The 72,089-nt window shown below is 39.5% G+C and overlaps 1 protein-coding gene across 7 annotated transcripts; it reads left to right on the top strand.

Annotated features, from left to right (window-relative positions):
- Nucleotides 1–23,610: 23,610 nt before the first annotated feature.
- Nucleotides 23,611–55,993, top strand: TTK (TTK protein kinase). 7 transcript variants are annotated; one of them, XM_019290558.2, is made up of 24 exons: nucleotides 23,626–23,732; nucleotides 25,470–25,639; nucleotides 26,363–26,426; nucleotides 27,793–27,937; nucleotides 28,213–28,438; nucleotides 32,639–32,745; nucleotides 36,378–36,521; nucleotides 39,654–39,762; nucleotides 39,890–39,965; nucleotides 40,047–40,144; nucleotides 40,686–40,785; nucleotides 41,466–41,589; nucleotides 43,678–43,859; nucleotides 43,972–44,108; nucleotides 45,530–45,656; nucleotides 46,719–46,811; nucleotides 48,491–48,648; nucleotides 48,735–48,886; nucleotides 50,691–50,815; nucleotides 51,133–51,213; nucleotides 53,228–53,404; nucleotides 53,737–53,827; nucleotides 54,062–54,159; nucleotides 55,276–55,993. In XM_019290558.2, exons 4-24 carry the CDS (start codon nucleotides 27,793–27,795, stop codon nucleotides 55,363–55,365), a joined length of 2,640 nt encoding a protein of 879 aa, XP_019146103.1. In that variant the 5' UTR covers nucleotides 23,626–23,732; nucleotides 25,470–25,639; nucleotides 26,363–26,426; the 3' UTR covers nucleotides 55,366–55,993. The 7 variants fall into 7 exon arrangements, with proteins under 7 accessions (XP_010403258.1, XP_010403284.1, XP_019146103.1 ...); XM_010404956.3 differs by lacking the exon at nucleotides 26,363–26,426 and having other exon boundaries at nucleotides 23,611–23,685; XM_010404982.3 differs by lacking the exon at nucleotides 26,363–26,426 and having other exon boundaries at nucleotides 23,625–23,729.
- Nucleotides 55,994–72,089: the final 16,096 nt, after the last annotated feature.

Below are 72,089 nucleotides of genomic sequence, written 5' to 3'. Positions count from 1 at the left end.
AAAGTCTTTGCCTGAGGTCTTCTATCTCTGTCAATAATATAAAAAGCCTAGAACAGTGACTAGTAGGTGTTAGGTGACTAAAGAAAATTAATCCCACCCTTATGTATAGTTTAGGTAAACTTCACTCATTCTGAGACAGTGTATATATTCCCTGTGTACTTACAAGCAGAATGTGCTGTCATACTATGAATAATAAGAATACTTTTCATGTATCTATCTCATTCACCCCAGGATATAATCTGTTTATCAATGTTAATTAATGTGTCTTCATAACAATCTCATGAGGAAAGAATTGCCCCCAATTTAGAGATGAAGAAATAGAGCCATAGCATGCTTAAATAAGTTGTCCCTGGTTGCACAGAAAACCAGTGGCATAAATGTAAATACTAGAGGATGCCTCACAATCATAGCCCAAAGATAAGGTAATCATAAGGTGTGGTTCCCAAATCAATACAAACAGTGTAATATGGTCCTTGCTTCCGGCCTATTCAAAGTAAATAGGTTGAGGTGTGGTGTGCACAAGGTAACTCCTGATGAGTTCACATCAGTCATACACTAAACTTGGTGCAGATATAGCCAGACAGAGGACAAAGCAACAGGGCAAGGGTCAAATACCTGTTCCACATACTTGGCATATTTGTGTGTCTGCATGATTCAGTTATTTTGATTTGGCAGAATCCAATCTTTCAGCAAAAAAACAATTTGACAGCAGCCCTCATGAGAAGGACTAGGAGTACTGGTGGGTGAGAGGCTGGACATGAGCTGGAAATGTGTACTTGTAGCCCAAAAAATCAACCATATCCTTGGGTGTATGAAAAAAAGCATGACCAGATAGTCAAGGAAGGTGATTTTGTTCCTCTGCTCTGATGAGACCCCACCTGTGTCTAGCTCTGGGGTCCTTAGCACAGGAGCAGGTGCAGAGGAAGGCCATAAAAATGATCAAAGGGGTGGAACACCTCTCTTACGAAGACAAGCTGAGAGTGTTTGGGTCCTACTCCCTGAAAAAAATCTTCAGAACCGCTGGGAAGAAGCCCAGCTGGTTTAGGCTGAAAACAAGACAGGGAGTATTTTAGGAGTTTGCTAGTGAAGCTGATTTAATTTCAGGATCATGAACATTCCCTGCTGCCAATTTATTTTTGGGGACATAGGTATCTATTGATGCCAGGTTTTGTTCACACCTTCAGTGGGCTTCATGTCCCTAGTTACGACCTTGTCCTCAACACAGATTTGCTGTATATTTTCCCCCACAGCACTCCTTTTCACCCCGGCTTCATTCCCCTATGGCCATTCTTGTCCAGCACTTCTTATTTGCATGTATAAACCTGTCATCAGTGTGAGAAATGGCACAAGCCAAAGACTGTAACTGTACTGAGTTCAACTCATCAGTGTGAAGGAGAAATCCTGTGCAGTTAACTTCCTGCTTTGCCATATGGAAGCAGCAAACACATGTTGCTAAACTAGTTTCAAAGTATTATTCATACAATTCTCTTCACGTTTTTATTTTCCCTGCTTTTTCTCTTGTCACTCTTCCATGTACTGGACTACTTCCTAATGAGCTGACATTTGCACAATATTTCACTTTCAACTTCCATGTGTCCCTCTCCATTTGCTACACAGTTCATCACTGTCATGCCATCCAACATCAACGCCAAGTCACCTTTCCTGCTGCTATCTGGGTCATGGTATGGTTTGGGTTAGCTGCTGGTGTGAGCAACCAACAGCCAGCTCCTTCAGCCACCATCATCTGCTGTGACATAACTTCGAACAGAGGCCCTGTCAACTGTTCCCTGTAGGACACAGATGAAAGCAACGGAGAGGTTTCATGTTAATGGCAGAGAGGTAGGAGGAGAGCATGATGACCATGGACCTCAAAGTCAGCCTCTGGCAATGGGTGAACTAGAAGATGTTCTGCTGAATGCTACCAGCACCAGACTAAGTAAAAGCTGTGTCTTAGAGAATCTATGACACGAAAAAGGTCCACTGAACCGCTGTTGTCATGAGTGAGTTAGGACAGAATAGGAAGAGACTCCTGAATTTTGCTGCAGTACCCAGCTTTATGCACTGAGCTTCTTACTGGTTTACAGCTATGGGTTGTATTTGTCTTTGTGTAAAGATGCGAAAAGAGCATCTCTTTTGCACCACTTCATTTTTTTTTCCTGTTCATGGTAAGCAATGGAGGAAGGAGGAAAATGATCTAAGCATACAACTAAGGCCTTTTTAAATTAGTCTTTGCAATTTTCAGAAATATAAAAGATACAGGTATAGTAAGGAAGAGTACCCATCTCTTCCGATATTTTTGTAGCTCTAACATAGCAGTAGACTAAGATGAATTAACTAACACTGAAAAATTATCTCAAATGGATGGACTGTGGAACACGCTACATTTACAGTCTTTGGCTTGTGCCATTTCTCAGCAAGCTTTTTCTGACTGAGAGGCATGTGGAAAGGCTTGTGAGAGATTTGCTTTTTTTGGAACTCCTCTCATAGTTCAGCTTCTTTTCATGCTTGCCTAAATTTTCCCTGTAGCTGGCAAGGGACACCTCAGACCACTTCATACCAGGGGAATTGCAGTGGTCAGTGAGATGCTAGTGAGTGCTTGTTTTCAATGGTAATTTCCATAACTAACATATGTTGCAGTCCATAATACACTGTTGAGTCACCAGGCAATGAAGAAATCTCCTTTGCATTAACAGATGGAATTATGCTTATCTTTCCATAGTTTGCCTGTTTTCAGTCTCCGTTACTAATGTGTTCCAGGACCTACCAAGTATGAAGCAATAGTGAAACCATTTCTGGTAACGCAATCATTATGCCATACATGTTATAATTTTCCCTAGCAAATCCTCCTTATGTCTTCCCAGTTATTAAGTTTTTACTAGTTAATAAAGAAAAAGAAATTCTTAACAGAGCCCTCTGTTTACTTTGTCCCAGACTGCTTCAGAGCAGGCTTCCAAATGCACATTATTTCAAATGGGAATAGATGCATATCATGTTGACAACAATTCCTAACAAGACTTTATTTGCTTAGATAAGAGGAGAATATTTTCCATCTCTTCTATTAAAAAATATTTTCTGTTGCTCTACACATACTTTTGCTTTTGTATGTACTGCCTGGATACCCTAAAAATGGTATTATGTACTTGGAAATTGAAGGGGAAACATGTTGCACCCAAAACATTTATAGTAGGTAGAGTCTATAAACCCAGAAGTCTCTGATGCACAACATAAATCAATCCATAACAGCAGAGTGGATATGCATACCACACCAGTGCACAACACATGACATGACAGAGGGTTGCCTGGCATTCCTTCATTCCTAAGCCACGTCACTGTGCCATAAAGGATGTGGGAGCAGGAGGCATCCCTCGTTTTCCTTGATTGCTTCCCCTTAGACTTACAGGGAGGGGATAGAATTTCTGTCTGTGTGTGCTGTATTTACAAGCTGAGTGTGTATGGGGATAATGTATGCAACCAGACCCTGCCACTAGTCTGCTCAGGTAATGAAAAGATAACATGTAGAGTGTGCAAGTGCTCGCTCTGTAAGCTCAGCATTCTGCAAAGACATGGCCAGGACTGCATCCAGGTGTTTCCCTACACACTGATGTTTTCACCGCAGCCTGCACATTCTTTCGTCATCCTGCAATTGGCACCATGGTAGGAGCAGGTGAGTGGGATTCCTTGCAGCTACTGTGAAATCATGTGCTTTATAATGACCTTATCAGTAAGAGACTAAAATCTCTCTTGTCCCAAAAGGCAAACATCGTAACTCTTTAACAATGTCACCATACATACCTTTGCTAATACTTCCTATATCCCTGGAGGTGTTCAAGGCCAGGCTGTATGGGGCTGTGAGCAACCTGGTCTAGTGGAAGGTGTCCCTGCCCATGGCAGGGGGGGATGGAACTAGACAATCTTCCAGGTCCCCTTCCAATTCAAACCATTCCATGATTCTATGATTCTGTGACTCTGTGATATATACACATACTCATACTGAGTATCACTTGAGAATGATGGAATGGCAGCCTCAGCAATTCAGTTTCCGTGTGTTTAATGGATAAATAACGTGTTTGAGTGCCACTGATGGTCTTACTGACACTTGGAAAGTCCCATTCCAGACAGCTGTTATTTCAGGGATATTTGCAGAACTTTCCTATAACCTAGTTATCATTTCAAGGCCTGATTTTGTATGTCGGGTGTCCCACTCCTAGGGAAAGGGAGCACTCAACAGTCATAGATGCTTGTGGTTGGAAAAGAACAACAGAATTTAGAGGGTCCTCAAAAACAAGTTTTATTAGTAAATTATACACTTGGTGTGGAAATCAATATGAGTTAGTCTCTTCTACTATAAACACACACTGGTGGATTTTGAATAAGGAGTAAGGTGAAAGAGAAGAGAGAGGGAAAGACAAAAGAGAGGGAGGGGGAGAAGGAAGGAAGGAAGGGAGGAAGGAAGGAAGGAAGGAAGGAAGGAAGGAAGGAAGGAAGGAAGGAAGGAAGGAAGGAAGGAAGGAAGGAAGGGAGGGAGGGAGAGAGGGAGGGAGGGAGGACGGAAGGAAGGAAGGAAGGAAGGAATTAGGAAGGAAGGAAGGAAGGAAGGAAGGAAGGAAGGAAGGAAGGAAGGAAGGAAGGAAGGAAGGAAGGAATTCGGAAGGAATTCGGAAGGAATTCGGAAGGAAGGAAGGAAGGAAGGAAGGAAGGAAGGAAGGAAGGAAGGAAGGAAGGAAGGAAGGGAGGGAGGGAGGAATTCGGAAGGAATTTGGAAGGAATTCGGAAGGAAGGAAGGAAGGAAGGAAGGAAGGAAGGAAGGAAGGAAGGAAGGAAGGAAGGAAGGAAGGAAGGAAGGAAGGAAGGAAGGGAGGGAGGGAGGAATTCGGAAGGAAGGAAGGAAGGAATTCGGAAGGAAGGAAGGAAGGAAGAAAGGAAGAAAGGAAGGAAGGAATTCGGAAGGAAGGAAGGAAGGAAGGAAGGAAGGAAGGAAGGAAGGAAGGAAGGAAGGAAGGAAGGAAGGAAGGGAGGAATTCGGAAGGAATTTGGAAGGAATTCGGAAGGAAGGAAGGAAGGGAGGGAGGGAGGAATTCAGAAGGAATTCGGAAGGAATTCGGAAGGAATTCAGAAGGAAGGAAGGAATTCGGAAGGAAGGAATTCGGAAGGAAGGAAGGAATTCTGAAGGAAGGAAGGAATTTCGAAGGAAGGAAGGAAGGAATTCGGAAGGAAGGAATTAGGAAGGAAGGAATTCGGAAGGAAGGAAGGAATTCGGAAGGAAGGAAGGAAGGAATTCGGAAGGAAGGAATTCGGAAGGAAGGAAGGAATTCGGAAGGAATTCGGAAGGAAGGAAGGAAGGAAGGAAGGAAGGAAGGAAGGAAGGAAGGAAGGCAGGCAACCAGTCCTGGCTCCAGCATCAGTCCAGCTGTTACCGTGTCCAGGGACCTGGGGCTACCTCCTGGAACAGGAGTGAAACACGCAGCAGTAGAGCAGCATCTGGATACAAATAAGACAGATGCAGGTGAGGAAAGAGATGGGCCTTTCTGCTTGGGACAAATGATATGAAGACAGAGAGAGTAAGAGTACACTTTTACAATGTAGAGTTGGGAAGGAATTCTCTCAAAGAAGATGGAATTGTTAGAGAAGACATGAATATACAACCAAAATCATTCCATCAGAGAGGTAGTGCATGTGTATATCTAACTGTAGCTTCTCTTATGAGTACAATACAACCACCCTTCTTAGAAGAATATTAAAAAGGGATTGTAGCTGAATACTCAGTTTATTCTTTCGGAACTGTTCCCGAGTTCTTCAGTTCTCTAATGGAGCTTATTTTCTTCTTTCTTTTTGCTTCTTATGATACAAGATCTTGATAAATACATAATTTCACAAAAAGCTGCGTAAGTCTTGCAATAATTACGCATTCCTTGTTCAACATAAAAGTCACATCTGAGAGAACCATCTCTCAGAAGTCTCATTTTAAAACTATCTTCTATAAATTCACCATTTCAACAGATGGAGAAGAGATAAGACTATGAAGCATAATGGTGGAAACCCTGATGCAAAAAAGGGTTCCACAAAATATTCATGTCATATGAATTACATCTCCTATGCAGCTATGCAACCCAGTCACTCAGCATATGGTAAGTCTTTAGGAAGCAAAAAGTAACTAATAAATATAAAACAAACATGCCAATGCATTTGATAATTCTGGCATGTTTATCTAGGACAAAATCAACACCACAGTCAATGCTGCATTGCTAGGAATGCAGAGTAATGTACACACTGAAATGATTAGTCCATAATGACAAAAAAGGGACATAATTCCATGGAAATGTCATTAGCACAAAATCATATTGAAACACTGTTGAATAGGAGTTTCAAAATGTTCACTGTTTAGTGGGATCTCTTCTCCTGATGAAATGATCTCATGTTTTACTAGGCTTTTTCTATCTTCCATGCACTTTGTGTTTTTAATTCCCATCTAATTTTGGTGTTCATGCCTCGACACTGATCAGAGATACCTCAGCCTGATGGGTATTTTTTAGATGTACAGCATCAACCATACCCATCAGCACAGGCTGTACTTTTTGAAGTCTGACGTTGTTTTTGGCCTCAAACTCACTGTCAGGACCTCTGGAATGAATTATGTAATAGTTTTAAGTCAGACAGAACTGTGAAATTAACATCTGTGTTGATATATCAGACTCACTGCATTTCATTGTATTACATTTGTATTGAGACAAAGAAACTTTTGACAAAAAACATTCTTTCAGAGTAAATTCGATTCAAAGATGATTATTTACAAATCCTCTTGAAAGCTGTATTTCAGTGCTTATGCTCACTTCTGTGTTTTGTCTCAAGTTCCATCTTCCAGACACTGGTTCCTTGGAACTTTTTCCCACTAAATTAGAGGCCACTGTAATACCTACTTTTTTCTCCCAGCAAAGATTAACAGCAATCAAGTTATGTTTCAAACACCTTTCTTCCTTTCCTCCTTAAATAACAAGGCATTTTTTCAAGTCTGAGGTATTTTTGTCACTTTTTTGTGTATTCTAATGACTTGTTTTTTGAAATGAGTCATTTGCTGTTGACTAATTTGAGACTCCCCAGCACCACATGTAAAAATAAGATCGTGTCTGAGTCCTACTCACTAACCACCTGATTTTTATACATGAGAACTGAATAATTTGTTTTTGTGATACCATCATAGTTTTAAGTTTTCTGTCCTTAAAATCCTCTGATATAAATCTCAGTTTCCCAAGATACATCAAGGTTCTGGAGCAAGAAAGACCTTTTCTTGCTGAATGAGGATAATGTTAGGGACTATTTAATTAAACTGGACATACACATTGGACCTGATGGGACACACCCACAAGTACTGGCCAGTGTAATTGAAAAGACACTCAATTATCTTTGGAAGGTCATGGCAACTGGGGCAGATAACTGAAAACTGTAAGAAAGCAAATTTCAGAGAAAATGGTTCTCTCTTCAAACATCCAAAGCAGTCTTAGAAAATGTCTTTTCTGGCCTTTAAAGGGTATTTTGTAACATATTTTCTCAGAAAAGGTGTATTTTATATAAAAAATCAACCTGAAAATCACTCCACAGATAGTATTAAAAAGTATTTAATTTAAAGTAATCAGGTCCTACTATCTTTAATATGTAGCAGCATTCACAAAATTACAGTTTAACATGCCATCTCTGTAAATAAACAAGGAAGTATTTTGCTTCATAGAGAAATCTTGAAATACACCTTTCTGTTTCAAGCTAGATGCTGCAGGTTTCCTGAATGGAAATAATTATTCTTCTCAATTGCAGTTACTGTCCCTGACCCACAAGCAATCAAACTTAGGAGCAGCGAGGGGGCAAATGGCAAGCAGGAATCTAGGGATCTGAAGCCCTCACATATCAACCACTCATCAGTATCTCCCTATGTGGCTACTCTCACCTTGTGGCAAAAGTGAGCTCACTGAGAGGTGACCTATTTACCATATTCTTTGGAGGTTAAACCAGGCGGTAGTGCATGGTAACATGGGCAATTAGGCTAAATTCAGACCCTACCTTAGCCCACAGTAACTGGCTGGTCTGTTCCTCTCTTCAGTGTACCTTCATGGTATTAATATGCGACCACATGTGATTTCCTATCGGAAGACATGTAAGATAAAGATGAAGGCAAAACCAGATCTGAGGTTACTGGCTGCTCTGCCAGTCTTCTGGCCAGCTAGTATAAAGCACTGCGGTACTTTTAGACATGGGAATCCAGATTCCAATGAAAAAATCAACATGTAGTGTAATAGTTTCATATGTCAGAAAATTTTTCTATGTCTGCTTAATGTTGAGTAAGAACTAGGCAGATTTTTTTATTAAGATGCTGTGTGGGTCTATTTGGTGAAGAAATGCAATATATCAGGGACTCATGTTATGACTTCAGAGGGACAGCAAGCACTTTTTTGGACAAAAAAGGACTTGGCATTTTGTAGATCGCTCACAGAATAGTATAGGCTGTAAGGAATTGCATTTGTTCAACCATGAATGCTTGATTCTTTCAGTTTAACATGGAGAACAAAAACCTTCCTTCTTATCCATTTAGATTATGTTGAATTTCCACACTACAGTGAATAATTCACTACTCCTGCTCTAATAAGATGTTAAAATTTAACTTCTGTTATCTTAAGTTTTAATTTATTTTTGGAGGTAATAACTTTGGTGAACAAAACAACTCTTATTTGCAACCTTTTTTCCTAAGGCTTCTTAAAAGTATTAGATTACATTTTTGTATGAAAGACTTGGTACAGAGGCACTGGATATGCCTGTATTGGTTAGTGGCTGAGCAAGCAGGAGTACCTGTAAACATTCAGGATCTAGAGTTTACCGAAATGATAGAGATCATCAGCTGAAACCACTTTCAAAGCTGTACAGTAGTTTTCCTTTACATCACTCATTGAGGGGTCATAATAATTGCTAATTCAAACATATTCCAGTCATCTCCTTTGCACACTTTTCCTCTGTGCTAGCTCAGTCCTTGATCTTTGCTGCTACCTTGTTCAAAACTCAGGCCATCTTCAATGGGCTCAGTACTTTCTAAACATCCACTGGATTTAAGACATTAATAGCTTAAAGTTTCCAACATAATTCTTCAAATGGTGTTAAGCTTGAAGGGTTCCTGACAGGTTTCTCTCTTTGGAAGACAGCCCTCGCATTGCTTCTTGGCGCTATGTGATCTTCCTTTTTGACAATCAAGATATTTAATTTGGTCATAATTAAATTCCCTTCTTGCCACTGCAAACGGGCACAGGTTTTTCAAACTGGTTTCCACACTCATACACTGGAGCACCACACGGCTACAGCAGCATAAGGAACCTCCTCACTGAGAAGGAGGCTAAGTGCCAATCTCCTACCAAGTAATTACTGTAACAAATAATCAAGTTTTTCTAGTACATACAACAAAATGTCAGCAACCTTGCCTACCTGTGACTGTAACTCCAGTTTTGAAGGACTTAATATCAGCAATGTCAAGAACATTTGCTTGCTTAAGACAATGGTCTTAAGGTTCTCTAAAGTGTCATAATCTTGAATTTCAACTTTCCCAGGGCATAAGGTAATTAACTGGACAACTGATGGAGATTCTCTGCTAGACAGCATAAGAAATGTGCACTGCCATGGTGGTTCTCCTTCAATTACTCTTGTATTTTTTTCCCTGGGGACAAATCCTCTTGTGATGCACTGTAAGTATGGAAAAACTGTTTATTTATGTCCTTGCCTTTAAAAAGAAGTTTTGTTTTGCCTTGTCTTACCTCTGGGTATCTATTCCATGAACAATGTAAACAAGTGTTGCTGCAAGACTACCGCATGTAGGTCAGCCCTTCCAATGAGCCTGGAGTTATCTTGGCAGGTAACCAAGGGTAACCTCTGGGTAGCATAAGCCACTGCCTCCACTGGCCTCTCCACATGCTCACCCGCAAATGGGATGGACAGCAGCAGCACTGGCAAGAACCACTATGTGGGCTGTGCTCTGGGGACCTCAAATAACCACAGTGCTGATAATCGTACCATCAGCAGTTGACAGGGCTATCCAGAATACTGAATACATTCCTTACTGGCCCACACTGTACTGCCACATCTTGACTGTTGTGTTACCTCTGCTTACTGGATTAACCTAGTTTGTGCATGTCTATTCATGCTGCTCACACACCCAGTGGAAACAGGGTGGACAAAGCCTTCTAATCTTTTTTTTTACTGGTATCGTCCGTCTGGACATTTGCTAATTGCTAATTTCAACTCTCATACCTTGGATTCAATCACTCTCCGTGGTTGGTTTCTTTGTGCCATTAATCTATGGGTTACTTTTTGAGTAACCTCCTTCCTTGAGAAGCCTTGGGAGGAGGTGTTGCTGCAGTGAGTTAACACAAGTACAGTTTGCTACTGAAACTATGGTTCCTTTCCTGATTTTCTCTGCTTTCATACCCCATGAATTAGGGAAGTGTGCAGTCAGTCTGCAACATCTGATTCTCAGGGAAATCACCTGATTTTTCATTATCACCTTAGTTTCAAACCTGTCAGGACAGAATAGGGGACCTGGCTCCATACAAAATTATCATAATCTCTTAAATTAGTCATATTCTTACGGAGAAAGCAATGCTTTCTCTTAGGCAGTAGTCTCTCCTGTGCTATGCATTATAGGTATTCCCTAAAATATGCTGTTTGGGTGCCAGAAGCAACAGTGACAGCATGGAGAACTGTGCAGGATAGTGCATGGCTTGTCAGCTCAACAGTTCCCAGCAGTGCATGGGAGCCCATGTTGCTCTGTTACTGCCCTTGGACTGCTTTCAATAACCAGGTTAGCTCATTTAAAATGAGCTAAAATTAAGAGCTCTAACGAGGATGTCCTGAGGTGGATCTTTTGGCACTCACACTGGTATTTACAGCTGCGATAAAAATCAGTTACATATTTATTTCTAGTAATAAGATCTTAAAATGTACTTCATGTTTGTCAGGCTTAGATCCAATTTTTTTCTTTTAAATATCTCCTGAGGCTCCATTCTGGGCAATCTGCCTACTAAAAACTTTCATTCACTTTGCTTTGCTGTGTAATCTTCGATCATATTTTCAGCTAAAAAAAAGCCCATTCTTTTTGTGGGAACACATCACCCAGTATCACAATTTTAGCCTTTTCAGTAACTCAGTTTTGGGGACTAGACTGTCAATACTAGTATGTCCTTTGGACAAGTGTTTTGGAAAGACAACTGGAGATTTGTATTCACCAATACATCCTGAGAACTGGATGTGAGATCACGGTCACTTTTTTTCTGAAAGAGATAACATAAGCAATCAGTGACTGACTAATATGCTGTAGTAAAACTGCTCATAGCAGCAAGCTGCAGTGCAGATAGCATAAATAGTTGCTTTTAATAAGAGCAACTATAAGTAAGTCTAATCAGTTCATCACTTCAGAGAAGGGACAGATTGAAGAAAGGGACTGAAATGGGCATCTCCTGGAGCACCACAGAGAAGACCACCCCACAAGAGAGGAGGATACCCTCCAGTTCCTTCTCTTACTTAGCATTCAGTCTCTTCCAAGCAATTAAGAAGTGATAGGACGATAAGAAAAAGTATCAAGTTGTGCCTGGAGAGGTTTATATTGGATATTAGGGAAAATTTCTTCACCAAAAGGGTGGTCAGGCATTGGAACAGACTGCTGGGGAGGTGGTTGAGTCACCATCCCTGGAGGTATTTGAAAGATAGATGTCCCTAGTGCCCACATAGATGTGGCACTTAGGGACATGATTTAGGGGTGGACATGGCAATGCTGGGTTAATGGTTGGCTTCTGTGATCCTAAAAGTCTTTTCTTACCTAAACCATCTATGATTCTATGTCTTTTTCCTTCAGCTTCAATTTTTCGCTTTATGCTTTACAGAAACAGCATTTAAATCCATTTTGAGTCTATTCTAAAATTTCAGTGTATTTCTCTTTTGCTGAAGTTTAAAAACTATTTTTTAATTCCAGCAATGGAAACAATCCCTGATGTTTCAATTCTTACCATTTTTCACTGTTTCCGTACTATGAAAAGAAAAAATGTCTTTGTTTAGTGGAATGTGTCCCAAAAATAGCCAAAGAATCATTCAGTTGTCTTGAATGCTTATCTTCAGTTAACCAAAGTTTTATTTTTTCATTAAATAGAAAATAAGCCTTAATTTAAAACCTACCACACTTAAAAACTTGCAGAGAAAATATTCTTCTCTTGAAACATTAAAAATCAAACCACAAAATTCAACTCAAGGGAACTACTGACTCTTTTGAAGGAAATAAACTAAGGAAAATAATATCCCAGCACAGCTAATGAAAGAAAACAGTTTCTACACTGCGCATTTTGTGGAGAGTGTTGATGAGATTATTTGGATGTATTGGTAATTAAAAAACTACCTATGTAACTTCAGCTTAAGCAGTATCCAGAAGCTGGTATTTTTCTGAGATACTTTGCATCTCAAGTTCTGTCTTCCTCCCTGGCAAAATCTGATTAATCCCTATTTCCTATATGATTGGAAGTAACAGGTTCCTCTTTCTCAACAATACTGAGGGATAGTAATTACCATGTACATCCAAAGAGTGCTCAAGACATTTAACACACCAACATGACGCAACACAAAGCTGATCTATCTGTATGGTACTAGAATCTGCTGTCATTGTAAATATCAGTCCAACAATATTATGACATGATACTTTCCTACTTCTTGTCTGGCTTCACAAATAAATTAATTAGATTTTGTCCCTATGTAATTTTTTTACCAAATGCCTGCATTTTAAAATGTTTTTCTAAACTCTTTCCAAATTGTAAATATCTTTGTAATAACAATAACTTGGTGATGAAGTGGTAATCAGGAGCCACCATGATGCTTTTGATGCAGTCTGTACAGGGCTGCTAAAAAAATGATCAGAAAATCTGAATCTGATCTCTCTCCTAATTCTGGCAGCAAAAGTTTTGTCAAGCTTCTTTGGTAGCAGATCATTAATTTGTTGTACAGTTGTGGTTTGTGCCACAACTGGTTTGTGTTAGATGGTTCATCTAACACAGGAAAATCTCCTGTTGAAATGAGCAGATGAGTGCTTTGTGTCACTGGAGTTTTCCACTAAAGCTAAGTGTGAGACAAAAGTCAAATGCTGCATGTTGTTAACATTGGAGTTATTTTCTCACTATTATCAGCAAAAGTGGTGAGAACTTTCAAGGCAGAAAATAACTTATCTGTTTCCAGGGGTAGGAGATGATTTTGAGAGTAATTGGCCTTGAATGTTTTGATCATGCTGCTTAGAAAAGAGGTGAGTCAGTGTGAGATACTCCTTTCATCCCACGGTCTCAGGTTACTTTCCCTGTAGCAGAGTGCATCAAAAGGAATGTGTATTTGAGCTGCACTGCTTCAGTGGAGCATCCCGCTTTCACTGGGATTAAAGAAGTACTCTGCATTCTTTATCTGCATTATGAAAGTAGGGACCTCCAAGAGAAAAGGGAGAAATCAGGTAAAGGGTGAAAAGCAAGATTCATGAGAACTTTGTCAGAGTTCAATTGCTTAAAATGTCCATTGCTTTTGGGGGCAGTTATGACATACTTAAGTTCTTGTGTAACATCACCTTTACTTCCCTTGCAGCATTACTGATTGCCCCCTTAGTTGTTCTTTTTGAATGCTTATGGGGTTTTTTTTTATAATTTTGTTTTCTGATCTGGTTAATTTTGTATTCTTCTAAGGTTGTTATATGTTACTTCTATTCCAACTCCTCCCATTCACTTATCAATTTCACTAATATTTTATTTGCTTCCATCTTAAGGTCATTAATAAAGGTTTAATTATTAGATCAGAAGTGCAGTCACTGTGGCTTAATGATACATTGCTTGGATGCACTGATAATTCAGAGGGTGGAGTATTAACGATTGAGTATTTAAATAAATTTTGAACCCTACTTCTTCTAGTTGTGAGGGGACACTTCGTTCCAGTACAAATATATTTTTATATATGCAATAATAACATTAACTCAATTTACATACTTATAGGAGTATATTCCTCATGAAGAACTGAGATGATTACAAATCCATTATTATCATCATTTTTCATAGATAAGGAAGAAGAAAAAATGCCACACTAAGCCTTACCTATATGTTACTAAGACAGCAGAAGACTTGCAAAGAAAACACAGACCTTTTCCTTATTAGCTTTTTGTCAGCTCAGTTTTTATAAAATTCTTGAAAAGAGATGCTGGGAAAAGAAGTAGCTGGCAAGTAAGAGGTAGCATAGAAACAGGGTCATAATTATACCTGAGGGCAGGGCAAACGTTACTATACGTTGGATTTATTGTCTGAACATTCTGTCTAATCTTGTTGGACCTTGATTGTGCCTTCTTGGATGTAGTTATCCTCAAACGCATGCCATCTCTCTAATTCTACTCTTTTCCCAGCAGATTTCTGGAAAATTAACCCTTCTGACGTTGTTATTGTTGTTATTGTTGTTTTTTAAAATTTTTTTTCTGTTATTAAATATCACAGGTTCACTGGCTAATAGAAGGTGCATATAAAACCAGTCTGATAAGAAATGGCTTTTTGGTTAAATACTTAGAAGTCACTTCATGTCCTTCTGGCTAAGAGAATCATTTAGGTTACCCAAATCTAGATCTTAACATCACTTTTGCAGGACCAAATTCACAATTATATGCAGTATCTTTTCTTGCTTTCACTGTTTGTGGTAAAGGAGACCTTTTAATAGTTGCAATGGTATCAGCAATTGTCTGCGGAGCACCATGGCCAGCATGTTATAGCTCTCCTAACCTCCTAAAGTTCCCACATGGTCACGTGGACTCGTGAATTAGCAGAAACAAATCTGTATTCTATTTTCTCTGCAGGATCCTATGATCTGGCAATAAACAATGTGGTTTGCTATTAATATTTTTTTTTTTAAGACACTGAAACAAGAAGTGTCTGATACCATATCTGTATGTCCCATTACAGCTATAATGGTGATTGCTGTTCAGATGTCTCTTACACCTCTTTGGAAAGGTACACGCCAAAAAGACGATACACATTATTGCGTTATGGCCACCTCCTCTCTGAAATACTCTAATAATGCAGTGAACAATGGTGACATGTTGTAATAACTTTAAGCCCTGATCTGGTATTGCACCCAAATGCATCTTTCACCCATGCACATCCTTAAATTTACTACTTTGAGCTGCCCAAGTAAAACTACTTTGACTTGGTTCTTTCTGATAGTCTAAGTATTTTCTCCAAAACCTAGCAATAGCTAAGTCGCAAGTCAGGAATTTATGAGGAAAAATTTCAAGAATAGATGTTGAACAACAGGTCTCAGATTTCTTAAACTGGGTGCCACTCACTGATTATATCCCTCTGCCCACACCCCTTGTTTTCATAAAAAAGTAAGTAGGAGTCTCTCAGGGCTTTCTCACTCATTAGGGAGTGGCAAAAATAGATTCAAGTTTCTCTGGCCATGCTTAAGTAGTCACATAGGAACCACATGCAGTCTAAGGGCTATGCAGAGGAACTCGGCACAAATTAGCATATGCTGATTTCCAGGCAGGTGTCAGAGGGCTGTCCCAGTACAATTGTGTCTTTTCTGAACTGGACTTCTTTCATGTCCAGCTGGACCAGGATGTAGGCAGAAAAGATTGTAACTGACTAATTGGCCTAAACTGACCACTTTTGCCAAAGCTTTAATCACAGAAGCAGTAGTCAGCATTATTTACAGTTTTATAGATCAAACCCCAGATTTAAAATTTCACCAGGGAATTGAATAGCATCCAGTGTAACAAGTTTAATAGGTATTATGATATGTATATTATCTGACATTTTTAGAAATATTCAAGAATGCACTAATATAAAGGGTGCTGCAGTAAACATGGGGACTGTACCATGCTTAGGTTCTATAAAATGGACACTCAAAAGGAAATTTCTGACAGATATATATATATATATATATATATGTTTTCTTCTCTTCTTTTTACATGGACATTCAACAGAACCTGTGGATCCAGCATGACCCAAACTGTGAACCTGCACAAGCAACATTTTACTATTTCTCAACTCTGTTCTTTTCTAGTTATTTCCAGCCCACACAGATCTGTAACTCAGTTTGGTCATAAATGAAATAAGCTGCTGAACAGCACCAGCTGGATCTGATGAAATCAGTGTGTACAGCTGGGTATTATCCTCCTACTGGAGGTACCACAGCTCTCATATCATCACGGATTTCCTGTGTGGCCTCACACATGCATTATACTGGCCAGATAACAGAACAAAACACAGGAGAACTCCAGCTGAAAAGTCGTCCATGGCAGATTACTAATTACCTAGTATGCAGGTGAGCAATCATCTTGTTTGTTGTACTCAGTGTCAGCCTGGTTTACAGAGTCCCTTGGGAGAAGTCCTGCGGGCAAAGGAGTCCAGGAAGGTTGGACATTCTTCAAGGAGGAACTCTTAGAGGTGTAGGAGCAGGCCATCCCCATGTGCCAAAAGGTTAGCCAGCAGGAAAATCTGGCCTGGCAGAACAGAGAGCTTTGGCTGGAACTCAGGGTAAAAAAGAGAGTAGATCACCTTTGAAAGAAGGAGCAGGCAGCTTGAAAGGACTTACAGGGATGTCATAGGGTTATGCAGGGAGAAAATTAGAAAGCCAAAGCCCAATTAGAACTTAGTCTGGCTACTGACATAAAAGACAATAAAAAAAAGTTTCTATAAATATATCAACCAAAGGAGGGCTGAGGAGAATCTCATAGAATCTCACAGAATGGGTAAAGTTGGAAGGAACCACACTGGATCATCTGGTCCAACCTCTCTGCTCAAGAAGGGTCATCCTAGAGCACTTTGCACAGGATTGCATCCAGATGGTTCCTGTGAAGGAGTCTCCACAACCCCTCTAGGCAATCTGTTCCAGTGGTGGTCACCCACACAGCAAAGAAGTTCTTTCTCCTGTTTTCCATCCTTTACTGGATGTGGGGGAACATAGTGACAAGGAATAAGGAAAAGCCTGAGATACTAAATTACTCCTTCACCTCAGTCTGCAATAGTAAAACCAGTTGTTCTCTCGGTACTCAGCCCTCTGAGCTGGAACACAGGGACCAGGAGCAGAAAAAAGCCCCATAATCCAAGGGGAAACAGCAACCTACTACACCAAACAGACACATGCAAGTCTATAGGGCCAGATGGGATCCACACAAGGATACTGAGGGAGCTGGCAGAGGCGGTCATCAAGCCACTTGCAATAATTTCAGTTATTTATCATCCATGTATTACAGGTGTTCTGGAGTTCCAGTGCAGTCTGGATCACTCCATGGCAGATGGTAGGGCTGTGTTTCCACTCTTAGGACAGTCGATTCCAGGTGTACTGGATGCTCTCCGAGCAGTGTCCTGCACTCTGCTGCCAAAGGACTGATAAAAACACATTAGCAACGTCAATTGTGATATGCTTCTCGGCTGCCTTTGACTCCAGCTTGTGCTGAAGTTCTAGCATGTCCAGTATGGTAACACTTAGTGGTGGCATGACTTCATTCAGGCCATGATACTCTATTGTTTGTCTCCTTTCTCTGGGAGACTTTCATACTGTCCATATTGGACTACTAAAGGATGAGTCCTGCTGATCACTCCTTGTCTCTCCAGTTGATGAATCAGCTCATGGATGGGAATCAGGGAGTCTCAGTTGGTGCAATAATGCTGCCAATACACTGCAGTGGTAGGAATCAGCACCTGCTGCTCTTCAGCCTTCAGCAATGCCACAACAGAAGGGTCCTCTGAGAGACCTGGCAAGATAGACAGCTGCTTAATTTCCTCCTTTTCCAAGGCAGCTATACTGAAAGCCCACCAATACTCTTTTAGGTCTTTGAAATACCCTCTCTTGAGATGTCTACACAGCAGATGAATGGAGCCTCTGGGCCAGTCAGAGAGGGGTGTTTTTGCCACTCATTCTCAGTTAGACTTAATTCAACCTTCAACACAGACAGGTCCTGGCATCTCCCATTACTCCAGAAATACAGATGGACTCTGCCTTCTGATCTGATGGTATTAGTGTACACTGTGCACTGGTATTTACTAGAGCCTTACAGTCCTGTGGGTCTGATATACCAGGCCACTGGGATCCACATATCCCAGTAAACCTGGTTGGCCTCCTCCTTCACCTGTCTGCAGGCAGGGCCCCTCTGGTACTGGTCATAGACGTCTCCATTCACTTGTAAAATCAGAATTAATTTCCATAGGTTCAGAAGTAAGACCAACTCTTCCACTCTGACTGGGGAACTGCCCACTGAAGACTGGAGAAGCAATTTTCCTGGAAGAATCCCCATTTGTGATTGCTTTTCTTTGCAATCCATGTACCCATGCCTCTAGAGTCAAGGGAGATTTTCTACCCCATTTCCTCATGTCCCCTTTGTGGTCCCACAGGTAAAACCACAGGGTATCTTGTGGTGTACACCCTCTATATCCTCCCTCTTGAGCAAAATAATACTCACTGTTAATAGCTGAGATACTGGTTTGTACAGGTGAGGAGTAGGACCTATCCTCTTTTTGTTGCTGGAACTCCTGGAACAGCTTTTCCCACTTTTGGACAGTTTTTCTACAGTCAAGATACAAGTTCCTAGGGAGGAAGAGAGATTTTCTTCATATTGCTGGAGTTGGTGAGTCACTTAATCCATCACTGGTGCCTCTTTGTCTTTCCAGGTAATTACTGCCAGTGAGGTGGCACATGCAGGTAGTGCATTCTGTACAAATTTCTGCCACACAGGTCATATACACTGGACTTCATCTTGATCCGTGGGTGACTGCATATTGTTTGGGTCAGAATAAATCATCTCTAGCATGGCTAATTCCTGAATGTACTGGATACTTGTCTTCATGGTGGTCCACCTGCCTGACACATAATGTCTTTCTTGAAGGGATTCCTTTCCTTCATGCCTGATAGGAATCACCTCCACCCCAGGCCGAGGACTTGTGTCCTCTTTCCATTTGCTTTATCGATACTCCCTTACCTAGAAAGTGATCCCAGCTGCTTGGCTTCCTTACCCTCTAACTCCAGGCTACTAGATCCATTATCCCAGCATTGGAGCAGCCAAATGACAATGTGCTCATCTGGATGACGCCTGAAATCTTTTCACACCTCCTGCAGATCATCAGGGACAGGGATCAAGGGGTTATCTCTTGTTCTGCTTCTTCCTCCTGTTCTTTCGGTAACCCTGCTTTGTCCTTTACTAAGCAAGCTGTCATGTCCATTTCTTCTTGTGTACAGGAGCAACTGAGACCAGCACGGGTTGGTCCTCAAGTTCAGCTGCAGTGCCTGTCAAGGAAGTTGGATTAGCTGTGGTGTCTGTCCCCGGGGGTGGGGTAACCACAGTGCCTGTTGTTTTGTTCTCTGATCCAGAGACTTTCTCTTCCCCTGCAGAGTACTGAATAGTGATGAACAATGCTTGGTAGGCAAAAAGTTATCATTATTAATAGTTTCCAATAGATGGCTCCCAAAGTACAGTGGTGACAGAGATGCTGAGTACAAATACAAGATTAGTTTCACAGCCAGCAATTCTATCATACCATAAGCCAGTGTTACAAAGTACAGCAATGTGATAACCTTAGCCCAGTTCCCATGGGTGAGATACTGCAAGTAAGGTATGACATAACTAAAAGAACAAGCACGCCAACTTTGAGAGCAAATAAATCAGGTGTGACCGGTGACTATTAAACTAATGGAACAAATGCTTGTAATAAAATTGTTATAGCACATTCTAGTCAGATTTGTCATTATCTCAAGACATCATGCCCCATGTTGGGAGCCAAAACGAACTGTTAAGGACTGTTATGGTTTAACCCCAGCACCTCACAGCTGCTGCTCATCACCACTCCCCACCCCACCACTGGTGGTATAAGGAGGAGAATCGGGAAAAAAAGGTAAAACCCATGGGTTGAAACACATACAGTTTAATAATTTAAGTAACATAAAATATGATAAAAATAACAATATAATTGTAATGCACAAAGGGAGACAAAAATAAAACAGAGAGAAATAAAACCTAAGCAAACAAAGTGATGCGTAATACAATTGCTCACCACCTGCTGACCCTGAGCAGAGATCAAGCCCTTCCAGCCAACTCCTACCAGTTTATATACTGGGCATGATGTTCTCAGATATGGGATATCCCTTTGGCCAGTTCAGCTCAGCTGTCCTGCTCATGCTCCCTCCCAGCTTTTTGTACCGCTCCTCACAGGCAGACTATGAGAAACTGAAAAGTCCTTTACATAGGGTATGCTCTACTGAGCAACAAACAACACATCAGGGTGCTATCAGCATGATTCTCCTACTAAATCCAAAACATGGCACTTTATCAGTTACAAGGAAAAGAATTAACTCTATCCCAGCCAAAACCAGGACAATGTGGCACACAGGAACATGACTGAGTATTGCACCTGCTTTTCTCTGTCTCAGTCTCGTCCATACAGAACCCACCTCCAATTCCTTTTTCTCCATTGGTCCCAGTTTTGATAAATCTACATTTACATCTGGTATGGCTGGCATCATTACCCAAGTAATTTTATACTTCTGTGGTGGTGGTATTCCTGATGTGGTTATGTAGGTGCTCTTTGTGGTGTGTGATCCTGCTACACAAAAGATGACCTTTTCAAAATATTCTGCTTCAAATACCTATGAAGTGTCGCTGTCCCTCACAACTCCTCCATAACAACATGTGAGATCCAGCCAACTTTCAGTTTGATCTGTAGCTTTCATCAGCTGCTTATAATTTTATGTTCAGCAATTTCTCATTACATTCTCTAGATTTCCATCTCTCCTCAGTTTAACCTCCATTCAGGCCCTAGCCAAGAGCCCAATCATTTGCCTACAGCCTTAACACCATCTTTGTATCAAGTTAATCAACAAACACTTTAAATCACCTATATAATACTCACACCACTGTTAGAGCCAATCCCTGAGGTCCTTCCTGACATGAACAGCTTGAACACTTCTTATTGACGCTTACTTTTTGAAATCTGTTGATTAGCCAGTTTCTACATCAGTATTTTGTGTGTGTGAAAAACTGTGCATTTTATAGACCTCCAGCAGAAACTGGAATCAGATAACACAAAGAAGCCTGAAAGAACAAGGATTTTCATTATTTTATTGATTGAATATGCCCATCAATATAGAAAAAAGTTTATTTTCCAAGTCCAGTCACAAAGCATGCATCCAATCTGTAACTGAAGAAATGCCATGGGATAAGATCCACTGATACACAAAAACAACAACAAAAAATTACACATAAATCTCAAAGTAATCAGTAGTGACAGGTAGTATGTCATGGAAACATAACATGTAGGAGGATTGGGAATACTAGACCTCTGGTGATTATTTTTTGCTGCTCAAAATCTTAGTAGTTGTTACTTACTCACTGCTTTCAGAACACCTTCTTAGTCGTTGAGGTGACTCTGCCATCTAGAATGTTTGTTTGCTTCTTCTCATGGACATCCATAGATTGTAGCAATGTATTGGGAGTCAGGAATAGTCCAGGTACTCTTAGTTAATGGTGTCCATGAAATACTCAGCAAAGCTTTCTCCAAATGCACTTTCCACCAAATCAGCTACACTGAATGTCTGTCAACAGTTGCAACCAAAGACCTACCTTTTTTTTTTCCTTCAGATGAGCCTTCATAGGCTCCAGACATTAAACATCAAGTACCTAATTGAGAGGACAGATTAGTGGCTGACAAATTTTCAACCAGAGGAGGAAGACCTCTCTCTTATATCTATCATAGAAAACAGCATAGTGCAGTATAAAGATTTTACCAATGTTTGAAAAATCCTTCGTGACTCACCTGTACCTTTGCTACATTTGGATTTGCAATACCATTACCCAAACTGATATGAAATCCTACCATATGATGAGGTATTTAAAACACTGAAACAAGATTCCCCTGATAGTAACTCATTACAAGAGACTGACCTCTCTCTCCTTTTGTTTGTCATCCAATCTAGTATTTGATTTTGCAATTCACAATTCACTTCTGTCATTCAAAGTGGAATTACCTTTAGGTGGAGACTTCAGTTCATATACTTCTTAAATTCCCTATATATCTATGACTTTGTATTAAATAAAATGAGAAGCATAAGCACTTATAAGCAAATAAAGAATGGTTCTACCAATAATCCAAAAACCACACATATTTTATATTTTGTTGAAGAATACTAAATGGAGGTTCCTTTATTTTTTTCTATGAGTATTACAGCCTTTCTTTCTCTGACTCTTTCTCTTGTTGTTTTTTTTTTTTTTTTCCCCAAGATCAATCCCATTTTCTTTCTCCTATTTATTTTGGTTTTGCCAGGAATCTATATGGTATAAAGATTTCTTGTCCTACCTACAGAAATTAAATGATAGCTCCTTATGGCATTATTCACTTACTAGAACAATACAACTTTCATCGCCTTTGATCCCTTTAAAACTCCTGCTAATAAAATAATCTGTCTCTATGTCCCTCCCAAGTGAAGACAGATGCAGAGCAGATTCATGCACTTTGTGCTGTTTCTTTACATTTTCACTAGATTTGGATTCTGGTGGAACATAAGAACACCAACACAACAAAGCCAACAAAAATGTGTATATGCAAGGAGGAGTAAGGCAGTGCTGGGAAAATATCCTCTCACTTAGCCTTAGCTGAGAGTCAGAATTACTCTTTACTTAACAGAGAAACACAGGGACCTCCATGGGATCATCCATTACGCTCTAAAAAGGTGTTTGGATTAAATGTCCTTGTTGAAATCTTTTTGTTGAGTATAGAGTGAGCCTGTATCACTAGATTAGATGAGATACTTAAGATGTAGATGAATAAAGAAGAGTAAGATAAATTTCAATGAAAGGCCAGTGTAGGTATCTTAATATCAATACATCATGGGATGTTTATGGCAAGTGAATGATTAGCAACTTATCAAATTTAGCAAATTATCCAATTATCAAACAAATCAAATCTGATTTTTATCATGTGCTAACAGTATTGAAAATATAATATTATAAGCATAATATTGAATATATTGTAAGCATCAGAAGAAGCCTACAGCTGAAAAGAACACAAATTATTGTGTACAGCCAGAACGCAAACCGAGAGGCCGAACTGTTCCACTTAGTGCGTTTGCATTACTATAATCCACGAAGAACGGGCCAGCTCAGAGAAGGAGCTGCTTTTAGCAGCCTTAGGCACACTGCAGACATGGGATCGGCTTATGAAGGATCCCTCGGAGGAAAAGGAAGAGGGGAGACGTAACCTTAAGGAGCTGGTCAGGACACACAGACCCCGCTATTCCGTTACAGCTAAATGAAGCCTGAAATCATAATCGGCTATGGCCAAGGGAAGAAAGCATTTCCAGATACATAGTTCAGGTAAGTGGGTGCTACCCCACTCCCGTGCCCCCACCCATAACAGGAGCGGGCCGCGGCCGCCCCAGCGCGCCTGCGCACGCGCACCGCCCCTCGGGGCCCACAAGGCGCTGGGACCCGCGGCCGGCGCAGCCACCAGCCAATGAGCGAGCGGGGCTCCTGCGTTTCCCTCCCGCGGCCAATCAGCGCTCGCTGCCTCCCGCCTCCCGACCAATGGGAAGGGCGCTCTTGGGGCGTGGGTCGCATTCAAACCGGGGGCAGCGCGCGGACGCGCTCGGTGCGAGCCGCGTCCCGGCCCCGCGGCGGCGGCCTCGGTGAGGGCGGCTGGACTGGGCCGGGAAAGGCGGCGGCCGCGGTGGTGGTGAGGGAACCGGGCTGGGGAGCAGCGGAGTGAGGGAGGGTAGGTGGAGGGGGCCGGGGGGCAGCATGGGTGCTGGTCGGCGGTGAGGCCGCAGGAGAGCTGTGGCTTCGCTGGGCTTCCGCCCCTGAGGGCGGGGGAACCTTGTTGCGTCTGCTCGTCTCCGTCGCCGCCTCACGGTCTTTGTTTATGCCACATTGCCTCACCTGCTCCGGTGCTGTTCAGTCTCTCTCTTACTTAGCTCTATTTTGCATCTTCGAGTCTTATGCTTTCTGTGTCTTACGTTAGATTTTAATATTTTTCTACTTTTCTTCGCTAGTGTTGCTAATTTTTTTAAATCGACAGCGCTTTTTCTTAGTGTTGGGAGTTTTTGTTTTCCTTTTAAGAAAATCCTGATTTAGGACTTGTAAACAAAGCCAAAGAAAGATTATGTACTTGTATAGATTGTATTTTTTAAAGCATGGGTAGATGCTTCAGAAACCTGTGTCATTTTACCTCTCCTTCGTAGAGGACTTAAAAGTTCTTCATCGTATACTATCTTGGCATTAGTAGATGCTTTAATCAGGCAGAGGAACAGAGCTAAACAACTATTCAAGACAACAATGTAGCTACAATGGTGTTGACATATAATGAAAATATAGATAATAGGGTAATGTTAATTTCGTTTACTAGACAGATCAATTCACTTGGTGGATAAAAGCCAGGTAAACTCTTGGGTGCTTGCTTAAAGTTCTTACTGCACTCTGCAGCTCTTTGAGTAGACAAAAGCAAAATATCACTAGATTCCAGGGATAGGAACAGTGCATCTTTTTATTCAATAGTTAAATAATATTTTCAAACTTTCTTAAAATTTGCACTTGAGGAAAAACTTTATCTGTCTTCATTTGGAAACAGAACAAGTAATGTAATACAGCAAATACAGTGTTTCAAGACTGGATGCTGGTACTTCTTTTTATTATCAGTGACTATTTTTGAGTGTGTTAGACGTGGAATCTTATCACCAACCTGTACTGCCACTTCATTTGTTTGCTGCTTTCAAGTCTCTGTCCTTTGGCTCCTTATTTTGTGGGCTGAAATTACTTTAACTTCTACACTTTTAGAAGTAGTTCTATATCTTCCTGATCTTTGCATTATGTGTTCTCCCTGTCCCCAGCTTTCCTGTCCCCAGCTTTCCTGTCCCCAGCTTTCCTGTCCCCAGCTTTCCTGTCCCCAGCTTTCCTGTCCCCAGCCTTCTCTCCTGCAGGCATTTCTAGATCTCAGGTATGCTGCAGTATAGCTGTTGCAGTTACAACCTCAGTTCCTATTCGGTGCCGATGTAACAGCATTTGGTATTTGCTGTTGTCAGATTTTCAAAATATATATCTATACACCAGGGTAATTAGTGGCAAATGATTTAAGAGTAATTATGCAGCAGATTAAGAAAATACGAACCTCTGAATACTTGCTTATGGTTGAACATTGGCATGAGCAGAAAGATTACTGGCAAATCATGACAATATGTAGATGAATATGCCCTTAGTGTACTTTTTAGTTTCTAAATGTCACAGCAAGCTAATACATTTGGAAGTGCTTGTCCTCATTCAAAAAGTTTTCTTTAAGCTTTTTTTGTTCTGTTTTTATTACTAACTAGGAATAGTTTAATTGATTTTAATGAAAACTGTATTTCTGGGATATCTCGAAAATTAGGCAAGCTTGCAGGGTAAGCTTTCAAGGTTTAAGCCATCAATTTTTGGTCCACAGGAACTTCTTCAGGATGGAGAGCTACATTTCTTGCCTTTGGGTTCTTGGGATCATCTGAGGTAGTCTGACCCTCATCCATCTTACCTTTTTGACAAGGCATATCTATTCTTCAGGAGAGTTTTTCTCCATAGCACATCAAACCTTGAGCAGTTAAGCAGACCACCATAAATGTAAGTTTGATATTTACTGTTGAGACTTAAAATCTAATTTATTTTTCTTTTTGTCTACTGCATTTGGGAAGCTATCACTGCAGGAAGAATTACGAACCTTTGACACTGGTGAGGAAAATGTAAAGACTATGTTTAAGAAATCCCAAATCCACCTGGGAGTTGTTAGCAATTACAGTTGTCATGAGATATTGTGTATTACTTAACATGAGGTAAATTTCTTTTGATTGTCTTGGTGCTTCAGGTTCTGGAGAAGCTGACTACTTCATGCATAATTTGAGGGAATGGGTACTGTTCAGAAGCAGATCTCTGATGAATAGTCTCACCTATAGAGAGGAGATTTGAGTATCTGATTTCCTGTAGCCCCTTCGACTGTATCTTTAAAAGGCAAAACTGCAATGTGTACCAAAACTTTCCTTATGAAGTAAATCAGTATCATCTGTATCACCTATGTAATTTTTAGCAGTACGATCCCCAAAAGATGGGACAGTTTACAGACCTGCTCTCAGAACAGCCTAAATTGACTCTTAGGGAGAAATAGATATTAAAGCAAGTTCCAAACAAACATTGAAATTAAAATTTATTCAGCATACATTTTTGAATATAAATGAGAGGAGGGCTCCTTCTTTTGTCTCTGTTCTGTGAAACAAAAATTGTATTTCAGATACTACTGATTTAGCATACAGTCTTTAGCTTTCATAGGTTTTTGGGCTTTTTTCATTGTAGGTCTTGCTTGAGGCTATTTGAGTGTCTCTCCAGACCCTTAAGGTGCTGAGGACTCGTCATAGTGGTAACGTAGATGGTGCTTTTGGTGGATTAAGTCTTGGAATTTGCACAGTGAAACTGAACCTACGAAAGAGCACCTATATAGACAAGAGCAGGCATGATATTCTTGGTGGGCCATATCTAGTTCAGGATGAACATGAAATATGCCTACTTTTGCCTTATATACCTTTGCATGCTAGCTCTTGTAAGCATGATAATCCTTCTGATTTGTGGTCTCTATTTGGGGAAAGCTGGGAGTCTAGTGCTTTTAGACATGCCAGCTTCTGGTGCATAATGCTCTAAAAGTTATTTGTGAGACTTCCTGAGAGTGGTGCCTGATGTATTTTTTAGGTAGTGGGGTTAAAGGTAGATAAACTTTATTCCATTCAATTCCTTCTCTATCAATAATTCACCTAAAAATAGATCTAAAGTTTCTGAGCCCTCCAGCAACTTTTGTTGATTTGTTATACACAAGTACAAAAGGAACAAAGACGAACATTTCACTGTAGAAGTAAAGTTAGTCTTTCTTTGAGCCTATTTAGTCTGCCTGAAGTGTGTTACTTTCCCTATTTCTGGGCCCAACTTCACAGTAATTAGGAAGTCAAATCCCCTGAACATGCACTAAATTCACCACAGTTCTTAGTAAAATTCTCATGTTCTTTAGATGCATGGAACATGGATGTGGGAAAAGCTGTTTATTGTAGGCAAAAAAGGAAGAAATCATTAGGGTTTTTTTAGTTTATTTTAGCAGTCTTGCTCTGCTCTGATTGCCTAGATTCTTCTCTCTCAGCTGTATACATGTATTATCTCAGCTGATGGTAAACTGTTATAACATTGAGGACTTGGCGTAAGTTTCTTATAAGAAGTCTTTGAATCTCTAAATCTCCTTTTAGAAGCTTAAAAATAGGTGTCACTTGTCTTTCTCCTTTGAGCAGAGGAGAATGTGAATTCTTTTCTGCTTAGCCCACTGTGAAAACTGTAACCTGTGGCAAGGGGCTTGGATTAACATTGTGTGCTAAACTAAAGCCAGCCTAATTATGAGTTCAGAATGTGATTTAATGCAACAGACTGGAAGCTGTTTCAGACAATGCATCCTACACTATTCAAATGCTGAATATACCTTATTGGAAAGGGCTACTGTGAAGTATGGATTAGGATTTGGGTGGATCAGTTAAGTACCGATTCTTTTTATTTGTCCAAGTTGTCTTCTGTGAAGAAGCTTACTTGTATAACTACGTTGCCAAGGGCTTAAATAGAGTATTGGTTACATCATGTGGTTGAGTCTCAAGCTGCAAATGATACTTGAGAGGCTTTCACAGGGTAATTCCAATCAAAATGAGCTACAACAGGGTTCTTCAGTAACTTCACTGTTTTTAACCTCGTGCCTGCAGATGGAGGAGACAGACCTGAGTGAAAGAGGATTGCCGCAGATAACATCAATCATGAATAGAGTTAGAAACTTGAAAAACAAATACAGAAATGAAGAGAATATCACAGATGAGTTTAACTATGCTAAAATCTCAGCTGATACAACAGGTATTTGGTTTTGTTATTCTACTGTCACTTACGCAAAAGATCTTAACTTAGACTGAGTGTAAGAACCATTAACTGAAAGGGTTTCAAGTTTAGTGTTTCTTCAGTATTAATGACCACAAAGTAAATTTCGTCTCTCCTTCTTTCTTAGCTGTGTTGCTTTAATCTTGTTTAAAAAATAGTCTGTAACTTTCTTGCATGAAAGCTTACAAAAAGTGTTTCCTTCTGTACATGTTTGCTGCTATTTTAATCAATCTCCTGTTTTGTTTTTCTGTCAGATAACTCTGGAACTGTTAATCAAATAATGATGACAAGAAATAATCCAGAAGATTGGCTATGTTTTTTGCTTAAACTAGAGAAAAAGGGTGTTCCTCAGATGGATGTTAGCCTACTCAATAGACTTATTGGTCGTTACAGTCAAGCGGTGACTGCATTACCTGCAGAAAAGCACAGTCAAGATGAGAGCTATGCTCGCATCCTTGTGAGATTTGCTGAGTTGAAAGCGTAAGTATAAGTTTTCAATAGAAGAACTCATCATTCTGTGTTTGAATTAAGATAAGAATACTTTGTTTTGTTAGTGTTTTCTGCAACACATTATTATTTTGAGCGTGGATGTTTTTATTCTGGGTCCTTGAAGGTAAGTTGCTTTGTTTAGTCAGCTTATCTGTTGTCTCCACAGTACTTGCATTTTTTGTATGTGCTAATAAACATGATTGTTTAGAGTTATTTGATTTAGAGATGTTAGCACACTTCTCATTTTTTCTTGGTTATCTATGTAAGGTACAAGTTGAGGTACATGAGTTCCTCTTCTGAGCTTTATTTCAGTATGCTTTCTCTCTTACTAGAAAAGACTTATCACAGTTTAAATTAGCTGCCTTAGGATAGGCAGAATGTCTCAGAACATCATTCTCTAGTTCCATACTTTGAAAATTAGTTTTGGTTGTGGTCATTTATTGTTTTATTCAGCCCAAATTTGAACAGTGTGGTTATACAGATGTGTTCAGACATAGTTTGGGACAGGGTTATAATTAGTATTAGGGGTTCTTTTGTCACTTGAAATACCATTACAGCAAATATTTTGATGAAGAGCTGTATTTAAACAATGCACCAATCTAAAAATTAGAGCCTAGCAAGTGATCTGCCAGTGAACATAGCTAATCTTGTATATTTGTTCCCTGTTTGACTTTTTGGCGTATGGTTTCACTTGCAGGATGACAAGTGTCTAGTTCTCTGTACTGTCATTTGCATGGATCTTGCTGCATCACTGTTACTGAAAGCATACAGTGAAAGTAATCTGTTGAATCTCCTGTTGAGAAACAGGAGTGAATAATGACCTTGTGAATCTTTAGTATCTTGAAGAGGGAAAGTGTTTTTGTGTAGGTAAAGAATCTCTTCCAGGAAGGTTTAAAGAAACATTGCAAGATGGCATTCTCATTCAAAGGCTAATTGCTTTTCTTCAGAGCAGAAACTGTGTAACATAGGCTTCTGGACTGTAGTCTCTGGAAATTCTTTTCCAGAATAGTGATCAAGTCACATCTGTTATCTCACTGTAGGAGAGTTTTAAGTTCAGAAAGATTGTTTCTTACCTCCCTAATCACTTGAACCTATTTTCACTTGATCTTTAGAGCATGGTTTGAAAGGTGGATACTTTCAAGATGTGTACTAAAGCTATGTTCATCATGTGTGATGTATTGCAGAAAGCAAAACCAAAGGTGCTGTCAGTAGCTTGTTAATTCCTTAATAGTATGAACAGTTCAGTTTCAGTGGTGTCTCACGAAATGTCTTTAGTGGTTTCACTGCTACAGCCTCTAGGGACCTTCTTGGAAGAGTAGTCTGTCTTGTTTCAGTATTGACATGCACTCTACAGCTGTACTAAAATAATTTCTACTTTAGTAGCCAGCATTATTGTAGAATCTCCCTATCTCACTAGGTAGCTCAGATCTGCTCTTTTTGTTTTCTGCTGCGTATTTTTTAATTGGCAAATATCAGTCATATGTTTGACTTGCCTAGTGATTTTTTTTTTTTAAAAAGATGAACAACCCACTCCAAACACCTTTTAAAAAATGTGTCCACCAAAATCTTATATAGCATCAATTCCAATGGAACTTCACTATAAGCATCTCCCTAAATGATGATTCCTCATTTGGAAATTACTTTCAGATACTAGCTTGTTCTTAATCATTTATTATAAGCTAATACTTCCTTGTCCACAGTGGCATATAATATCAAGTATTTATATGAAACTACATTTATGAGCTACATCTGTAATCACACCAGCAAAGAAATTGCTTTTGGCTGATTGGACCTAAAAACCAGCAATGTTGATTGTCTGTAGTTTTTGGAGATTAATCTTAAGTTAATCAGTGACTACTTATTTGGATCTTTTGTGTTTGGCATACTTACTTACTGCTCATAACTTTCTCTCATTGCTCATAATTTTTTTCAAAATTTCCCTGGTGTTCTACACTCTACCTTCTCTGTTCCTGGCTGTCAGTTTGTGTAGTACTATATATTTGTCTGTGTTTGGTTTTAGCTTCTGTTAAAGAAAATCCTCTTATCACTTTGTAGAGTGCTTCTGGTTTATTTTTTTAGCTATTGTAAGTAAAGCAATACTGATACTGCAGGTTAAGTGACATTGATAGGTGCTCTGATGATACTACCTTTGGTGGGAGAAGAAATGTGCTTTTCAGTAGAATTGTTTGCTGTTCTCCCAAATGTTCCACCTAAACAAGGTGGAAAAGCAAGTCAGCATCACAGACTTCAGAAGCAGTGGCAATGGCTTGAGATTTAAGTATCTACTGCCATCAACACTGTTTTGTTCTGATTGTAGAATTGTAGAATGTTAAGCGATTGGAGTGGATCTTAAAGATGATCTAGTCCCAACGCCTCCTGCCATAGACAGGGATACCTACCCCTAGGCCAGGTTGCTCAAGAACTTTTCCAGCCTGGCCTTGAATGCTTCCAGAGTTGGGGCATCCACAACCTCCTTGGGCAGTCTGTTCTAGGGTCTCACCACCCTCACAGTAAAGAATTTCTGCCTCATACCTACTAAATTTCCCCTTTCATTTTGTACCCATTTTTCCTAGTTCTACCACTAGAGTTCCTGACAATAAGTCCTTTTCTGGCTTCCCTGCAGGCCCCCTTCAGATACTGGGAGTTTGCTGTGAGGTCTCCATGCAACCTTCTCTTTTCCAGGTGAACAGTCCCAACTTTCCCAGCCCATCCTCATAGGAGAGGTGCTCCAGCTGCCTAGTCATCTTTGTGGCCCTTGTCTGGATTTGTGTCAACAGGTCCCTGTTCTTTTTATGTTGGGGGTCCCAGAGCTGAATGCAGTGTCTCAGGTGTGATCTCCCAAGAGCAGGGGGAAAGAATCGCCTCCTCTGACCTGCTGACCACGCTCCTTTTGGTGCAGCCCAGGATTCTGTTTGGCTTTTGGGGCTGTGAGTGCACACTGCTGGCTCGTGTTGACTTTTTCATCAGCCATCACCCCTAAGTCTTTCTCCCCAAGCCTGCTCTCAATCACTTGTCTGTGCAACCTGTAGGTGAGAAACTGGATTATTCCATTCTTGGCACTGGACCTTTTTTGTCCTGGTATCTTCCTTAGCTGTAGTCTGGCTGTGCCAATACCTTTTAACCTATTATGATACCAAGGTTGTCTGAAGAACCCTTGAGTGTGCTCTGAAACAGTTGAAGACAAACAATGCTTCTCTGTCTGATTTTCTGTACTGTACATTAGCAATGCCAGGCCTGCTCTCATGGAATGCTTCTGGCTGTAGCACAGTGCCACCAAGCGTGTGGCACTTGGTGCCTGTTGCTAGTGTTAGGTCTTGTTCAGTGTATTGCTATCCAAGCTGTTGCTGCTTGCTACAGGAACTTAAATTTTAACAAACTCTTTGAAAGCAAATGTGCTACATCATAGCTTAATTTCTCTTGCTCAGACTTTGCCTGCAGGTGGGTTATTCTGTGCCTGTCCTATTGCTTTGGATGGGCAGAGCTGAGTTCAGTAAACCTACATGACTCTAGTAACATGCCTAAACTATGAGAAACTTCTCTCATTCAAAATTCCTCAGAATTCTACTGAAAATTTGTTCTTTACCTTTCCATGTTGTATTTTTCTGTACTTTTATTTTGAGCCATGGTCATAATCTTTCGCTCTCCTCACTTCTAAGTGGTACCTTTGCTTACCTGTTGAGTCAAGGGGGAACTTTGGAGAGAGTTCCTTTATGTCTTGATTATGGATGTTGCTGGTAAAAGTGTTAGGCTCCTTTTTCTTTACATCTGTTGAAATGTAACATTAATGTATTTCATAGTGATGTAGACTTAGGCCTTTTGTATCTTGACTGGTATTTACTTAGGCTGTGGTTCCTCTTGAATGTTTAAACATTGGTGTGCTGTGTGCAAGCATTAACCTACTCAGCAATCTGTGGCTGAATGTAACACTAGGATTAAAATTGCCAATAGTAAATGAAGTGTGAAATATCTTAAGGATTTAGTCCTGTAAGTTTTGGGAAGGTTCAGCTTTATCTTTCAATTATTAGAATTTTAAGATTCTTTGCTTATTTCTAGTTCACTGATTGCTTTGAGAAGGAGGAAAATCTTTAGACTGTAGGTGGATTGCTTTTTTGAAGCTGTCTAAAGCTTCACTGAACTTCATCCTTCTCAGGCTCTTCACCTTGTGTAACTATGAATATGCTGTCTTTACAGTCTTCAAGATCCAGAGGAGGCACGGGACCAATTTCATCTGGCCAGACTGAACTGCAAGAAATTTGCTTTTGTGCATGTGGCTTTTGCACAGTTTGAGCTATCACAAGGTGTGTTAAAAAACAAACAAACAAAAAAAAAAACCCACAAAAAAACCACCAAACCCAACAACTTGCTTGGTGTTGCTGTTCTGTGTTGTTCTCAGTTTGGTTGTTTTAAACTTCTGCTCCCTTACATAATTTGTAAGGAAACAATAAGTATTAAATCAGAAAGAAAAAAACCTGGATTTTTTTCTTTGATTGAAATTTACTGAGAACATGTGTTCACTCTTAAAATGAAAATATACACACAATTCATTGGGTTTTTTGTTTTTAGAAATAACTTTCAAACCAGGTGAAAATTGTTAATAGCTTCTACTTTTCTAATTTAGATCTTGCAGTGGAAGGCTTTTGAGTAAGGCTCTTGCTTTGAAAAGTGATGCTCAAATACTTTGCTTGCTTGTGGAGGAAATTCTGTCTTCTTCCAAACAGCATGTATAGACTATGTTTTTTATTAAACCAAAATACACTGTCAATATGCTATTTGGTTGCCCCTGGTACTCAATAGCAATGCTGTGTTGGCTGCCCATAAGCTTGTATTTTTGGGTGTCTCTTCTTTGGTTTCCATGGGTGATTTGACCAACAATCTATGTCACCCTGTTTATTTCTTCCTTTGACAGTTTGCTCTGTACAGAAAGGCAAGCTCATTCCATGAAAGCTGTTTTTTCTTATTTAAATGGAAAGGACTTGATGGATATATTTTGAGTTTTGTGATTTGTTTTCCTTCATGGTTTTTTCAGTATTGTGCAAGTTTTTGTATACTGCCTAGTAGGAGAAATTCTCCCCAAACTTAGCTACACTAAATCTGTCTATTCTACGCCCTAAATTCCAAATACATTTTATTAGTTATTCCTTTCTTCACTTCTGTTTATTTTCCACTGATAGTGGTTTTGTCTATACATTTTTGCTCCAGTACTACTATTTAACTGTAATTTAGGATACAGTTTAGATGTTCAAAGTGTGGGGCATGAGGCAGAGCCATTTTGTTAGTCAATAAGTAGATACTCATTTGTCTCCTCAGATTTCCCAGTTTTTCTTAACTGATAAGCTAATTGGTAATGGAGCAGGAAAGGCTGTGAACCACCCCCCACTCAGAAGTATGTGCTATGTAAAATAATTGACAGTGGAAGTTTTATGAATGACTCCTGTACAGGGTGGGGAAAAGAAGACAAAAATCTGTGTTTGTGTCTTGAAATTACACAGTTTCTGTGTTATGCATAAGTCAGGTTATCTGACCAGTCTTGTACTAATATAAACTTGTTGGTATTGAATTTCTAAACAGTAGTAAAAAGAAGCTAATAATTTATTTACTGAGCACTGGATGTTTATTTAAACAGATAATTAAACACTAATACTGCAATAACAAAGATATTGTTAAATAAGTGTAACAATACCTATTGTGTAATTTAATAAAGTGTAGAAATGTTGCTACAGGTTACCAATGACTAAATTAATCCTGTAGCTATGGGATGTGTTCATGCAATAGTTTCTTACTTTGACAGCAAGTAATCAACCTAAAATGAAGTCCTAATCCCAAAGCAAATAAGCCAGTTATGATCGGCTTTGTTCTATCTGCAGTGTGCTCTCTGATTTGGATCTGTTACCCTTGAGCTGATCTAGGTGTCCTTTGGTAATGTGTATGGAGCTACAGTATCCCTGCTGGGTGCTTCAAAGAGGATTAGTGGAACATGTGAGTTGTATATTGTTACTTAAGAGTGCTGTTCCTTTTTCACTGTGTCCACTTAGACCAGAGGCAAAGGAGGAGGGTAGTGCTTTGTTACTTTTTCATCCCAGTGATTTCAGCAGTGCTTGGCACACCTGTCAGTATTTCCTTTTGCATTAAGAAGAAAAAGTTAATTGCATGTTCTCTTCCTTAGCTCACAGTTTTGCTCAAGATAAAAGCTCAAGTTGAAATTGTGAAATTAGACTTGGCAAATTGATGTTGATTTCTTAATAATTGAATATCAGTGACCTGGAAATGGAGTGACACAATAAAGGTGCCATTCTGTTTTTGTGGCTTTTTTTTTTTTTTTTCTTAAATACTGACTACAATTTCATTTAAATACCTCAGATGAGGAGCTCTCTTTATTTGGGTACCTTGGGTGGTGTACTTGAAGATAATTTGCTGTGAATTGGTCAGAACTCATGACTGTTGATAAAACTCTGCTCTTGGTTTTTTCAAATCTTATGCCAAGGTGGTTGGTTCAGGCTTTTAGTATGTGATGGACTGATTGAAATTCAGAAATACTTCTGGCTTTACTTTTTATCTTGGATCCTCATCTGTTAAAGAGGATGAAGCAGTTAATTTTTCACATACATGTTTTGGTGTCATGCTCTTTCTTACTCAACGAGGCACATAATACTAGGAAGAATTACTTTCGAGTAGCAGGTCTTATTGAAGCAATGTGTGGTTACTAAATATAGCCAAAGGTAGAATCACAGAATGCTGTTTAAGGATTCTTAAAGCCTATCCACTTGCTAATGATTTGGAGAAAAAACAGTATTTGACTATGTGGTTAAAAACCAAATTCTAACAAATTAGCACGAAATTGATTTAAATGAAATTATAGGTCGTCTAATTTTGGTGTTTCCTTGCTCCAGTGTCTGACATCATCCATTTAATATTCTTATAATAGGTTACTTAAAGCATAAGTTCCTGATACCTACACTACACTTCCACCAGCCTGAGCTACTGGCAACACTGATGTCTAACTTAATTTACAAAAGGAGTTTTGAGTGCTGTGGACATATTGCTCTTAATATACCTTTATATGTTATAAGGAATATACTTATATATATGTGGCATGTATGTAAGAACAAAGTGGTTTATGTTTTGCTGCTTTGGAATGGAAGAAGAGCATTTGGGATTTCAGGGGCTTTGACAGCTGTAGCAAAACATTGCATCATTTTGCCCAGATGCTCTTTAAACTGAGGAAAGTATCATGGTTACAGTACACTTTTTTCGTTATTTGACTTTACTTTTTCTAATAGATGCCTGTGTACCTGTTGATGTATGTAAATTGACTGCTTCAATATGTTTTGTTAAAGCACTCCCTTTTCTATCCCAGCTCTCTTCAAAGTTACCTGTTTATGGCATTTAGTAATGTCTAAACCTGCAATGAAAAAATATCCTTGCTTTTCTCTCCTCTTTTCTTAACTGTAATGCTGTCCAGAGTAGTGATGTTTTACTTAACAACATCTGGGTTTAAATTTGGTTTTTATTAAGTGCATTTACAGATGTTTATAATACATGCATAATAAAATTTTTATCTGGTCAGATCTGAATGGAAGTTCATAAAGGTCATGTTTCCTTGCTGATACTACAGAAAAAATGTATTTTGGAATGTGTTGTATTTTCTTACAGTTCCTATAACATTATAAAATATGCATTCTCAGTGTTTTTTTGACTTGGTATTCGACTTAATGTGAAAAATTGACTTGTGTGATTCACTTCTAACTATTTCTGGGCAGTTTCCTTAAATGGCAATGTAAGGGGAAAAGTCCCTAATGAACAATGGCTTCATAGAAGGATGCAAAGTGAATATAAGACAACATGAATGTAACCATCTCCTTAAAAAAATATTGTCCTAGTGTAATTGGTTTTTTTACTTCTGTGATTTCTAACTCTGTTTCTTACTACTTAGCAAATGAGAAGAAGTGTAAGCAGATCCTTCAGAAAGCTGTGGAGTGCTCTGCTGTTCCCCTGGAACTGTTGGAAACTGCTCTGCAAAACTTTCATTTGAAAAAAAAGCAGTTACTTTCAGATGAGGAGAAGGAGAACTTTGCAGGTAATTGCAGTTTCTTAAAATACTGGTTGAGTTTATGCATAATGTGATTCTGGATTGGAAAAAAAGTCACTGGTGTTTGTCCCCTCCAGATACAAACTCAGAATCTCTATTGTCCAATAAACAGATATATTTATCTATATTATGAATCTTATTCCTTCAGTGCTTGTTTTCATCTTCAGTGCAGTGACTGTAGTTTGCAGGAGTTGTGGGATGGTAGATTCCGTAATTCTGCAGAGGGTGTTCCTCTGACTGTCATCAGGCATTTGTAGTTTGTAATAGAGACTTACAGCTGGAAGTGTGAAGTAAGAGCTACTGTTGGTTGAGAAGAATTAGAACTGAAACATACAGACTACGCTATACATATATAGGTTGCTTCGAGGTATATCTTGGGACAGACTGGGGAAGCCTTGACAGTCATTTCAGTGAAGTCAAATCTAGGAAAAATAATCCATTTCAACTTTATTTTACAGATGGACAAAACCTGTCTATCAGTACAAAACTGAAGCGCTTGGCTGTATCGTAAATCCTAAGTGATCCTTATTGCTGGGTATATAACTTCAAAAATGGAAGAGTTATTTCTTGAAGTTTTCAATAGATAAATTCATTTGGAGTGGAATTGAACAAAAAATATGGTTGACTTCAGGATTGAAGTGTGTGCAGCTAACCATTTCAAGAGTGATGTCTAGGACTTCCATATTTTTTCATTTTATAAGGACAGAATTAATGTAAAATAGGTCTGATTTAATTTCCTTATCTTCAGGAATGGTGTTTGAGATTTGCCTGGCACCTATTGAATCAACCTTTGAGTGAAACACTAGCTGGGGGTGAACACTTTTAATAGTATTCAGCTATGGCATTAATTTTTAATGAACTTTATTTTCTGTCTTATTCTGTTTACCATTTATCATCATGGATATAGGCATCGTAAGTGCCACTGCTGATGTACTGGGCCACAGGAGAATGTCTTGTAGAGTATCAATATCCTTCATGGATTGTACAGTTTCTCGCTGACATTGACTTGCTGCTGCAGAGCAAAGGCAATACCTGTGAGAATGCATGGCAAAACCCTGCCTGCCAGTTAGGAAGCAGTGAACTTTTGGGGCAAGAGTAGGCTCATTTATTTTTTCATATATATGAGTTTGTAATTAGGTATTTAAAAAATGCTAACTATTAATTCAGTTATTTAAAGATTAAAGTTTAAAAGGTAAATAACACCAGACTTGAAATATCTCAAACTCTGGGACATGCATGGCCTAAATCACTGAATTTGGCTTTAAATGAATTTGTATGGCCCTCTGGAACAGCAGAGGCTATTTTAGTGTATTAGCATTTAGCTCTTTTCTGTTTTGTATTTCCATTTGAAGAGCTGCTTTTGAAAGTTTTTTTATTTGGAAATATGAATGCTGTATATGTAAATGCATTTGTTCACAGCTTCAAAAGATTGCTTTTGACAGTTGCGTGCAGTTTGTGTTGTGATGCAAATATAAACCATGCATCAAGTCTAGAAACCTTTAATTCCTTTTTCTCTTTCATTCATGCACAGCAATCTAAAGTATTTGACATACCAACTGCAATCAAACACAGTTGGGAAAAAGTAATTTAGTATTTAAGAAAGGTAGATCACAGAATCATGTTAGAATCATTTTGGTTGGAAAAGACCCTTAGGTCGTGGCGTTCAGCTGTGCTCAGGACTATCATGAGAAGCAGATAGGCTATCTCAGACTGTGAAGAAATGAAAGTATTGTAGATCACCAGCTGGATGTGAGAGTCCAGTGGCAGGCTTGGTGGTAAAAAAAAAAAAACAACTTTGTTTAGAAAAAGTGTGGGAAGCATTCGTGAGATGATGATGGTCCTGGGTCCCTAATAAAACTACATTGTGCATTGAAGCCCTTTTTTATTTAAATGAGTAGTTAAGTCTATTGGCATAAGTAGTTTATAAAACATTAGGTATTAAAAATAAGCAATACCTCACTGTTCATCTGCCAGAAGTCTGACTTCTGGCTGAAAGTAGAAGGGGAATATGGGAGAATTCAAAAGAAAAGTAAAATTTGTTTTAATGAACTGATACAAATTTAAAAATGCTGAGATAAATACTATATTAAAAAGTCCTTAAATTGTGATTTCTTGGAATGCTGTGGATGGCCATGAATTTTGTTGGTGAAGCAGATAATTTCCTATACTGGTGGAACACAAGGCCTATGTGATGTAGAAGATATTATATAATATCTTAGAATTGTTGTGTGGTTTGGGTTGGAAGAGACATTGAAGATCATCTAGTTCTGAGCCCCTGCTATGGGGCAGGAATACTTTCCACTAGATCAGGTTGCTCAAAGCACCATTCAACCTGGCTTTTGAGCACTTCCTGTTGTCTTTGGTGTTCTTTTTTTTTAATATGTTCTTTGGTGTCTGTCTTTTTAAAAAAAAAAATCTTGTAGCATGGAAGAGATCTTAATCAAAATAACCAGATATTAATTTGAATTCTTTAAAAAGGGTTTGTCAGGAAAATAGTTGAGTTCAAGAGATTATTGTTTCTCTGAAGGTGCTTAAAATAGCTTGTATTCCTCATTGTTCCCTAAATGAAGAATTAAACTGTGTTGTAACATGTGAATGTGTGTTCATTAAGGTGCTGATATATTTTCATTAGTGTATTCTGAGTTCTTGTGGTTTCCTAATTTCTGAGAAATGTCCTTCCCTTCACCTGTAGGGAAAAATAATGTGGAAGACAGTGTTGTTCTGAACTGTTTATTTGTGGATTTGAGGTTCTAGAATGACTTTACAAATAATTTGATTTCTGGTTCTGCTTACCATAAAGTATATCTGAAATATATGCCTTAACAAAGTTTATTAAGTTGACTTGACACTTCATTTTAAGATTAATGTACAACTTCAGAAAATTTTTGCCAAATCTCAATAATCAAGCAAGATTCTATACTGGATTAAGATGGGGCTGCTGAATGAGTTGTTTGCTATTGCCTGCCTTGATATTCCCTGACCTGTCACAGCTTGTATGACCATTCTCAAATTTGCTCTCAGTGAAGTCAGCTGGTTTAATTTAGCCCAGTTAATTGCTTAGAATGATTCAGTTGAATTTGTCTGATATGATCTGAATGATTCTAACTATTTTTGCTACAGTATCAAGTACACAGGAGTCTGGACTTCAGAATATAGGTGGAAATCACAGAAGCATAAAAAGGAGCGATTCTAGTGAAAATTCTTCTACTGTTACCAGATTTTTAATTAGGTAATGTCTTAATTTCTTATTTAATGTCTTACAGCATCATTTAAACCAAAACCAAACACATACACTACAGTGTCATGTTTTGTTTTGTGGGTTTTTTTTTTTTGTTTGAGTTTGTTTTTTCCTTCAGGGAAGAGAAGTCACAGGAACTGGGTGCCCTAGTTAATTACCACAATCCATTGAGACCACTAAACAAATCTAACCAGGTAAAACAAGTAACATTTTCTTAAAAATCCTAAACTCTTTATTCTGCTTTACACACCTGATAACTTCGACTTTGCTCTTAGATTTGCCAATTTGGGAGGGTTCCTGTTGCCCTACTATCTGATGATGGTGATGACATGGAGGATTCAGATGTCCCACTCACGGCTAGTGTTACTAAGAGGTATGATTATTGGGTTTACCTACAGCACAACAGATCTTAATACTCCTTTTCAGTGGTGCTTTTATTGGATAGTGGGAATGTCAGATGTTAATGTTAAATTTGACCTGAAGGTTTGGGACAAATAATCATTATAGGTGCAACCGGTACTGCAGTAACCTACTTCTGATCCTACTACTCAGATTCTTTGTATGAAAGCATGTAAACATAAATTTCTTGTTCTGGCTATTCAGTAAGCTCAAAAGGAACGGAAATTAAGGCCAAAATAAATTTTGTTCAAAATATCTTTACTTTTATGTAGTCCAGTTTTTAAAATTAGAGATAAGGTAGTCTCATAACTTCCAAAATATTTTAAAATCCTCATCTTATAGGACTTCTTTGTATTGTTTCTCACTCTGCTGTCTGAGTGGACCTGCTTTTCTCTATATTTGAAGCTTGTAGTCAAAAGTCTTCTCACAACTACTTTTCTCATCTCATTTACAATAAAAGCCATCACCACACTGTGTGTTGGCATATGATGTAATTAACAATATTACTTCAATAGGCAAATGTCCAGCTCCAAACAAACAGCCTTCGTTGCACCTTTTCCACCATCAGAACCAAAATCTAGTGGGCATGATTCATACAGCCTGGGAGATTTGCAGGTAACTTAAATATTTTTTAAATACATAAAAGAAACTTGATCTATCCTATGGTATTAGTAAGAAAGATAAAAACTTTTTCAATTCAAGAAAGAAATAATGTAGGGTTTCCCTTTAATTATTTGTGGATAGAAACATACATTGTGGCTTTTAAACTTGAAAATTGTTATGCATAATTGGGCATTAAAAAAGAGCTTTTTCTGAACAGTACATCTGAGCAATGGGAGTGGTGTTAGAAATACAGTGAATGAAGAGGGGATAAACAGATTTCGGTTTGACTACAGGACCTCTTTCAGCTGTAGTCATGAATTTTAACATGGGAAGTACTCTATTTAATGAAGTCTATTCAACTAAGTTAAAGTGCTCTATGGAGCCATGAATTACAGCTTTTGATAGAGATTGGTTTTCAGCTGTGTCTTACATTTTCATGTCCCCATCCCCTAAAAGAAAATTCCAGAATAGAAAGCATTTAGGTGTCTTTATTATAGAAACTGGATTATGAAATTCAGTGTTTATGTATTTGAAAATAGCATCAGTAATACTTGTCTGTGTAACCTGCACTCTTCCCTGAAGCATGTTTGATTTGTGGTGCATCTGCCATTTAATTACTGTAAGGAAATGTCTTTTGGATACTACTCTTGAGTTTTGCTTTGATTCTTTAAGATGCTTTTTATGTTCTTTAGTCCTTACAAGAAAAAATGGCTTTACAGTTGCAGATGTTGGATAAGGGCAGCTCAGAAACAGCTACCAATTCAACTGTAACTCTCAAAACCAAAGTGGATACAAGTCTTGTGACGAAAAAAGAAGGTAACTATTAATGTCATGTCTGAGTAGTTTGAAACAGAAAAAACATTGAAAGTGTGCTTTTTAAATGTGTTTATTTTTAAAAAATGTGTTGCTAAATAAAATGTTTTCCAAAAAGCAGAAGTTGGTCTGATTGGATTTGGGGAGTGGTTAAATAAAATTTGGCTTTTGTGTGGTATCTTTGATAGTTGTGGGAAAAAAAGAAGCCCCAAAACCCACAAAAGTCTCAACTGTGACAATGTCCAAAACTGTGAAGTGCTGGGATGGAAGTAAAATATCAAGTATAGTGCTAATTCATTATGTTCTTACCTCTTGAAATACGTGCAACAAATAGGCTTTGAAATAGCAATGGTGGGAGATTTGCCAGCCTGAGAGTAGAAAAATATTGCCAGTTTTTCAAGTAACAGTATTAGTTTATACCAAAGGACAAAAGGTAGCTGTTGATGGAGAGAAATTCAAATGAAAGACTATAAATTTCTTGAAGCCTCCATTTTTAGGGTTTTTTTTTTGAGACCAATTATAGTGGTTTGCTTCTCCTATGCTCCTTTTTTTCCTGTCATGCAAAAAGTCCTGGATAATTTCTACCTTTGTTTTCCTATATTCATTGCAATATAATTTAACTTGTATTGCTGGAATCCTTTTGTGTGAATGACACTTGTACTAAATAAATGTGTACATTTACAGTATTAAACTTCAGTGTCAATCAAATACGCTGTTACACTTTGTATTGCTTTAAATGCTTTGGATTAAACATGGGTTTTAGCCTTAAGTATACTGTCATTTTTAGAATTATCCTTTAAAGAAATTTAAGGTTTTGCTATCATTTGAATGGCTGGGATTTTTACTGTATTATTAACATACCTTTGGAGATTGGTTTCTAAAGTTCTTTTAAGAACTGTCAGTTTTGGTGTATTTCAGAAATAAATACTTCAGTAAATGTTGAGTTATCAATACATGGATTTTGACTGTTGTGTGAAGTCACCTAGAAATAGGGATGGCATGAGATTATGTTGTGTCTTCCTGGAAAATGTTATAACCAGCTTGGATTTATAGCAAGGATTTCAGGGCCAGTAAAATCTAGAAGGTTGCTACTAATCATTTACCAACATCATGGAATATGGAGTATGTGTACTAACCTCTTGTGGTTACTTGCTATTTTAGTGTTTTCATCAGAAAACTAGTTCCCCAAGTGATTCTCTCATCCTGCTGAAGAAATTAGGTGAAAATGTCTAATATTGCAAGAGTTGAATTTAAGATTATATAGGTACATATGTATTATAGGAAAGAAAACATTTCAGTTGAAAAATGGTGATTTTTTGACTTCAGTGTCCCCTTAGCCCCTCAGTGAAACCTTTCCCACTGACTTGCATTGGGGACAGTTTGGGTTTCAGGTCATACTTTCCCTGTTCATGCTGCATTCCAGTTTTTAGGTGAGATGCTGGTTGACATAGTTCAATCCTTCAGCAGCTGAATTGCATTAAGCTGCTCAGCATGGGATGCTGCTTTCTAGTAATTTTAAAGGAGAACTTCAAGCATGTGAAGGAACACTCTTAAGCTGTGCTTTTTGCAGCCTGCACTGCCACATCCCACCAATTCACTCTTGTACTACCTGTGCAAAAGTAACCAGGGGACAGAGTGCCAAGTCCCTTTAGGCCTCTGGTTTCAGTCATTACGCTGGGTTATAGGTTGCCTATTGTCACAGACAACAGATTTTTAGTTTGGAGTCTTGTAATAAGCTTATCTTCAATGCTTTATAAACCTGCTCAACATCCCAAGATGTTGTAGTATAATTTATAAACATACTCTTATTCTGTGTTGATGAAGGAAACAGTTGCATCTCTGTTATTGTTACAGTCATATCTTAAGATTTTGAAGAAAGTTGCTATGTTACTACACTGAATTGAATATGGAGCCTGAAGATTACATTAATGTCTTTTAAGGCCTAATTCCAATAAATCAACTGTTTGTTTAGTCTGATGTAGAAAATGAGGTAAAATTATTCTAGAAACTTTTCAAGTATTGAATATTGTATCCTTTTACTAATCTGTGGTTTTGGGTTTTTTTGTTTGGTTTTTTTTTTTTTTTTCCCAGAAAATAAAGTTCAGCATCAGGAGCTGAAGATGCCAGAGCCCAGGAGTCTGGAAAGTCAACAGCAACAATCTAGTTTTGGTGAAAGCTATAGAAAGCAGTTGGAGCAGATTAAACTAAACTGTGTTAGTGCCAGAAAAAAATGGCCAACTCAAGAAGTGTCACAGAAAAGCTGCTATGGAGAGGTAAAGTAACACGAACATGTACTGCATGTGTGCTAGCAGCAGCCTTCTCATGTTGAAGAAAATATTTGTGCTCTTACTTGTGTGATAGAATATCTTGCCTTACCCTTTGTAGGGAAAACAAATGAACCTTGAACAGTCTGGTCATCCTGTTTCAAGGCAATTATCGCCACCAGATGCTGTTGCTAAGAAAAGTGACCCATCACATGTTTATGGAACACCAAGCACCACATCTAATGATTATATGGCCTGGTAAGCCTACTATAAGATGGTAGTTGATCTCTGGAAAGACTTAAGCAGATTTTTACAGGGTTTCTTACATTTTTCTGTTCAGATAGGAAACATTCCAAGTGCTTCTGTAAAGTGCCTGACTTTGAGATTCAGATTGCATTTAGGGACCTTTGCCTTTTCTGTCAACTTTTCAGCATTTGAATGTTTACTATCAAATAAATAAGTCCTTAGTACAGCATTTACCTTTTTTGCTGACCCCTGCTACATGACATTTTCTTTTAGATAACTCTTTTTTGTGACTGACAGGCTTTTTAGATCAATAACTGTGTATCAGCTTAGTTCCTATGATGCAAGTGTCTGAGGTAAACTACTTTTAAAAGTACTTCAAGAAATCCAGAGGCTTGCAGAATTAAGCACTTAAGTTAGGAAATGATAGCATTTGTTTTTCCATGTGACCTTAAATTAGGCATAAACCCCTATGCCTGTGTTGGCAAATCTTTCTAATTGTGTGATTATTTATTGTTTTCATAAGTCTCTAGGATGAATCATATAGGTCAAGGTTGTATGCTGAGTAAGCACTGTTCCATAGGTAGGACCTATGTCTCTTTAGCTGTAGAATTCAGAATATATATAGGGAATGAATTTTTTGAACATCAATTGATGAAGGAATTTGATAATAGTCCTTGATTAAATTCTCATTACTTAGTTTGTATGTACATGGTAAATATGCAGAATTGCTGAGTGCTTCTGTGTTCTGTGGGAACCATGCTTTTGACTGGTTTTGTCCTTTATTTTTTTTTAACTTCTGTGATTTTACTCTACCAAATAAATCCTAGGTGTATACATTCTTTTCCAGTTCTGATCTTGGCATTAGTTTCTGTAAACAGTGGGAAAAAATAAAGTATCTTCAGCAATATAGCTAAATAGATGGTAGACACCTCAACAGAACAAATAAAAAAAAATTTGATTTTTTGCAAACTTCAGTTTTCTTAAATCCATGATCTTTCCGCTCATACACAGTATAGCCAAAGCTCTTAATGGCAATAGTGAGGGTTTTTGAAGTTGTCTGTCTCAGTATGCTTACTTGAAAAAATAGGTAATCTAAGAAGTTTTTGAATAAATAAGCTGGGGAAAAGTAACTGTCTCAAACTCTTGTAGTCAGCTCTCCTAGCTTTATAGTTCTTTCACTTTCCAATTGCTGGGAAGTGCCAGGTAGTGTCTGAAGATAGGGAGTTAGTGTTTTAAAAAGTATTTTCTAAGTATGTTGTAGTTTCAGTGTATTTCTAAAAGGACTTCTAAATCAAGAAGTTGGGGTCTTTATAATGCTAATTATTGAATGAAGTGGAGGCTAGCTTTCAAGAAATATTGAAGATTTCAACGTTGTTGTTAAAGTAATCTTAAAAACATACAACTAATGCAAATATTGTTCATATTTTTGTTAGTTTCAACACACCAGTTGTAAAGGACAAGCTTCTACCAGGATGTCAAATTTCTACTCCCTACAGCCAGTTCCCATATTATTTACCACATACTCCAGCAACTCCATTTCAAAATCAAATTGGCTTGCAGGTAACAATTTTGTCGTTTTTTCAGTACATATGTTCACTGGGAACTACTTTAGGTAAAATAAATGTGTGTATATACTTTTCTAATCTGAAGTTACTGTTCATATTCCTGGATCAGTAATGGAAAGTAGTCTATTATTCCCAAAATAACTTTCTTCATGTGTATGTCTGAATTTAGATTAAATTACTCAGGTGTTGAAAAATCAGTTCAGTTTTGTCAAAGTGCTGGAGCCTTTGTCTGCAACCTAAGCCTTTTCAGATCCTACTTAATGACAGAGGAAAGAACTAGAGTCTGTTTTTGTTCTGCAGTGCTTTTACAGTGGTACTACCCACTCTATAGTGCATTACCAATAAAGAGAAGCAGTGTGTGTTGAAAACCATGAGTTTGAGGGAGGTAAAAGATTGCATTTCTACTCCATTTTTGTTAGATTTCACAAATTTTGATACATTTGTTGTGGCCTGACATCATGTAAAAATGTTATCTTAGATGTGTTGCACATTCAGGTAGGAACCTTCCCAACTGTACATAAAACTGAGGGATAGGTTTAAGCTTCCTACCAGAGGATAAGAATTAATAAATCAAATTTGAGGCCTTTCTATGGCTTGGTCTAGCAGACAAGGGCAATGCAGTCAGTTTTAACTTCGCAGTACTGAAGTCTTCTAGCTAGTAATTAGCTTCAAATAAAATGGTAGGTGACTTCATTACAGCTCTTAAGTTGCATGCTGGGACTGAAAGTCTGTTAGATAATACAGTTTCTGACTAAAAAGAGGGAGGTGTCCCAAATGATCTGGGGAGCCTTGTTAAAGAACACCCTTCTGTTGATTTCCGGTATGAAGAGCATTGGCACCTTTTACAAGAGTTCCATGATGTTACATACCAAATGGTGATCAGTGTCTGGGGATCTAGCTTTCATTTGAAGTTTCTTTACTGTTTGTAAACAACTTTTATTGTCTTCAGAAAGAGCAAGGCAACTTAAAGCATTTTAACTCTACAAGAAGTAGAGCTCTCTTAAGTTCTGTTGCACATACCAATATTTATTTCTTAACCTTTTCTGTGTGTACACAGGTTCCAGCTTCTATACCTTCACATGAATGCCTTGCCATCAATGGCAGAGTTTATACAGTATTAAAGCAAATAGGTAGTGGAGGCTCGAGTAAGGTAAGGTGCTCCTTTATCCTTTTAGGCAGTCACTAATTTACACAGTAGTAGTTCTATGTAAATACATGTTGAAATCATCTAATGAGTGCCTAGTGTTAGCATGTACACAATGTTTGACCCAGGGAATCTAGAACTGGTTTAGTGCTATGCTTAGACCTTTTGCTCTTGAAGATAATTTCTATGGTAGAGTAAGCATTAAAATTCCTGATAGAATCAGCTCTTCTGTTGTGAGAGATGCATTGCCTTGTGTACATGCTAATGTGAGAGGCTGTTGTTTAGAGCAGTGTGATTTACATTGTTGGGAAATGGGTGACTTGTAAAGTTGGTTGAGAGTTCGTGAAGGAGACAGACCATCTCTTAAGACTTCTGTAACTTGTGTGAGAAGCAGAGTTGTAGCTATGTTTGAAGGGCTGAGTGAGCTGGTTTTTGTATGGAAATTTGGGGTCATGGGAAGTTGGGAAACAATTTTGCAATCTCTTGGTTTTGTTATAGTTCCGTATTTTCTTGACAGCATAAGCAGTTTGGCTGGATGTTGTGGGGGATTATGTTAAAGGCCTTACAGAAGTCCTGATAGATGACATCTGTATCTCTTCCACTGATGTAGTCCCTCCAACACAGAAGGCCACTGGGATGGTCAGACAGACTTGCACTTGGTGAAGCAGTGCTGGCTCTCAAATCACCTGCCTGTTCTCCATGTGTCTTAGCATAGCTTCTAGGAGGATGTGTTCTTAGGACAGCTAATTTAACTACTTAAAGAGGTCTTTCCCATTGTGAATCTGTGCCTAATCATTGCATTTCAGTAGTACCCAGTAGGATATTCTCTGTAATTTTTCCAGCAACTGAGGTTAGGATAACAGGTTTGTAGTTTCCTGGGTCTTCCCTCCAACCCTTCCTGTCAATTGGAATAACATTAGCCACCTGCCAGTCAGCAGGGACCTCCAGAAAGAAGAGCTCCCTGTGTTGCCAGTATACAGTTGTAGAATGAGGTGGGATGGCAGGGACCTCTGTGTGTCACTTTCTCACAGTCAGCTTAAAACAAGGCCAAAATAATTTGTTATTGATGGGTTTGTGTTTGAGTATTGTCAAGGATGGAGATTTCATAGCCTATCTGGACAAGTGGTTTTCCTGTTGGACTATGTGACAACACGGAAAATATCCAATTGTAATTTTCCTTGTTGTTAGCTATGTTTGTTACATCTCATACTTTGATTCAAGCGGAGTCTGTCATACCTTCCCTTTAAATAGGTGAAGACAGCAATAGGATTTCCTGCAGCCCTCTCATTTTAAGACTGAATGGACTTTGTGCTCTTAACCTCTTCTCATATGCCATGTGATCTAGCCTCCAAATTTTGGTTTGACATAATGTGTGAGGGCAGATCAAACCTGTGTCTCTGGGAGTGTTATTTTGTAATCTTTATCTTAGGGGCACTCCAGACTCATGATGTACTACACCTAGTGAAATACAATGTGGCACCAAGATAGCTTCTGATAAGGGTTGATTCTGTTGTAACTAGTGTCTTCCTTCTTGATTTTTGTTTTTCTTCATGCTGACTTTGCTTGAATTGTTTCTTCCTTTTGAAAAGGTAGACTTTTTTAATATTCTGGCTGAGTTGAGATGAAGGACCATAGTAAGTCAGAGCTAGGGATGAGTGAAGTTATTAACTGATACTGTTTTGCAGGTGTTTCAAGTACTGAATGACAAGAAGCAGCTGTATGCTGTCAAATATGTGAATCTAGAGGAAGCTGATCAACAGACTGTTCAGAGCTATAAGAATGAAATTGCTCATCTGAGTAAACTGCAGCAACATAGTGATAAGATCATCCGCCTTTATGGCTAGTGAGTAAATACTAATTTTATTTAACCAGTATTTCTCTATAAAAAGACATTTCCTTCACTTTTAATATACATATATTTATTTTTAGTGAAATCACTGATCAACATATCTACATGGTAATGGAGTGTGGAAATATTGATCTCAATAGCTGGCTTAAGAAGAAAAAAAAGATGGATCCATTGGAACGAAAGAGCTATTGGAAAAATATGCTGGAAGCTGTTCACACGATCCATGAATATGGTATTCTTAAATAATTATAAGTATTTGTATAGGGTATATGGCAGATAATATGGATCTGTTTTAATTTTGGACAAATTCAGAAATATATCCCCTGAGAGAAGGCAGGCCACAACCACCCCTCCCCCACCAGGTTCAGGAAAAAATAAATTTTCCTCAAAGGAAAGAAATAAAAACTATTTATTTAACAAACTCACAGGAAGAAAAGGACAACGATGCTAAATAAAACCCCTTGCTCTGCTGAGAGAGACCTGGGAAAATTTTAGTGTCTTTCTGTAGATCTCTCTCCCCCTCCTTGGAGCTGGGTCGTGGTGGGCCCACCTCCGGGGCCTCGGTGGAAGACTCTCCCAATGTGTTCTGATGTTGAAATGTTCCAGGAAAAGAAGAAGGGAAAAAATCGAAGTCCCAGGAAAAAAGCTCTCCATCTGTCTCCGGAGAAAAAAAGCCGAAAGCTGGCTGGAAAGCAAGCAGTGTGCTTCCTCTGTTCTCTACTGCAGAAAGCAGAACACAGAGGAGTCTGTGTATCTGTGTCCTTGAAAACAAACTGTAAACTGCTTTGAAAGTTTTGCTGTTTTTTTTTTTTTTTCCCTCTCCCCTCTCAGGCTCAGTTTAAAGGCACAGAAAAGGCAAAAAATTAATTTCTGGGCATATAGCAGAGATAGGGGAAACACATCATGAAGTCACCCCAAGACATGAGGTGATACTGTTTTTAGTGTTGGTGTAATCTTAGTGGTCTTCAAAGATGGGTGTTTACTGTATTTTTTAAAAAAACAGTGAAACAAAAAACCAAGGTAAATCTTGATGCAGAGGTGTAGACTTAGATAGCTCAAGAGTGATCTACAAATATCACTATTTATGTATGTAATGCTGTTTTCTTACAACAGCCAGAAATTTTTTCTGGTTTAGGCTGTTGTATATTCCCAATTCCACTTGTTCTCTATTAGACTCAAATTTTAGCCTCTCATTCTCTCCAAAAATAGCTTTGACATTAATGACAGCTCTGTCATCTTTACTTTGACAGTGTTTCAGCTTTTTCTTAGAGTTCTTCAGGCCTTCCTCCCATCTTCATCTATGTCATTAAAGTGTATGCATGTGTATTCAGTTTGTCTGTATAGCACAAAGGGGAGGGCAGACTTGGATGTTTTCCTATATAATAATGAAGACTAGTACATATAGTAGAAAGCATCACCTATTTTCAGAACTAGTGTATTCAATAATACAGCAAACAGCAAAACCTTCTGAAATTCAGGGTACATACACACCTGTGATATTTTCAAAGAGGACACTGATTTTTGTAAAATATCAAGATGGATTGGTTGCGTAGATAATAACCAAAATTCATATTAAATTGTCCAGGTAGAGTTTGTGAGAAGTCAGTTGTGTATACTTGTCAGTAAATGGTACCTTTGATCACACTAAGCAATAGAATTCTTTTATTTTAAATACCTGCTTAGCTAATTGAAGAGAGCTACAGGCATGGACAGGCCACTGAATTGCTCCAGAGCAGCAGTTCAGTGTGGCTGTGTGCACACAGAGCTGGAGGGTCTGTCTCAAACTGAGACAAGCTGTGCAACTCAAATTGCTTGGAGCTGTTCTGGAGTACCTGCAGATTTGAATAAGTAGTAATTCTAACTGTAAACTCATGCAAGTGTTAACTGTTTAGAAAGAAATGGAAGCACTTTTATGAAATATGCAGAGATTCAGGTAAAGCCAGTCTGCACCTTCTCTCTGTGCAAGGGTTATGGGAATTGAGTAATGCTAAACTTTATGGTAGTAATTTGGATTTACTTTAAACTCTTTTTTACAGGCATTATTCACAGTGATCTGAAACCAGCAAACTTTCTGATAGTTGATGGAATGTTAAAACTAATTGACTTTGGCATTGCAAACCAAATGCAGCCAGATGTGACAAGTATCATTAAAGATTCTCAGGTGAAATACTTCTGGAAAATTCGTGTCCATTTTTCTGTGAAGTGCCATAGTATCTGCTGATAATTTTGATTATTGTAATAACCTCAATTAATACTGAAATTCTATGCTGAAGGGTTTTGTATGTGTATATGAATATTCATGTCTATTGATTTTTACATGATTTTAATGAACAGAATAATAATGGCCTTCAGCCTTAATACAAACAAACTTTCAAGATGTTTTCCAGTGTTTTGGGACAGAAATCTAAGTTTTTATTAAGTGAATTAAATTTAATGCATGCTTTACTTAAAAGAATGTTTTTACATTTTTATGGCTAGGCCGGCACAATGAATTATATGCCACCTGAAGCAATAGAAGATAGGTCTTCCTATGGAGAAAATGGCAAGCCTCGTTCTAAGGTAGTATGATCTGTTTCCTCCTATTTCCTTCATGTTAAGAAGGAAGTGTAATTCATGTATCTTCAGATTTGGTTTTTTTTCTAAATCTTCCACTGAAACTTGAACATAAGAACTTCTTGTGCCATGATGATGGTGTGCAGAGTGGAAGGTTAAGCCTAATCTCCCTAACTACCTAAAAGCATTTGGCAGATGCTGTTTAGAAAAACGTAAGTGCTCAATTACTGAGTAAAATTGAAAGTAAAACAGATGCACAGGCTTGGGCATTGGAGGAGCTAAAAATACAGTGAAAATATCTAAACTAATAATAACCACAAATATTTTAAAATCAATTTTTATGGAGAAATACAAGAGTTCACTATGTTATCAGTGTGAATAGCATTGAACAGTATAGAGTACAGTGCAATACATGAGCCTTTTGCATATCAGAGGCTGTACTGCTGACTCATGTTACAAAAGCCTTTTGAGCATCTTACCTCCATGCTGTGCACCTCTGAAATCATCCCAGGCTAGAGTTTTCAGGGTGTATTTCTGGGAGGATCTTCGATGGAGTCAGGTGAGAGAATCATTCCTCTGTTACTTCTTGGTTTCCTGCTTTGTGCTGTTTTGTTTTAGCTTTGTTCTGCCAAAAACTGGTGAAGCTCTTACAGCACTGCTTGCTGCTGTACTGCTGCATTTTAGCATTCTGCATAAATAACCATGGCTTTGAATTTTTTTCTAAAAGCAATAAAATTTGCTTTCTGATACAGGCCATTGTTAGGATGTTTGCCTAAACAAGTTATGATGATATTGTGTCATTGTCATATTTTTGAGCTCTTTAAGTGAGAGGCAGGTTTTACAAGTACTGAGTAATACCTAATAAGGTCTTTCAAAAGATGATAAAATGAAGTCTAGTATTTTAGGGCCACAAGTACAAGTTCAGTGTATCCTATTAATTTTTGTATGCCACAGAGTATTGTGTATTGTAGAAATTTTTGTAACATCAACAGGGCAATGGAACATGAATGATGAGAAAAGTACTGAAGGAAAGCATTTTCACACTGGCAGTACAGTGTGTACTGTACATCACTAAATTATGTACACCTTCAATTAAGGTGTACATAATATAGTGAAAGTATTTAAAATAGGTACTTGCACATACATGAAGATTTACTTTTTAACAGTTGAAGTATTATGTAATGATATACAATGTTTTCTTTCTAAATAGAAAATAAAATATTTTCTAAGTGGATTTCTTTTTTAAGGATGATAATTTTTTACCTTTTCTTTGCATGCAAAGTGCAGATTTGTTCTGGAGCTCAGCTCATCTAAGCAAAAATCTTACTACTGTGCTGGGAGTCAGATTCACTGCATCTTTCTCCACTTCCATCCTCTCCCCCAACAGTATAGAGTACAGTGCAATACATGAGCCTTTTGCATATCAGAGGCTGTACTGCTGACTCATGTTACAAAAGCCTTTTGAGCATCTTATGGGCCCTCCATGCTGTGCACCTCTGAAATCACCCCACGCTAGAGTTTTCATATGTGCTTCTCTTAAAGTGCTTCAGCTTCCACAGGGGAAGCGCAAAGACACCCTGCAAGTAACAGCCTAGGTGTTGTGGTTGAAATACGGATCTGAATTCTATAAACCATGGGGAATTGAATTGTGGCTTTCCACTTTGGAGACATAGCTGTGATCTCTCACTGTTTCCTGGATTTAATTAATTTAATATGCTTTTACTTGTATTTATTTTTAAATCTGAAATTAGAATCCTGCAGTTTGACTTGTTAAGGACTAACTTTACTTTTGGGTTAGTTCTTCAAGTAAGTTCATTTTCAAAAATAGTTAATAAGAATTGTTTTCTTACGGAATATCAGTGAAGGAAGCCACATCACTGTCTTAGTAGATAATGGCATGCTGCCTTAGTGATTTAGTGTAATAAAGATCTCTTATACCACAAAAACTGTACAATTACATGATAAATTGATTGAAGGGACAGTTTCTTAAGTAATATTCAATTTTTTTTTTTAATATTAGATAAGTCCCAAAAGCGATGTATGGTCACTAGGATGCATTTTGTACTGTATGACATATGGAAGGACTCCATTTCAGCATATAACAAGTCACATCAATAAAATGCATGCTATTGTTGATCCAAGTTATGAAATAGGGTTCCCAGATATTGCTGAGAAGGATCTTCACGATGTGCTGAAGGTAACTGTCCCTTAAATTTTGAATTAAATAATGGGAATTTCTTTATTTAAAGCATATTTTCTAAAACTGAAAGAGTTGTGCTTGAGAGACTTTTTCCACAAAAAATGCTTGCTGCTACTTGTAGTAACAGGCCTTATTCCAAAAGAAGAATGAAGCTAGAGCTACTTCATGTAGTTTCCATATTGAAGTCTCTTTTTAGCTTGATACCGACTAAGTAATTATTGAAAGCAGTTTGACTTAACTCCCTTGGTTGAACATCCGAAGTAAATACTGTTAATTCCTAGGATGATTTGTAATTTATAGGCAAAGCGTTTTTGTTTTTTCATTTGCAGCGCTGTTTAATAAGAAATCCTAAGGAAAGAATTTCTGTTTCGGAGTTGCTGGTACATCCCTATGTTCAAATTCAAAGTCATTGTCAAACAGGTACATTTATTTTAAAATACATTTTTATTAAATAGTATTTGTAACTCTGCTTTAAAAAATGCTTTACTGTTAGGTGTACTATGAGCTTGTTGGCATGACTCAATTTTGTTTGGTGCCTACATCTGCTTCAGAAAAGACTTCAATATTTTAATTCTTAAACTTCTTACAAACTGTATTGGCAGTTTTCACACTGATAATGTATACAGTTTCAACATAACCATAAATTAACTACAGGTGTCCCAAATGCAAAAGGAACAGCAGAGGAAATGAAACGTATCCTTGGCCAGCTTGTTGGCTTGAATTCTCCCAATTCTATTTCTAGAGCTGCGAGGGTAAGTAAATTCTTTTCTGTTTTGTGCAGTAGTACTTGCTCATGCAAAGGTTAGAATGTTTGGTAGTGAAAGCTGAAACAATACATATATGAAGTCTTTAGCTATAGCTGGAAAAACATTGTGCATCTTACTGCTTTTACTTGCAAGTATGCAGAATCTCTACATTCTTCTTAATTGGAAGGATTGAAAATGATGCCAGCAATCTTTACTTTTAGCTGTTTCTTTCCTTTCCACCTCTCAGTACATCTGCTTTGCTTTTAAGCTGCCCCTAAGCTGAGGGTCTTCTAATTTAAGAACCCTCACTACGAAGAAATTATCTCAATTGATCTGTTAAGTGTGCCCACTTTTGGACTGCAACTGTTCCTGCTTTCCTGGAAGTTGCTGAACTGTTAATGCAGTGCTACGTGTAAATTAGTTCCTGTGTGTTGAAGTATTGCAGCCTCTGTTTATTGCCTGAAAGAGAAGCTTGATAAACCTTCAACTCTGTTCTTCCTACCTGTGTCTCAGAAGAAGTGATAGTGGTAAAGTATACATAAGATGTTGAGAATGCAGAGCTGCTTTCATGGTGAGGAAAGCAAATTCAGTGTGTATTAAATATAAAGGAATTTATGCTTACACTGCTAGTTGTACTTGATCTGTTTTAAATATGAGTAGTTATCCTTTTAACAATGTAATTATCCTTCTAAATAGTTATCCTTTTAACAATATGGCAATGTGGCTGTTTGTGGGCATTTGAGTATCTCATGTAAAGCTTGCATGCCCCAAGTACACAAATAACTCCCTTCTTCCAGGCTGGTGTTTCCATATTGGAGACAATAAACTTGATTTTAGATCTCTGCAACTCGTTTGTTCTCTACTGACTTGTGAAGCTCTGTAACTTTGCCCACACTGCGAAGTCAGCATGTGTATTCTTTAAGGCACTGCATTGCATTGCAGCTGGTACAACTAAGCTGTCTTAAGTGTGGTTTTATTTTTTGATTTGAGAAAGGAATTTTGGTATGGAATATTTCAGTATGTGACGATTTATTTCAAGTGGTGATGTTTGTTATATAGTTTGAATCCATGTGCAATACAACTGTGTTCACCTGAATGCCCTGTGTGTTTGTTAACTTTCAGACTTTATATGAACAGTGCAACAGTGGTAAAACTCTTGATGTATCAGCATTTGCAAAACCTGGGAGTCAAAAAACATGGACAACAAAATGATGTACTACTGCTCAGGAGGCAACAAATGTCTGGTCTGTTCAAAAAGTATTTTGTGCTGCTAGCTTTTAAAAGGACACTCAGCAAATAGTTTGCATTTTGTTATGTTCTTTGGGTTCTTCTGATAATGCTTTCCAGTCATTAAAAAGAATTTAACTGAATGCTTCTCACCGTGGGCTTTCACTCCTTGCATGCTGCTTGGGTCGAGCAATGACAATGGCTACTTGGTGATTTTGATCTGTGTTACTTACAAAGCACTACAGTGTCTGGAGTACAAAAACTTGTATGAGAGTCTTTTAGTTCTCTTGTCCCCCTGAAGCTAATATAAAAAAGTTCCCAAAAAATGCCAATTGATGTACAAGAAAAACACGAAATATCTTTTAAAACATCTCCTAAGGCATGAACAGAGTGTTATGCTGTTCTGTCTTTTGCAACAAATACCTCTTGTCCAGTTTTGACCATAACCAAGGAAATGAACACAGTATAAGCCACCAGTTACAATATTGGCAGATGCATGTAAATGTCACCCAGTTTTTGAGCTGTTCCTGTGGTTAAGTGTTATGATGGAATCATCAGTACTGTTATGAACTTACATGAATAAATGGCTCTTGTATTAAAAATGCTATTATAAGTGTAGTCTGCTGTTCAAATTTCTAAATAGTAGAAAATCCTTCAAGATTCATGACGGTAATAAATTACTAGTATTTATTTTTAAAAGCATTAATACTAAGCATTCTATAAAATGCACTGAATGTAAGAGAAGTGGATTTTACATGGTTGTTACTGGATTGGTCGAGTTTTAACTGAATTACATTCCTGGTGCAAGTGTATGTTCACACCTGCCCTCCCTTGTTTTGAATTAGCAGTGATTCTCCACATTACACAGGGAGAGTGATCAGGAGTGGGAACTATTCCTGATAAAGAGGAGGGCTGAAGCAGGGACAGAGAATGTGTGCTCACTCCAGTGTTGGAGCACACACAAGAACAGCACATCTGCTGTGTAAGAAACTTAATCTCTCCAGGTTTGCTCTTAAGGTGTTGATCTAATTGTCATTGTATGAAACAGGGTGTGGAATCTCAATTAGTCATCTGTCAGGATGGAAGTAGTTATCCCATATTTCTAGTGAAAAAGGGTTGTTCCCCATAATGGTCTTGTTCTTGCTAATTTTTTCTTTTAAGACTTAGTGCTGCTGCTGCACAAGTTCAGCGGTATTTCAGACATAAGAAGTACATATGCTAATTGTACTCCGCCTTTTGTTTATAGTTTGTTATATAGGTGTTAAAACTTTCAAAGTTGAAGCCAATGAAGAAATTTTATTGTTCTGGACATTTCATATTCTAAACAGTATGAGAGACTGCTTATTGTATGGGAACTGGAACACTTTGGCTTTCTCTGGAGAGCAGGGGGAAAGAAGTATCAGCCTCTTCAGAAAACAGCCTGTGAAGAAAATCTTTACTCTGCAGAAATGTCTTTGAAAAGTTTCCCAAGTACGTGTCTACGTTACAGATCTTGAAAAAAAAAATCTTTGTAATTATTCTAATGTTATAATTGTTAACTTTGGCTGTTTTGCTTCTCTAGTTTGTGTTGAATATTGAGAAGCAGTGCTACATTAGTGCACAGCAATGCTACAATAGCTACAGCTATTTTTCTTTTGTAGTGTATGGTTTATCAAACCTTTCTCTTATGCCATGACTGCTGAAGAACTCACAGGAAGTATGTGGCATGAGAGGGGAGCTTATGGAAGAGCCTTGGGGCTGATGAGAGGCAGTGGGTTGTTATCAGTCATCCCTTTTAAATAGCTTTGTTCCACTGCAGATGGGCAGTTGATTTATACTCCTTCCCCACCTCACTAACATGCTGCAGGATGTCTGTCTACCTTGGCAGCTGCCACTTACCAGTCTTCAATCTATTCCAGTTTTTTTTTTTTGCCTTACAGACAGCTTTCTATCTTCTCAGGTTCTGCTGGAGTCTTAAAAGTGTAAGTGAATTACAGAATCGCTGTGTGTGAACAGCTTTAAAGGACAGAAAATAGCAATTTTAAATATTGGGTAACAGGTAACTGCCAGAAGCTTTCTCAAGGTTACAAAATGTCCATCCTGCATTACTGTCACCCTCAAGGCTGCATTTCAAGACTTTGTGTATAATGGGGAGAGAAGATGGCTGGTAAAGCAGATTATGTCTCTGTATAAGTTGTTACTGGATACATGTACAGTATAATACTGTATCAGCTAATAGTGAGATACCACCACTATATGAAGTGTACAAAGGTAAATGAGAACTCTTAAGTAAGTTCTGTTGTAATTCTTGATGGAAAAATGGGTTTGGGAACTTACTTTTGGTCCAAAAGCTCTGCTGAGCAGCTGACGCTATAAAAGAAACCTAACTGCAGAAGGGTGACTTCACTTTCCATTTATGAATGGGTATAGTATGACTCAGTCTCCAGCTCCCTCATGAGGGGAAGCAGATGGGCAGGCACTGATCTCTCCTCTCTGGTGATGGGAGCTGAGGGAATGGACTGAAGCTGTGTCAGGGAGGTTTAAGTTGGTTATCAGGAAAAGGCTCTTCACCCAGAGGCTGGCTGGGCACTGGAACAGGCTCCCCAGGGAAGTGGTCACAGCCCCAAGCCTGGTTTAAGAAGTGTTTGGACAACATTCTGTGGCATGTAGTGTGACTTTTGGGGTGTCCTTTGCAGGGCCAGGGGTTGGACTCAATGATCCTTGTGGGTCCCTTCCACCTCAGGACACTTTTTGATTCCATGATTCTATGACTCTGCCTGAACAGCTGTATGGTTAGCTGGAACTCAAACACTAAACAGTTTTAAGTTTTGAAGGCTCTGTTCTTGTAGTGAGTCTTTTTGTGACAACACCTATAATTGAGTCCTTGACAAGTACAAGAAAAGGAAGCTGTTTATATATAACTGCTCTAAGGACACTTGACCAAGGAACAAGAAACATCTATCCACAGATCCATCACTGTGATGCTGGAGGAGTCAAACTCTTTTCTCATATAGTCTTGTGGAAGGCACTCTTAAGCTGCTACTGCTGTACACGTGTAGCTGTGCAGGAGGGAAATGTTTAAATCCCAAACAGTAGAGAGTGCTGAGCAGGGTGTCAGTTAGTCTGAAGGTAAGTTGTCAAATTCACTGTTTTGGTCACTCCTGTGGGTTTCTGTTCTTTAAGCACCTGATAATGGTCTCATGTTAAACTAATTCTGGGAGTGGTGATAAATATCAAATTAAAAGTTCAACAGTTGAATAAAACTTGAGTTCTAGCCCAGGTCTGAAGTGTAGCTTGTTCCTGAGCTGCTTGGCAAGGATCACTGGCTAATCCCTTGCAACTGCCAGTTATGGCAACTACTTGCTTTTCTTTTCCAGTTGTCTACACTATATTTATTGTCTTGCTGCTCACACAAAACAGAGTTCTCAGCAGCAATGATAAAACAAATGCTACTTTTAATCATATTTCTCTCTTTAACACTCTTACTGCTAAGGCATGTCTTGTTGCAGCTAAGGATAAACTGCTAATATGGGAATATTCACTTCCTGATTGATGTATATATCTCCTTCCAACTTGGTTGACTTTGCCTACCTGCTTGGGAGCACAAGGCTTGTCAGTTTGTCAGGGAGCTGGTACAGTGTGCCCTTGTTTGCTTACTGCTTCACATAAAGTAATTAAGAGATAAATCTTGCAAGATAAAGGCCATAAAGAGTGGAGCAGGCAATGCAGTGTGATTTACTGGTAGGATATAGAGGTGTACACCTGTATGGACACAGGAGTCTTTATACAGCCTGCCCATACACTTTCATGGGAGTTGCTGAATTGAAACCTGAGATAAAAATCTGACTCCTCACCTCAATTCCTTCTCTTGGCAGGTACAATAGTCACAGTTAAACAATGATGCAATTTCAAGATTCTGGCTCTTATCAGATGAGTTGCTAAGATCCAGGCAGATTTTGCAATAAAAGATGACTAATTTAATATGGAATTGTGGTACCACTGTTCTGAAGTCTGAATAAACAGAAGGAATAGGTCAGTTTTAAACAGCATCTGTCCATTGGTCTTGACCCTTACATGTAAGGATCTCTGCCTTGCCTCTGTACCCACTTAATGTGTATGTTATGTGGTAAGTGCAGGTAAGCTTTGAATTCCTCTTTGTTACATGCTCTCTCTGGCTTTTACCCTATTTTATGTCACTGTTAATTGTATTTTTAATTGGCTTTTAAGTAATTATATTTAGGGAAATATGAATTAGATTTGTACCTGCTTCCTGTGTAGTCTTGAATAGGCTAAATCTTAGAGGTCCTAGATGATTCTGTTAGCCTAGCACTGCCAAGTCACTGATAAAAATTTCTTAGTCTTAGCTCTTTACATTCCTTGTCTTGTTTGCTTAGTGTTTTGTAGAAAGCTGTTCAGTACCATGGACCTGCTGCTTGTGTTCAGTGACTCATTGGGGCATAATGCTTTTCTATTGCAGAGTAGCATTGTACTTTGAAATACTCTTATTGGCATGAAACTTGTCACCCACATGATGTTTGGATGTTCATGCAATGGGACACAGTTTGGTGCAGCAGAAGGCAGTGAAGTCCCCTCCACAGTGGTGGGGAAGTGCTGGGAATTGCAGCAGCTGCTGTGTGGTGGAGGGACTGCTGAGCCATCTAGCAGGAAGCACCAACATTTCAGGAAGGTTCCTCAGTAATGAGAAGTTTTGAGTCTTCAGCAGGTCTTGGGTACCTGACTGAAAGGTGAGTGTCTGCCTAAATCTCTTTCAGTCTGATCTTTGGACTTAGCAGATGTCCAGCACTGTGAAGGTAAAGACACTTCCGAACTGCAGTGATGTGTGCTGAGCAATGCAAATACGAACAGAGCATTGGTTTTAGGGACAGCAGATGAAGCTCCAAAGAAACCCTGGCTCTTGGCTTGCTGTTTGCCATGTGTTAGAATGCTCCTGTTGCTGCTCTAGCTTCTCATCTGGAAAGAAAAGACTGAGAGAAAAGCTAATTCACACGCATCAATGTTCAGTGCTGAGGAAGCTGGAAACTGTCATGTCAGAGCCATGCTTTCTAAGATACTAGTCCAAGGAACTATTTGAAATGGATATGCCAGTAGCAGCTTTTTAGGGCAGTTAATAAAGCTCTCCAGACCCAGGCAGCTTTGACTGCTGGAGTCTAAAGGAGTGTGTAAGAACTGTGTTAGATGTTGTCCTGTGTCATTTTTAAATTAGCCTTAGGAACACAGAAAGGGAAGGTAGTAAATATGATAGTGGTCTTCATGCATGTCGGAGCTTGTAAATTAGACTACCAAATATGCCTTCCATAGTAAATAAAGCCTATGTTGACAGAACACAAAGGAATTCACATGGGAAAAAAGTATCCTAACATACATACAACACAAAGGGGCTTTGGAGTGGTATTTGGAGATGGTTCTTTTGCATTATACATAGTTCTCTGAAAATGTCTGCCCAAACCTTGATCCAAAGGAACCAGTTAGAATATTAATTATTGGGAAAGGAAGAGAACTCAAGAAAATATTGTTGTGCTGCTATGTAAACATATTTGGTTTGAATGCTGTCTGCAGTCCTTGAAAAGGTTTAGTAAAGCTGGAGAATATGGAGAGAACTAATGCAGGTATCCAAGGAGATGGAAATTGCTTCCTTACAAGACTAAAAGCTGTATGATTTCCTTAGGAAACGGTTTTGCTCTGGCTGGGTGCCAGATAGGAGGAATCAGCATTGTATAGAGCTAGGAACTGATGAAATGATCAGTCAGACTGTTAGAAATGGATGAAAGGAAGATCCTAGGGTTTAGTGTGCAACATGTAAGTACATCTGAAGTATTGTGGAAGCCAAAGATACCAGTGTATTCAAAAAGAGGTTGGATATATTCAAGGAGGTCAGGATGATCCTTGGCACTGTATATAAGTGGTGAGATGTAATCTCTGGCTTTGGAATTCCCCATATATATATATCTGATCCCAAGTGCCTGGGATGTTTTGCCAGAAATGGAATCACTTACCTTGCTGAAAGGGTTTATGATAAAAAAGTTGAGCAGGCCACATCGCCTTGTGCTCTGCCTCACTCTGACAATAGATTCCTTAACTTGCTGGGTTTCTTTGGGTCCTAGATACTTGATTTCCATCTCTGTGCCTGCTAGCATGGCACTTTTAGCAAACAGCGTTCGAATGTATTTGCTCCATCAGTGTCAATGGAAAGTGATCATGTTTTAGCAGGCACTGTGTATTGGCAGCGGCTTAGCCAGAGCTGTGCTGTGTTACCTTGCTTCCCACCTGCCACCTGAGCCACTGCCTCAAGGAGTCAGGCAGGTTCTGTAGCTTTGCTGTAACTTCCCTACTGTGATCATATGCGGTACCTCAGGAGGGCACCTGGAAGCTGGGACCATGGCAGCCTGGGTTTCAGCTTTGGAGCAAGGCTACAGGAAAGCAAGTAGCAAGGGTAGTCATCTACAGCACTTTGTAGTAGAAGCAGGGTTCAGATCTGTTTGTCAGAGGTTTGGTCCCCCAGATTCACTTTTAGGTTCTGTGTACACGCTGTGGCTTTCTTGACTGCTTGTAACCACATCCTGACCTAGTTGGCACTAGGTCCCACTTCACACGCTGCCTGCTGATAACACTAGCAGCAATTCCTGCTGGCAGCTTAGGTCGGTGCAGGTCGTGATGTTTCAATAACCACTTTGGCACACTGGTGGGTTTTTGTACATGGGTGGGTCCTGCAAAACTTGTTTAGCTAGCCCTTCCTTTTCAGAGTTCCCTGTGTGCTCAGTCTTCCCACAGCACCTTGCCTCACACTTTGCATGTCCTTACACCCTGTTTCAGGGCAATTGCTGGAACCTTGCCAGTGGTGGTTTCTTGGGGAAGTGCTAGTTCAAGGAGTTTGCAGTGTTCCTTTCAAATTCTTCTGGGTTTCACTTTAGACAGGGACCTGGTATCATTTGGGTAGACTCCTGCCATAATTCCAAACATAAGGCCTCCATGTCCTGAAGTTTAGGTCCTTCCAGGATCTGGAATAAGTGCTGAAAAATAAGGAGCCCAAAGCATTCGCTGTTCACTTTGTGGTCTGTCACCATATTGGAGTATTAAATCTTGTCCATTCAAATTCTGGTCAAGGATCTTTTTGAGTTCAGGGAGATTCTAGTTTGTGGAAGACGAGTGAAAAATAAACTTTCCTACATACTGGACATCATGTTTTTTGATCATGTCTGAAAATCTATATGTTCTCAGAAGGTATATGCATAAAGACTGGCTATGTAATGAGTCAATCCATAAACATTGCTAATGCATGAGTTGTGCATCCAAAGCTACATCCAAGCATTTTTTCCATAAAAGCTTATTCATCTTGTCTGATTACAAGGAGTCACTACAAGTGGAGGCTTGCTCATTCTGTTTACTGAAATATCGTATTTTTCTCTCAACTTTGCAATTATTATTTTAACTTGAAGTCTATATTGAGATATGGTATCACAGAGGTTAATTGATTTTCATCTTAAGCATTGCTTAGAGCACCACAGCGTAATAATGAAGAATTTCCCTAAGACAGGCCAAGCATAAAGGAAAGATGAAGGTATGAATGCAGGACTAGATGAAGCATCCACTTCTATCTAAAGGAAACCATACAGTAGTTCCTGGTGTGAATGGATCCAGTTGAAAAAACCAAAACACACAACAAAGCAAAAAAGCCCAACCAGAAAGAGGGAGGTGCTACATCCTCACTGTTCTGCCTTGTGAGTTATGAACCTCTCTGGATGGTGACTGCTCTCCTGCTTTCTCTCAGACTTCCTTCTTCTTGTCTGAATGAGTCAGGCTTTTCTGTGGAGCTTTTTCCTGACCCACCTACTAACCTGTCTTTGCCCTTTTGCACATCCTCACTGGCCACATTCAAAGAAGATGCATTGCAAATGAAAAGATTTCAGAAGTCTCACTGGGTGCCTTTTTAGAGGGAAATACTTGTCTTTTCAGGGAATACTTTTATAAGTACAGCAGTGATGCTTCATAACTAATAAAAAATGAATAATGCAGAACTCTTTTTCTGCTCCCCCTTTTTCACTTCCAATTGTCAAGCTTGCAGCACACAGTGAAAGGCTTTGGCTCTAGGTACTTGACCTGCAGTAACCTCAATCATACAAAGAGCAACTTTTTTCCTTACCACCTAGATCTGAATGGCTGATCCTGAACTGAGGGTGATAAAGATAGAGATAATGATAAATTATATTAGAATACTGGTGGTGTCATTAATTATCTGTGATCCTTAAACTTTGAAGGAGCTCCAAGAGCCTCTTTCCAGCCTACTGGAATAGCTCATGCTTTGCACTGAGCAACTCAGGCTTGATTTCTTTCTGACCAGTAGGATAACACCTGAAGTCACATGATGAACATGAATGTTAGTACTGTGTTGTCATCTTTCTTAATGGTTCACTTTTCCCCCACTTCAACCAGTAAAAAGTTATGCCAGAAGATGCATGTGAAGATAAATGTCAAGCATCCTGATCTCCTGACTGTCATAAGGAAATAAATTCTTTAGTAGCATCTCATTTATCATTAATACCTAAGCTGTATTTTGTGTCACTTTCTACATTATTATCATTACATGCTTTTAAATCTAGATGTACTTTTGAGATCAGGCTCATTAGTCTTGCATGGATCAGCACATTTTTTGCCTTTTACTAGTCTTGGTGATCTTCAACCATGTTACATTCACTTCAAAATGAGTCTATTTAAGCTGCAGTTTCATATGCCAATCCTTTCAATGGTACTGAAAAGCAGCTTGGTGGGGTTAGAATTAAGGCCCATGCTGCCTTAGAGCTTGTCTCTGGCCAGTACTGGATGCAAAGGGAAGAGTGGCCTGGGGCAGGTATGCAGTGATGCTTCTGAGATGGTGATCAGCACCTTCCCTTGGGTGCAAATACAGCTGCTCTTCCAGTTCCAGGACAACAGAGTTGTGCAACACCATGCTTAGTTTCAAGGGCTACCCTGCCTTTGCTCCAAGGAGACATGATCCTCACTGGAAGCTGAGGCAGAGAACTGGTTTCTTTTGGGGTTATATGTAAATTTAGTTATGTGTATATTGTTCCCATTTTTCCCTGTTGCTTTTTATGTATGAGAACATCTTGTTCATTTTGATAACCTGTGCCAGGTCAATCTGTGCTTACCTTTTAGATGGAAAAAAAAAAGTTTTTGATACATTCTAGACCCTCCCCCCTTTTTTAAAATAAAAACTTCTGAAATGTTATGTCTGGAATTCATGCTTTTTGAGTTTTTAAAAATCAAAAGCTGTATTCCTTGATCTGCACTTGTTTGTCCTGGCACCTTGACTCTGTGATCACTCATTATTTCTGAAAGAGTATCTTGCAATCCTTCTATCCTCTTTGCTTAACAAAATGAAACTGCTTGGCTTTTGGAGACTTACAGATTTAGGAGCTATTTGGTAAGGAGAAAGGTCTCTGTCTAGTTTGTATCTTAAACTTTTTATTTCTGAGGTTGCCAGCCTCCAAAATGGTACGGCACGTGGTGATATTTAGTCTCTATTCTAGCCCCTATATCTCCGGACAGCAGTTCTTTCCTATAGGCAGTGCTGCTGCCCACAGTGACAGAGGAGGATGTCACCTGCTGGCCAGAATGGTCAGAAAGGAATCAGAAGCCTGAGGAGCTTGGTCTGAGGCAAGCCCATAAATCAGTACTTTCCTCATGCTGCTGGTTTGGTGTGGCCACAGACCTGCCCTGGGAAGTGCATTTCAGGTTGGGCCAGGACTGGTGCTTGGTGAGCACTAAAGGCTAGAAGAGATTTCCTCAGCAGAAGGATATTTTGCTGCATCTTCTACACCCTGAGCTCAACTACTTGGCTTGATCAAAACATTGCCTTTTAATTGCTTTATGTTTCATTTCTGCAAGTAACTTAATGTTGCATTTCTGTTGCAACTGCTGCTTATTAGTTGCCCTTGTATTAACAATTGCAAGCTTTTAATGTGAGTGTGACTGTATCCAAGCCAGGTGCGTAGCAGTGGCAGCCAGAGTGAAGGGTTGCTTCCTTCAGCTATCCCACTGTCATGGTCAGAATAAAGTGCCAGGTGTGAGCAAGGGTTTCTTTTCATGCTGTCCTGGGGTTTGTTACCAGTGATTATGCTACAGAGTGGTATGTCATTGTCCAGTCAATGTCAAATTGATAGTGGCATTGGTGTCAGAGCTGCTCTGGCAATGGCAGCAGTCCCTTCTGTTCTCTGCATGGGCCTGTATTTTTGGCATAGAACTGGCAGGTGCTGACAGTGTCCTCAGTCCACCTTCAAGCTAATATAAAAGGTCTTTTAGCTTCCTTAGATCTCTCTCTATAAAAAATAATTTTATTAGTCAGAATCTAGGTGCCTTTAAACATGTTTGTATCTGTACTGACAGCTTCCTCATCTGCCGCTAAGACATTATGAACAATCTTTTGTGTTCACAGTTCTACCTTTTTTTGGTAGGGTTTTGTTTTGATTTACAGCTCTTGTAATGGTCATCTGAGCTGTACAATACTGACATGCTACTGGCTCTGCACTATATTTTAGCTCACTTCTGATGGATCCTCAGGGAAAAATTTCTGCACTCACCAAATATCTCCTGGATTGGCATTTGTTTTGTGAGTTACCTATGTTGACTTCAAGCACACAGAGCTTTTTGATGATGTCTGAAAGGCGTGTTTTTTGAGGATAGAGATGACAAATGTTTTTCGTCCGGAGTCAAACACTGGTCTTCCAGTAGTGGGTCTAAAATTTGCTGTGGCTGTAGGCTGTGACCAAACCTGCTGTTTCTGCTCAAACATCCTGCTTGCTGGGGTCGTTTGTGCCTGGCCCACATGCTACCAGCTCTGTGTCCTGCTGGTGTTTTAAGAGTGCATTGCCATGCACTCCTTCAGTGACTCACAGGTATTGTAATCAGGTTCTTTAATTAACTTCGAAAGCTAAATCTTTACCAGGTTTTTAGCAGTGTCTTGCATACTTTTGCATAGGAATACTCTAAAGCAACTGATTCAGAGAACTAAATTAGGGAAGCCATTTCTGAAATTAGTTCACTGATTTAAGAAGTTTTGTATTCATTCCTGCTCTGCTGGGCAGTTTCTTCTGTTTGATTCTGGTTGGCTGTGATTTCTCTCTGCACCTAGGAATGCTCTTTCTAATCAACATGGTTTGATGTAGGTTTAGTCTTGTATTGCCAGTTCTTTCCACAGCTGCTCACAAGATTAAGTCCTGCTTGACTAATCTGATGGCCTCCTATGGTGAAATGACTGGATCTGGAAATGAACGGTGAGCAAGAGATGATGTTTCCCTTGACTTTAGCAAGACTTTTGGCACTGCCTTCCATAAAACTCTTGTAATCAAGGCAGGATACTAGGGACTGGGTGGATGGACAGCTAGAAGATGGGTGAAATGCTGGTTGGATGACTGTGATCAGAGGGCAGTGGTTAATGAGTTGTGCTTTACAGACCCCTGCAGTTCTCTACTTGTTGCTTGGGTGTGTCCTATTCAACATCATCAGTGGCCTGGAGGAGGCCAGTACCCTCATGCAATGTACCCTCATCAAATTTGCAGATGATTAATGGTTGAGGTCAGGGATGCTTTTCCCGGGCAGACTGGAGGAATGGATAAACAGGAACCCCATAAAATTCAGCAGAGGCAAATGCCAAGCCCTGCCCTGGGCACCAGGACAGTCTGGGACTGGTGGGAAATAGCTCTGTAGAAAGGGCCATGACAGGCAGTGAGCTGGGCACGTGCCTGACACGGATCAGTACCTGCATAGCTCTTCCAACAGAACTTCTGCCCGTGGAGTGTTTAGCTGAGGTAAATTAGCTAAACACTGCTGTTAAGTTTTGCATCATTCCCCATGATTCAAGTTCCCTCTAGCAGTAGCATGACTTGCCCTGTGACCTCTGAGCAGTAAGCTCAGTCATGCGCATTGTATAGTCTTAAAAGTTAGGGATTTTTTAAACTTATGTGATCTGGGTGTCAGGGTGTTTTTATTTCCTTTCCAGCCTCTCAAGATCTTCCCTGTCTTCTTCAAGGGTGTCTGTCAGAGCCTGTGCTGCCCCTACATCTTTGTGATGTGACAAGGACACAGTATATGGGAAGAACAACCATGAGGAGGAGGAAGCCATACATGGGTAGCTTGCCACCAGTGAAGCAGCAGGTGGCAAGTGGGGTATTTCACGTCTGCTGTCACTGTTGAAGTGGTTGGATGGCACATTGGTAGGGGCTGGTGTCAGGCAATTTGGCATCTTAGGGCCAATTTCCAGAGGAAGGCCAGCAGTACTGCATCTGGTGAAGGGAATCAAGCTCAAGGGCATTTGGTCTGTGGTTGGACCCAGAAACATCTCTATTTTCTGCTTACTCCTTGGAAATATGAGGATAGTGCTGTGACCAATCCCCCTTTTTAATTTTTTTTTTCATAAATCAAATAATTTCTTGAAAAATAAGTTTCTCTTGAGTGAGAAACTTTTGGTCTGGCAATCTTAATTTTGAAGCACATTTATTCCTCTGGCATTGCAAAGAGCTCTTGGGATGGGCAGTTGCTTTGTTTGCAGCCTGGGTTTGTGAGGCAGGGAGCGGGGACTGCAATGTAGCACATTTCTCAGTGTTCTGCATCCACTTGAGGGCACCACAGTATTGCTGGTAGGAGACATTTTGTTAACTGCGTGGGGGACGGTACCCTGCACTTTAAAGGAGTCCTTTAGAAAAAAAGCATAACCGCATAATTTCTTTAAAACCATCACCCCATTGTAAGAATGTGTATTTCTGCTCTGTTTGGTCTTTCCCCGGATTGTGGGCACTTTGCCCCAGCACACGAGACCCTCTTGTGAACACGTTACACCAGCCCTTTCCTTGCCAAGAGGGATGTGTGCTTTATGGGTGAACAAACGCAAATGGAGAAAAAATAAGGCGTAATTTAGTTCTTAGCCCTGGTGAGATACCAGTTTTTCCAGGAGAGCCAGGGCAGTGACAACTCCTTTATTTGAGAAGGGCCTGTGAGCCAAAGGCAGATACTGTACTTAGCGTGGGGAGTGGGCTGGACAATGCAGCCCTCTGCAGCCTCCCTCCAGCAGGCAAAGCCTCCTCCACTGAGATGCTGAACCTCTTCTTCCTTCCTTTTTATATTCCATGTCTGCTTCCCATGCTTTCTCTCCCTTCAAGCGCTGCTTTATGGAAAGGCTCTGACCTTTCCATACACAACCAGCCTACAGCAGTCATGTTTGTTACTGCCCTCTGCAGCATCCCCTGCAGGCAGGGCACAGTCCAGGTTTGGGTGCAGCTGTATTCCCTCAGCCAAGTGAGTTCTTTTAACAATAAGGTCACCTTCGTGTGGCTGAGCACGTCCCGCCAGTATAGCACAGCTCCCGAGAGAAGCAGAGGCAGAACAAGCCCCAGAACAAAAATGGCCTCAGTTCACCCTGCATCCCTTCAGAGGTGGGGCCCCTTGGCTTGCTTGGTTGAAGGAAGGCAGTGCTAGCAGTGGCTGAGGGATGGTTACTTGCTGGTTTTAGAGGGGGGTTTCTGAATTTTTATAGAATTATTGAAGTTGGAAAAGACCTCTAAAACCATCAAATCTAACTGGTAACCCAGCACTGTGAAGTCCACCACTAAACCATGTCCCTAAATGCCACCTCTGCAGGCCTGTTGAGCACTTCCAGGGATGATGATTCCAGCACTTCCCTAGGCAGCTTATTCTAATGTCTGACCACCCTTTCAGTGAAGCAATTTTCCCCTAATCTAGCTCCCCAGCACAACTTAAATTCGTTTCCTTTCATACTGTCACTTGTTACCTGGGACAAAAGACTGATCCCCACCTGGCTACAACTTCCAGAAAGTTGTAGACTAATAAGGTGTCCTCTGAGCCTCCTTGTCTGCAGGCTAAATGCCCCTAGCCCCCTCAGATGCTCTTTATAGGACTTGTGCTCCAGACCCTTCACCAGCTCCATTGCCCTTCTCTGGACTTGCTCCAGCTTCTCAATGTCCTTCTTGTAGTGAGGGGCCCAGAACAGAACCCAGCACTCGAGGTGTGGCCTCACCAGTGCTGAGTACAGGGGAACAATCACTGCCCTGGTTCTGCTGGCCACACTATTGCTGATACAGGCCAGGCTGCCATTGGCTTTCTTGGCCACCTGGGCACCCAATGGCTCATGTCCCACCAGGCACCTTTCCAGGCACTCTTCCTCCAGCCTGTAGTGCTGCAGGGAGTTGTCACCCAAGCGCAGGACCTGGCACTTGGCCTTGTTGAACCTTACAGTTGGCCTTGATACATTGATCCAGCCTGTCTGTATCCCTCTGTAGAGCCCTTTTGGCAGAGAGGGTCGACTGAGGACCTGACTAAACCAGAAAGAACAAATGGGTGGTCTGTTCCTGCTAGGGCCAATTGCTAACAGGAGTCCTTCAACCAACTGTGAAGAGGTGCCTGGTGAAACCGCCTGAGGGGTCCTTTGAATTTAAGCTTATTACTTCAGAGGAATAAAAAGGAGGAGGTATATGCTGCTCTGGCAAGTGTTGCAGGCCTTGGAGTTGTGCCCCAAAAGTGTTTCTGTTTGTATGTCAGAGGCTGGGCCACTTCAGGCTTGTCAGCACATGAATGGGCTGCCAAGTGAATAAAGCTTCAGTAGGAGAGATCTGTCCTACAACACAAGAAAGAATAATAGATTTAATTTGGGGCTCAGCCCAGGCCTCCAAAGGGCCCTGATTGGCAGGGTGCCAGGCAAATAAACAGGAAAAAATGGGTTTGAGCCTCAAATCTACCATCAGCTTGTGTGAAAAACTGTGTCCCCTCTCTGAGCTTCAGCTTCAATAGCTGCACACTGCACTTCATTATGTTCACATTCAATGGCCTAAAATGTAGGGTGATATTGCTGTCTAGATTTGTTATTTATGGCCTCATTGAGAACCTTCTCTTTCCCAGTGACTCATCGCTTTCAGAGCTCCTCTGCAACAGATGAAATTTCACCCAATAAAAAGACTTTGGGCAGGCTGGTGTTGGTCTAAAGGGTGGGAAAGACTAAGGCCTCTCATCATTAGGTCAGCTGCTTCCTTGCCAACTATTATCTCTCTTTTACCTTTGTTGAATGAAGTTGGTGATCAGGCTGTGAGATTTGGGACCCCCAGTCATTCTGGTGAGCTTGTGCCAGCTGGGGGTGAGGTGCAGCCTGCATTCCCCACAGAGGCTGCAAATCAAACAACTTATTTTAATGAACTGTTTGAACAAAAACCATTGATAGAAATAAATCCCTGGGTTTCCAAAGTGAGAACCCAGAAGTTTCCCCATTGCAGTGCTGTTGCACTGAATGAGCTGTATGAGAGCCTCCCATTGTCCCAGCCAGCCCATGGTGCTGGGACTGTCTGTTGCTTCTTGAATCAAAGTGTGGTCTGAAAGCCTCAGGATCAATTCCACAAGCTGTTTTATCTCTTTCCTCTGTCAGACCACCTAACTAAACAACTTTCTGGAGAGAAAACAGAACTATGTGCTGTGAACATTGACTCCAACAATGTTTCCATCACCCTTTTTAAGCAGTTTGGTGTAGGTGTCAGAAGAGAATGGCTTCTGTTCACTGGCATCTAAGAGATCACTATTTAACAGGCCTCTGCACAGTTCAAAAGAGCGCTGAGAATTAGGCTGGACTGTAAACTTTTGCAGTGTATTTCTGCCACCTTTGGAGGCCATGGGCTCTTCTCCAGTTGTCTGTGAATTCTAATCTCCCTTCCAGGTGCTGGGTAGTTCAGTTCTACTTCTCAGTCTTCAGTTCCTTTCTCTTCCTGCCCAATTGCTCCATCCATGCCAGAAGGAGTGTCTGCATGCAAATCTCTCTGGCTCCTGGTTTTCTTTCATATAAATCCATTAGCTTGGCAGCTTTTAGTACCTGCCATGGTTCAACCCCAGCCAGCAGCCAAGCCCCATGCAGCCACTTGCTCGTTCCTCCACCTGCAGGATCTGGGAGAGAATTGGAAGGGTAAAAGGTGGAAAACTCGTGGGTTGACGTAAAGACAGTTCCATAGGGAAAGCAAAAGCCACGCACACAAGCAAAGCAAAGCAATGAATGAATTCAGTGCTTCCCATGGGCAGGTGGGTGTTCAGCCGTCTCCAGGATAGCAGAGCCCCATCACACCTAATGGTGACTTGGGAAGACAAACACCATCACTGCAAATGTCCCCCCCCTTCCTCCTCCCCATCTTATATGCTGAACATGATGTCATATAGTCCTGAGCATCCCTTTCATCTCTTGGGGCCACCTCTCCCAGCTCCTCCCAGTCTCCTAAGCACCCCCAGCTTCCTCACCAATGTGGCAGTACAAAAATCAGAAAAGGCCTGGGCTCTGTGTAAGCCCTGCTCAGTGATAACAAAACATCTCTATATTATTAACCCTGTATTCAGCAAAAGTCCAAAACACAGCCCCCTATAAGCCACTTGAAGAAAATTAACTCTACCCCAGCCAAAACCAGCAAAACACCTCATCTTCTCCAGTGCATGTTTTTCATTCAGGTTCTTACTTTACCACAGATGGACCCCTTGGCCACCACCTCTGCTGCAGTGAGATACAGATTTCATCTGTCTCCACAGAGCGGTCATTGTAAACCTGCTTTGTATTTCTAGTTCTGTCCTGTACAGCAGCACTTCCTCAAATAACCTTTGCATCCCCTGTTTTCATTTCACATAGAAATACTATTGATTCAAACTGCCTGGGGTATCTACATGCAGTGGAACATAGAGATGAAGGT

Source organism: Corvus cornix, chromosome 3, assembly GCF_000738735.6.
Source record: "Corvus cornix cornix isolate S_Up_H32 chromosome 3, ASM73873v5, whole genome shotgun sequence".
Classification (NCBI taxonomy): Eukaryota; Metazoa; Chordata; class Aves; order Passeriformes; family Corvidae; genus Corvus; species Corvus cornix.
This window is presented reverse-complemented; position numbering and strand designations above follow the sequence as displayed.

What these genes read in the sequence shown, in the direction of transcription:
- TTK (XM_010404956.3), top strand. Translation starts at nt 27,793, where the DNA reads ATGGAGGAGACAGACCTGAGTGAAAGAGGATTGCCGCAGATAACATCA. An exon ending in TCAAAGTCATTGTCAAACAG is followed by an intron (nt 53,828 to 54,061) that starts GTACATTTATTT and finishes AATTAACTACAG; the next exon opens with GTGTCCCAAATGCAAAAGGA. An exon ending in CTATTTCTAGAGCTGCGAGG is followed by an intron (nt 54,160 to 55,275) that starts GTAAGTAAATTC and finishes GTTAACTTTCAG; the next exon opens with ACTTTATATGAACAGTGCAA.